This window comes from Tasmannia lanceolata, unplaced genomic scaffold (genome assembly GCF_043159265.1).
Source record: "Tasmannia lanceolata isolate RefF3 unplaced genomic scaffold, GAP_Taslan_0.1 ptg000007l, whole genome shotgun sequence".
Taxonomy (NCBI): Eukaryota; Viridiplantae; Streptophyta; class Magnoliopsida; order Canellales; family Winteraceae; genus Tasmannia; species Tasmannia lanceolata.
This window is the reverse complement of record NW_027518684.1, coordinates 14,652,340-14,724,428: the sequence shown is the minus strand read 5'-3', so window position 1 is coordinate 14,724,428 and position 72,089 is coordinate 14,652,340. Positions and strand designations below refer to the sequence as shown.

Here is a 72,089-nt window from a genome sequence, read left to right as displayed (position 1 = left end):
GTTCCATCACATGGACGATTTAGATCAACCTATAACCCTCTATAGATCGGAGGGTTTGGATCAACCTATGAAAATGATTTTTGGGGCACAACCTATGTAGGAAGTGGCCCATCTAAAAGAAATTTCTTTTCTTTTTATCTGGGATTTACACGTCAGCATCAAGGTTTTAAATTTCGGTTTCGAAACCCATTTCGGACCCTAGCAAAACCAAAATTGAATATTCACTTCGAAATTAAAATTTTATATATATTAAATAAAATAATAATTTTTTGAAATTTCTGAAAATTATTATTTTAATAATAAAAAAAGGAATTTTGTTATAAGTTTCGGTAAAAACCATTTCGGGTAACATCAATTTCGGTCGAAATTTAAAACCTTGGTCAGCATTACTCTTTTACCATTAACCCCTTTGTTGATAACTAACATCTATCTCTATGACAAATTATTTCAGGGTAAAATCGTAATCTACATACGAAACGTACCGACACAGGGTACGGGCCATACCGTACATTTTAATAGAGTGAGGAATGCGATCATCAAAATACAGTGAGTAGTGCCATTATAAAATATGGTAGTGAGGACATTAGCACTATATATAATTTCAAACCATCGTTGTTACTTGGATATTCCCACGCAGGTCGGGTTCAACCCGAATTTCGGTTGGGTCGAGTTAAGCTTTTTCGCAAATCGGGTTGGGTTGGGAAAAATCAACCCCAATTGGAGATCGGGTTGGGTCGGGTTGGGCTGTCGGGCAACCCGACCCGACCCGAAACCTGAATTTGGGTTCCATCTGAAGAAGTTCTGATTTGTGCTTTTTTCTTTTTCAACATTGAAATAGTCTCCACAGTCCACAATTGACGGTTTAGATAATCCTATGTTGCGGGCCATACCGTACTTGGATAAAGTGAGGGGTGTGCTCATCAAAATATAGTAGTGCGGATAATATTTTCCTTTGTTAATTGTTAGTCCCTGTTTGGTTTGGATTTTGAGAACCGATTATGAGTTAACAACTGATTATTGGTGACTCACTATTGGTTCTCAAAATCCAAAACAACCCGGCTTGAGTTGAGGTGGTCAACAATTGCTACCATATCAAATCGGGTCAGCCCGACCCAACCCAACCCGAATTGGGTCGGGTTGACACCCAAGTTGCACCCCTAACGATGACGAAAAACACTACTTTTCCTTATTCACTATGTGCAGGTCAAATTACAGAAATGTTGATATTACAAATACAGGACACCTGTAAAAAATATTGACGAATTCTGAGCACCTTAAGAGGAACAACAATCATCGAAACCTCTATAGATTGGAGGGCTAGGATCAGGCTATGGAAATGATTGTACGGGCACAACCTATTCATGTTGTGTTCCATCACATGGGCGGTTTAGATCAACCTATTGTGTGGTATGTACAATTTTAAATGGATAATTTAGATGGATAGCACGTGCATCGCACATGCATTTTTACTAGTACATAGAAAAAGTAAAAGTTATGACAATTACGGAAAAAAAAGTTCCAAAATAAAACCTTTTGCACTTCTCTACGGGCGCCACAGGTCCACCCGGCCCGGCCCAGTTTTGACGAGCCGGGTGGACCCGCGGGTCAATTTCAAACGGGTCACTAATTGGTGACCCGGACCCGTAATTTACGGGCGGGCCGGGTGGACTCGTGGGTCTGGGTAACTTTTTGCCAGCTCTAATCCTGGTATTCAAGAAAACGACATGCGACATTGAAAATAGTGTTTGTGCTAAATATACTTGGTTTTATGACTAAACTTTGATAAAGACGTGGTAGCAGATGCCAGGAGGCTAAACAGCGCCGAAAGTGCCCTTGTGCGCCCTAGGGTCCTCTAGACACCTTCAGATCATTTTTCGTTCTGGTGATGTAAAAATAGGAGCTTAAAAATGTAAGTCATTTATATGATAATATTGGGTCTTTACTTTGGACTGATCCGAAGACAGACCTTACTTTGATCTCCCAGAGTCCAAAACTCACGCCCATATTTTTATGAGAAAATGACCAAAAAAAAAGGCCTTTATTATGATAATAACGTGTCCAGAGGGGAGATTTGAAAATGACTAATATAGAGTGACTTTGACGAGAATACCCTTCCTTACATACGTTTTTCTCTCTCCCTCTCCCTCTCTCTCTCTCCCTCTCTCTCCCCTATCAAATCAACTGAGAACTATGATGATTACTTTCAGCTGTTGGAAATATAAATTTCAGAAAACCAAAGCACTTTACCCACCCACCTCTCTCTCCCTCTCCGGCGGTCTTCTCTACCTCTCTCGCCGGTCTTCTCTACCTCTCTCGCCGGTCCTCTCTCTCCCCGCCACCGGCACAAAAGAGGCTGGTACCCCTCTGACTGTGAGTTTATTTTTTTGAGATGGGTTTTTTTTTTTGGAAATGGCCTCACCGTGACTTTCTCCTTCTCTTTTGTCAAAGATCAATAGGTAAAACCCAATAGAGTTTTGGAAAAAATGGTTTAAATCAATATTTGTGAAAAATCGTTTTTTAAAACCCTTAATATATTTTCTCATTTTTCAAAGATCAATGGTTTAAGAGATAGTTTAAAGCAATAGTTTGTCAGAAGTATATTTTGAAACCCATAATCTGCATGGTTTAAACCACAATTTTGTAGAAAATCAATTGGAAAATTCGTAATTTCTGCAAAATCAATGGTTTAAACCTACAGTTTGTAAGAAGTTGAGATATCATTGGTTTAAACACCTAATATTTTACAACTCAGTTGAGAAAACAGCTAATTTTTCAAATAATTTGTCACAGATTATTTGAACAATCAATTGTTTAAACCAATAATGTGTGAGATATCATTGGTTTAAACCACTAATATTTTATAACACAGTTGAGAAAATCTCTGAATTTTCAAATATCAATGGTTTAAATCAATAATTTCTCACAGATTATTGCTTTACAACCCTAAAGTTTGAACAATCAATTGTTTAAATCAATAATGTGTGAGATATCATTGGTTTAAACCACTAATATTTTATAACACAGTTAAGAAAACCTCTAAATTTTCAAATATCAATGGTTTAAATCAATAATTTCTCACAGATTGTTGGTTTACAACCCTGAAATTTGAACAATCAATTGTTTAAACCAATAATGTGTGAGATATCATTCGTTTAAACCATTAATATTTTATAACTCAGTTGAGAAAACCTCTAAATTTTCAAATATCAATGGTTTAAATCAATAATTTCTCACAGATTATTGGTTTACAACCCTAAAGTTTGAACAATCAATTGTTTAAACCAATAATGTGTGGGATATCATTGGTTTACACGCCTAATAATTTAGAACTCAGTTGAGAAAACCCCTCATTTTTCAAATATGAATGGTTTAAATCAATAATTCCTCACACATTATTTGTTTACACCCCATTCCATTGCTTCCTTTGTAGGGGCATAAACCACCATTCGACTGGTTCACTCCAAAGTATCATTCTATTGCATTGCACCAATACTAACCTCCCTTCCATGAAAAGGTATGTAGTTCCCTTTCCATTCTCCTCTATTTCCATTTTTAGCACATTTAAATTGCATTAAACAACTTCTAATAAGTGTTTAATTTTGTCTTTACAGGAGAGAGGAACGAAGGGCTTCTTTTGTCTTACACATCGACGGCACTCTAAAGGATGTGCTATCATTTGAATACGTGGGCGGCAAGATGTTGCCTCTTATTGTTGGTCGGAGAGCAAAATATAGAGATTTTGAGAATCTAATTCATAGGAAAATTGGGACCAATAGAAGTGACGTTTCTCTATTTATAAAGTGTCGATATGTTTTCGACTCATCTCATATCATCTTATATGATATTCGAGATGACAACGACCTTGATCTAGTAATGATGCTCTTTGATAGTACGGTCATTAACACTGTGAGCCTATATGTAACTAAAGAGTTCAGATTCGGAGGGAACAATTCTCCGGAGCCTACGATTCCTTCCTCATTTGCAGAGGCTTCGAGGCCGAATATTAGTACTGTCCCCGTGGTTTCTGCATCACCGATTGTAACGGCCGTTGGTCGAAAAGAGAAAAGAACGCTTGGCGGTATTCATACCATACATCGGTAAATTATAGTATTGAACGTTGGGTGCGATTAATATTCATTCCTTTCATTGGATCATCAATTACTTTAACTTTAATTGGCTACCGATCTGCAGGTATGAAGTGGACTTGAATCAGGATTTTGAAGATCCCACTTTGAATGAGACCGGCGCGATTGAGACCCACTTTGAGAAAAGCCAACCAGGCATAAACGATTGGGACTTCTGTAGGGATTTTGGAGGTGATATTCATGATATTGATTTGGTTCGACCGAACGATGGTAGTAATGACGACGATGAAGAGGACTTCGGTTATGATGAAGAGGAATTCCGTTATGATGAAGAGGACTTCGGTCACGATGATGAATTGGGTCATGAGGAGGAGGATGAACCTAGTAATTATGTAGGCGATGCTTTGGGAAATACCAATATAAGGCAGCCGATGGAAGCGGATGAAATGGTTGTAGGGGGTGATGAAGTAAATGTGATCGTGGGACCTGAGAATTTCACGGTCGGGGCAATCTTCCCAAATCTTAAAGTCTTTCAGAAGAAAGTCACAGAGTACGCAATCCGGCATCGGTTTGTGTTTGTCCCACAAGAGACAAATCCCACAAAGTACGGCGTTAGATGCAAGGATCGTACATGCCCATGGCGTATCACAGGGACCACTTATACATATTATGTTAAGGTAAAAACATTTATCCCTCAGCACACATGCTCAAGCACAATGAAAGGGAACGATCATCCCATGGCCACAGCAAAGTGGCTGCTGAGTGCTCTCTAGCCTTATTCGAAAGCCCAGAAGATGTTAGGGCTCCTATGATAAGACGGTACATCAAGGCCCACTGGAGTATAACAATGTCGTATCGAAAAGCCCACATGGCAAAGATGATCATACAGGAAATTATGTGTGGGAATGCCGAAGCGTCATATCGCATCCTGCCTGCATATGCTGATGAGTTGGTAAGAAGGAATCCTGGCACAGTAGTGCAGTTGTGCCGAACTCGAGACCTGCGGCCAAGAGGGGATGATACATTTGGGCGTTTCTTTTGGTCATTTGGCCCTAGCATTAGTGCGTTCAATCGAACAGTTAGGCCCCTCGCCCTAATTGATGGGACCCATCTGCGGGGGAAGTACAGGGGGACTCTACTAGCCGCAACTGCGATAGATGGCAACAATGGGTTATTCCCGCTGGCACTTGCAGTAGTCGAGGCCGAGACGTATGAAAGCTGGGTATGGTTTTTGCATTTGTTCCGTCAGAATTTCATTTCGGCAGGACGAGATGTCATCACGATTGGGTCTGACCGGATGAAGGGGTTGCCTAGAGCCGTAGCGGAAGCTCTCCCAGGGTCGTACCATTTCTATTGCATCCACCACCTCAGTGCCAACTTCCATGAAAAATTTAAGAGTGAAGATCTGCGGAAACTTTTTATGAATGCTGCATATTCCCTAAGGGAGGGTGTTTTTAAGGATGCGATGGAGAGTATTAAAACCATGAGTAAAAGTGCAGAGAAATGGATATCGGAGATTCCTAAACAAAATTGGGCCAGCTCTTATTTTGAAGGTTGTAGATATAACGTGCTGACAACTAACGTGGCTGAGAGCTTCAATGCACTTTTAAAGGGCGCAAGGGAGCTGCCTATTGCAGCACTTGTGGAACAGACAAGATGGAAACTATCTGACTTCTTTCAGTACCGTCAGAAGGCAGGTACGAAGTGGACGACTCGTTTGACCCCAAACGCGGAAGACTGGTTGGCCGAACAATGTATTCTAGCAGGTGCTTATATGGCGCACCAGTGTGGTTGGACCGTATATGAGGTGAAGTCCAAGTACCACGTTGATGAGGTGGACTTAGAAAAGAAAACATGTACGTGTCGTTTGTTTCAAACGATGGGAATGCCGTGCTCCCATGCAATAGCAGCCATGGGACTGGACCAACGAGACCCATACAGTTACTGCGGGGAATGGTATCATGCCGATACGTATCGGAGGACTTACGATGGAGCAATTTATCCCACGTTAGACCGATCGCAATGGCCGGAGTGTACCCATCCTTTGCCGTTGGTATTGCTGCCAAAATCAAGACGACAGCCAGGCCGACCGAAAAAAGTGAGAACGGAGAGAGGGATGCAAAGAGGAGTGCACCATAAGTGCGGTATTTGCCGTCAACTTGGACATAATAAGAGATCGTGCAAGAATCCGCCCATCGTAACTCCTCAGCCAAACGTGGTCACAATCGGGCCTTCCGCAGCAATGGAAAATTGGTATGTAATTTTTGAACTTCTGTTTACTCTTATATTATGATCCTCAATACAATCCATGCCCCATCTTGAAACTATTCTACTAAATTTGATTGCAGGCCCGTCCTATCCCGCCCGCCTCCGTTCTTTTAAGTAGGATTCTTTTGTTCTATTTTTCGGATCATTTGAATTGAAGGGACTTGGATTTCGTTGATAGAAACTGTTTCGAGGGTCGTCATCTAATGTTTTATCGAAAACTTCTGGTCTAAGGACCAATGAAGCACTGCGCAATTCAGAAGTTTGGATTCATCTGAAGATTATGAAGTTATATGGGAATGGCCTAGACTTATGTGTAGTCTATTTTTGAGAAATTTTACTGTTTGATACCCTATAATGTACAGCCTTCAATTTGTACGTACAAAATGGTTGATTAATGAAGTTTGCAACACAGGTTTCATTTTAGATGCTACTTTCATGCCATTTGCAAATGGGGGCAATTATGAATGCAAGTTTTGTTCTGCCTAAAATGGGTATCCTTGATCAAGCACAAGCACACTCACTGTCAAAAAGTATAAAGCTATATAAAGCTCCAAAAATATCCAACCATCATATAGCAGCTGTAGAAATATAAAGCTCCAAAAATATCCAACCATCATATAGCAGCTGTAGAAATATAAAGCTAATACAGCCCAAAACATCCAGAAAGAGACTCACAATATAGCAAAGGAGTCGGACCAAAAAAATTGAGCCATCAGCAAATAACTGCATCCATCTACTGGTCTGGAGGAGGTGGTGGCGGATAAGAAGACGAATTGCCCGGGTGCTTACTCGACGGACCACCGGTGAGGTACTGATAAAGGGTAGAGAACTGGGCGTCAACGTGAGTCGAGAGCGATTGGAAACGCGTAGACATCTCTGTGTCAACATGGGTAGTGAGCCGCTCAAACTGCGTGGTCATAGATCGCTCAAGGGCCTCCTGCATGGCTGCGAAACCCTGAGACAAATCCGAAGAGGCATAGGGCGCCACAGGGGCCTCAGTGTCCGGAGCGTCCTCGTCTTCTTCTTCGTCAGGGTCTACGGCAACTTCTTCATCAGGGTCAACGGCAACTTCTTGATTCGCAAGTGCCATGCGCCGGAAGGTCCGATCATCAAAAGGAGCGTGGGAGTGTCGGTTGCCTCACTCTCCAGAGTGATACCGAAGTGGCGAAATACACAGGTAAGGAGCATGCCATACGGCAATGAGGCGCGATGTCGAGAAAGAGTCTGGAACATGAAGCGAAAGATGATGTATGGTAGACAAAGCCGGCGACCCTCAAGGATGCAATATATGATGTATGCCTCAAGGGGTCGGATGGCATCGGTCATGCCACCGCGTGGGGTGAAGTTGTTGAACATGAAGTTATGAAGCATTTTGGCCACGGGTATGAGGTGAGAAGTTTGCACAAGCATGTTGGGCCGATAGTGCTTCGTAATTCGGCCAAACACAGTGTCGTGATCAAGATCTGGGAGGGAATGGATTCCATTGCTTGGCCAAAAGTAATGGTCAAAGCCGTCGGAACTAATTGCGAGAATCTCAGCAAGTTGATGAATATTGAGTTTGATGGGGGTGTTCTTGACACGAGATTCAATTCCGAAGTAAGAGGGAGTGATAGTGAGATTGGTATAGAAAAGACGAACTAACCGAGGGTAGACAAGCTCGTTGAGATGAAGAAATTGGGTCCACCCAACGGCATCAAATCGCGCTTGAAGGTCGAAATGGTGGAGAACGTCGGGCTCAATGAATCGGCCGGTGAGGATGCCCCGATTAGCCAGTTTTGGCCATGTCTTCTTGGCTTGGGCGGAGGAGAAGTATGAATCGGAAATAAACTCAGTTTCCCGAAGCGAAGCTTTAGCCTTGGCTCTCTTTCTTGATGGTCCTTCATCGTCTCGGCCGCCGGAGGAACGGCCAAACTTAGGATTTTTCGTTCTAGGCATGGTTGGAAAATTAGGGTTTGAAGAGAAGGAAAGAAAAGAGAGAAAAAGAGGGATTTGAAGCCCTAAATGGAAGAATATGACGAAAGAAGGGGGGAGAAGGAAGAAAAACGGGTTGCATGTAGGATGGAGAGGAGAGATTGGGGAAAAGAAGAGGAAGGGACACCTAAAAGATGGAAAAATGAGAGAAAGAGGAAAGGGTTTCAAGAAAAATGGTGTGGGTAGGGTTTAGGAGAGGAATGTAGGGTTTCGTAAGGAAGAAGAGGATCGAGGATGGAGGGAGTATGGATGGTGGATTTAGGGGAAAAAATAAAAAACAAAATGAGATGGAGGAGAAAAAGGGAGAAACAAAAATGAGAAAAACGAGTCGGTCCACTCTTTATGCGCGCCTGTTCCGAAAAAAACATTCGGAATTCCGAGACATTTTTTTGTCATTTCGGTTACTGCGGAATTCCGCAGTACGCAACTCGAATGTCGACGTTTGGGATATGGGTACTGCGGAATTCCGAGAAATAAAGCGAAATTCCGAAGCATTTTTCGGAATTCCGCAGTAAGGTTCCGACGAATTTTTTTTCCTTGCTTAATGTTTTCACAAATTTCTCACTGATTATTGCCCACAATTTGTCATCTGATTTTTGGCCACGGAATTCTGGGATCAAAACTGATTATTGGTCACAAATTTATTACCGACTGAAGTAATCAACTTTCGGCTTACATTGGATCTCAAAATCTAAAACAAATTTATAGAGTAAAAACCATCATCCATGTATTTGATAAGATCCACATATAGAACAACAGAGATGAGATGTTTTCGTGTTGGAATGTGTACCACTTACATATCCGTGTAAAGCCTATCTTATTTACAACAGCATTTTCTGCTGGTTGGTAGAAAAAGACAAACCAAATACAATGTTGATATCAACAACGATTTCGAATTCTTCCGAGCCTTTACCCACATATAAACATTACAAGGATATTTTTTCTTACAAACCTACATTTCAAATGGAATTCAACCTCGCCAAGCCTGCCTGTTCATGAACTCCTACAAGTTCAGAACCGTGCCACACCGGCCTTCTAAGAAATCCTCAAACAATTGTCTTCTCATCAGCGCTATATCTGCCTGACTGAACTCAGGCGGAACGTCACGTGCGAGGCAGTCCATCTCCTTAAGCACAAACAGCCCGCAATCATTGCTGCAAAACAACAACACATCATCGACCACGCTCGTCCACAATAAATTTAAACTTCCAAACTGATTTTAAGTGAACTTTATTACCTGTTGAGTTGTAAGGGCCTCTTCTCGACTTCCACCACTCTAAACTTGCTTACATCGAAGTCCCACATACTTATGTATAGCCGTTCAAGGTATCGTATCTATAAAACAATCCATACAAGCTAAGGATTTTATATACATTGAAATATAACGAAGGAAAGTGGGACCCGAACTCACCAATGGTAGAACATCTCTATAGTAGATCTGCTCTCGCAAGGAGTTGAAGATGTAGAACTTCTCATCCACCATATCGAGGACCAGGAGAATCCAATGGTTAGGGACATGCAGCGGGAATAAGACTCTTTTTAGGGTATCCGACGGGTAGTCGTTTAATCGTTTCACATACTTCATAAGACTATCTCCGCCAGTGTAGTCTTTGCTAGTTAGACAATCCTAAAAACATAATACAAGAGAAGTTAATGGAGTGACGAAAACAAATTCAAACCTTGTGAACAACCACCTCTAAAAAATAACTTGTGATTGGGAATGAAAAACTATCTATTCTTACATAGAGGAAGGTAGTAATGGCCACACAGGCTCTTTCTGCAGGCTTTCTTTTATTTTCGTCCCGAACGTTTAGATATTCGGCGTATACATTCATAATCTACGTAAAATAACATATAGAGATTTGAGACAAATATCGATGGTGAAAGAATTCAGCTTTAGCATAAATAACCAAATTATTTACCGGAGAACTTAACCACTCATTAGGGTTGTTAAGGATAACCAAGTCCTCGGCACACAGGAAGTCGTCGTTGACCTGTATAACTCGTTCGCTGCAAAACACCTGATAGTTTAGGATTTACAAAGGCTAGATAGTTTAGGATTTACAAATGATAGTTTTGGAAAAGGGCTTCAATCCAATTTACCTTGGGGGAAGCGCAAGAAGCTTTGGGAGCAACCGATGGCATTGCGGGTCTGCCACCAGCAATGCTTTATCATTGACCTTCTTAGTCCCGAAAGTCGTATACGGCGAGGTAGTATGTTTAGAGGGTTTAGTTTTCCTCAAACGCAGCCTCACTCCTCTCTCAATACTCCAAATCACTTTTGCCACAGGTTTCAGTGGACTGTCGGGGATGGAAATGACATTCCGTTTTATTTCCTCCTCAAACGAATCGTGGCTGGGGATGACTACCACCCCTCCGTCATCCCGTCCCATCATCTCCCCCTTTCCTTCATCCTGCGATTCGGCCACCCCTCCGTCATCCCCTTCCATCATCTCCCCCTTTCCTTCATCCTGTGATTCGGCCTCCATTCCACCCGAGGCAATGATCCTCTTAAGCTCGGCTATTTCATTTTCATGTCGTACTGACCTCCTTTCAAGGTCTCTAACCCTCTCCACTAACAAATCAAAATCAGCCTTGCTTATAGACACATGGTCTTCCTTCACTTCCCTATCAACATCTCTTTTTCTCCCTGTCCTCCCCTTAAAAGGTATGCTCCTCTGAAAAGTGGAAATGGAAAATTATTAACATATCACTCAGAGAATGTACTATATAGTAATTGAATATAGACTTAAAATTCAGTACCTTACGTAACATATCACTCAGAGACGCTATCGTTTCTTCCTCTAAAATCCGAATGTCTTTGAGGCATTCCTCAACTGTTGGGGCGGTCGCAGAAGCTTCTTTCTTATAAATGTATCAACAATACAGAAAATTTAGATAACTTGAATATAACAACCCTATGCAAGAAAGAGAGTCATTTTCGTTACCTCTCCCATCACAGTATCAGCCTCATCTGCCATGAAAGATAGCAGGCCCTCTTCTCGAGGAAGAGGTAGTAGGCACCTCACAACCTGAAATCAAATAGTTAATCTCGGTTACAAGAAGTGAGTACTAGGGGAGTACAGACGCTCTAGGTCTTACCTGGGTCTTCTTTAGCCTCCCATCACGGATCTGTCTGATAAAGGCTGCATGGTCAGTCCGCCTTGTATCGATCCCTATGATCCACTTTAATAGGCGTGGATGTGCATCTGGTGCTGAAGGTGCCCACAAGGTAGTATGCTCAAAGAGCCACACCTGGAATGAAGACAGACAGTCAGCCTTTAGAGAAGAAAAAACCAAACTTACAAAAGAGTAATCATGTATATAATATATGTACTCTTCACCTGTAGCACAATAGCGCATCCGGTGATATATCCTGTCTTCCCGTTTTTCGAATATGAATCCAATGAGTCTACCAGGAAGTCGTACACAGGGTATGCCCAAGCAATTCTTCCCACGGTCTCTGCTCCTAAGTAAGGGAAGAGGCAGGATTTTGTCCTGTGATCCACAGGGTCAGCTCGGGCAAAAAGCACACAGCAGTACAGAAGCAGCAACAAATGTCTCACTGTTGCGTGGACGGATGCAATCTCATCCGATCTCGACTCCGCCCTTATAACATCTGCAATCTCACTAAATCTCGCCCAAGCACTGGAAAACCTCCAACCTTCGACCTCCTCTGTCGAATCCCAGTCTATTCGTATTCTATCTCCTACCAAGCTTAGGCCCAATGCCAATGCTAAATCCCTTACCTCAAAGGGGAGTAATATGCCACCTATTTGAAATGCCCTTGACTTGGGTATCCAACATCGCACGAGGACGGTCAAAATTGCCTTGTGCAATTTCAGACTTTCCAAATTAAGCAAGGCCCCAAATGGGCCGCGCTCTAGCATATCGGTATGTGCTTTCCTCAAGTCAAGGGACCTGAAGAATTCGTCAAACTTAGAGGGGCAGCATCTCGACGTAGCATAAGACGCCTGCAAAACAAACCATTATTAGATATATACAACATTTTTAAAAATACAAGGCCTAAAAGAATAACGGAGGCATTACCATGGTTTGATGAGATGATCACTAGGGGGAAAAGATGGAATCAAATCCACTAAATCAGATTTCGACCTGTTGAAACAGAATGTGGTGAAAAAAAGTTAACAACTGCTTTAAACCAACTGATTTCTCAAATATTAAGGGGTTTAAACCAACCTTTAGGGCTTTAAACCATAGATTTAGTAAAACATTAGGGGTTTAAACCAACCTTTAGGGCTTTAAACCATAGATTTAGTAATACATTAGGGGTTTAAACCAACCTTTAGGACTTTAAACCATAGATTTAGTAACACATTAGGGGTTTAAACCAACATTTAGGGCTTTAAACCATAGATTTAGTAACACATTAGGGGTTTAAACCAACCTTTAGGGCTTTAAACCATACATTTAGTAAAAACTTAGGGGTTTAAACCAACATTTAGGACTTTAAACCATAGATTTAGTAACACATTAGGGGTTTAAACCAACCTTTAGGGCTTTAAACCATAGATTTAGTACAAAATTAGGGGTTTAAACCAACCTTTAGGGCTTTAAACCATAGATTTAGTAAAAAATTAGGGGTTTAAACCAACCTTTAAGGCTTTAAACAATAAATTTAGTAAAACATTAGGGGTTTAAACAACATTTAGGGGTTTAAACCAAAGATTTAGTACAACATTAGGGGTTTAAACCAACCTTTAGGGCTTTAAACCATAGATTTAGTAAAACATTACGGGTTTAAACCAACCTTTAGGGCCTTAAACCATAGATTTAGTAAAACATTAGGGGTTTAAACCAACCTTTAGGGCTTTAAACCATAGATTTAGTAATACATTAGGGGTTTAAACCAACCTTTAGGGCTTTAAACCATAGATTTACTAAAAAATTAGGGGTTTAAACCAACCTTTAGGCCTTCAAACAAAAGATTTAGTAAATAATTAGGGGTTTAAACCAACCTTTACGGCTTTAAACCATACATTTAGTAAAAACTTAGTGGTTTAAACCAACCTTTAGGACTTTAAACCATAGATTTAGTAACACATTAGGGGTTTAAACCAACATTTAGGGCTTTAAACCATAGATTTAGTAACACATTAGGGGTTTAAACCAACCTTTACGGCTTTAAACCATACATTTAGTAAAAACTTAGGGGTTTAAACCAACCTTTAGGACTTTAAACCATAGATTTAGTAACACATTAGGGGTTTAAACCAACATTTAGGGCTTTAAACCATAGATTTAGTAACACATTAGGGGTTTAAACCAACCTTTAGGGCTTTAAACCATAGATTTAGTACAAAATTAGGGGTTTAAACGAACATTTAGGCCTTTAAACCAAAGATTTAGTAAATAATTAGGGGTTTAAACCAACATTTATGGCTTTAAACCATACATTTAGTAAAAACTTAGGGGTTTAAACCAACCTTTAAGGCTTTAAACCATAAATTTAGTAAAACATTAGGGGTTTAAACGAACATTTAGGGGTTTAAACCAACCTTTAGGCCTTTAAACCAAAGATTTAGTAAATAATTAGGGGTTTAAACCAACCTTTACGGCTTTAAACCATACATTTAGTAAAAACTTAGGGGTTTAAACCAACCTTTAGGACTTTAAACCATAGATTTAGTAACACATTAGGGGTTTAAACCATAGATTTAGTAACACATTAGGGGTTTAAACCAACCTTTAGGGCTTTAAACCATAGATTTAGTACAAAATTAGGGGTTTAAACCAACCTTTACGGCTTTAAACCATAGATTTAGTAAAAAAATTAGGGGTTTAAACCAACCTTTAGGGCTTTAAACCATACATTTAGTAAAAAATTAGGGGTTTAAACCAACCTTTAAGGCTTTAAACCATAAATTTAGTAAAACATTAGGGGTTTAAACGAACATTTAGGCCTTTAAACCAAAGATTTAGTAAATACTTAGGGGTTTAAACCAACCTTTACGGCTTTAAACCATACATTTAGTAAAAACTTAGGGGTTTAAACCAACCTTTAAGGCTTTAAACCATAAATTTAGTAAAACATTAGGGGTTTAAACGAACATTTAGGGGTTTAAACCAACCTTTAGGCCTTTAAACCAAAGATTTAGTAAATAATTAGGGGTTTAAACCAACCTTTACGGCTTTAAACCATACATTTAGTAAAAACTTAGGGGTTTAAACCAACCTTTAGGACTTTAAACCATAGATTTAGTAACACATTAGGGGTTTAAACCAACATTTAGGGCTTTAAACCATAGATTTAGTAACACATTAGGGGTTTAAACCAACCTTTAGGGCTTTAAACCATAGATTTAGTACAAAATTAGGGGTTTAAACCAACCTTTACGGCTTTAAACCATAGATCTAGTAAAAAATTAGGGGTTTAAACCAACCTTTACGGCTTTAAACCATACATTTAGTAAAAACTTAGGGGTTTAAACCAACCTTTAATGCTTTAAACCATAAATTTAGTAAAACATTAGGGGTTTAAACGAACATTTAGGGGTTTAAACCAACCTTTAGGCCTTTAAACCAAAGATTTAGTAAATAATTAGGGGTTTAAACCAACCTTTACGGCTTTAAACCATACATTTAGTAAAAACATAGGGGTTTAAACCAACCTTTAGGACTTTAAACCATAGATTTAGTAACACATTAGGGGTTTAAACCAACATTTAGGGCTTTAAACCATAGATTTAGTAACACATTAGGGGTTTAAACCAACCTTTAGGGCTTTAAACCATAGATTTAGTACAAAATTAGGGGTTTAAACCAACCTTTACGGCTTTAAACCATAGATTTAGTAAAAAATTAGGGGTTTAAACCAACCTTTAGGGCTTTAAACCATACATTTAGTAAAAAATTAGGGGTTTAAACCAACCTTTAAGGCTTTAAACCATAAATTTAGTAAAACATTAGGGGTTTAAACGAACATTTAGGGGTTTAAACCAAAGATTTAGTACAAAATTAGGGGTTTAAACCAACCTTTAGGGCTTTAAACCATAGATTTAGTAAAACATTAGGGGTTTAAACCAACCTTTAGGGCTTTAAACCATAGATTTAGTAACACATTAGGGGTTTAAACCATACATTTAGTAAAAACTTAGGGGTTTAAACCAACCTTTAGGACTTTAAACCATAGGTTTACTAAAAAATTAGGGGTTAAAAATTAGGGGTTTTCAGAAAACTGATTTTCAAACTGATTTTTGTTTTCAAAACCCCTAATTTTTGGTTTCCTTAAAATCCTAAAAATTTGGTTTTCCAAAAATTTGGTTTCCCTAAAATCCTAATTTTTGGTTTCCCTAATTTTTCAAAACCCTAAAATCCCAAAAAAAAACTGAGAGGGAGAGAGTACCAACCTATGAGAGAGGGAAAGCGACAGGGTGCCGTTGAGAGAGAGGGCCGTCGAGAGGTCGAGAGAGAGGGTGCCGTGCCGTCGACGAAGAGGGCCGTCGAGAGAGAGGGTACCGTCGAGAGAGAGGGCCGTCGAGAGGTCGAGAGAGAGGGTGCCGTGCCGTCGACGAAGAGGGCCGGAGAGAGAGAGGGTACCGTCGAGAGAGAGGGCCGTCGAGAGGTCGAGAGAAAGGGTGCCGTGCCGTCGACGAAGAGGGCCGGAGAGAGAGAGGGTACCGTCGAGAGAGAGGGCCGTCGAGAGGTCGAGAGAGAGGGCCGTCGAGAGGTCGAGAGAGAGGGTGCCGTGCCGTCGACGGAGAGTGCCGGAGAGAGAGAGAGTAAAGAGAGAGAAAGGCCGGAGAGAGAGGCCGGTGATTGCGACAGAGAGAGAGAGAGAGAGAGAGAGAGAGAGAGAGAGAGAGAGAGAGAGAGAGAGAGAGGTGAAAATATCTTTGTGAAAATATCTTTTTACTCATTCCCAAAGTAAAAAAATAAATTCAACTGAGGGGTACTTTGGTCTTAAAACACCCAAACAAGTCACTATCACTCAATATTAGTCATTTTCAAATCTCCCCTCTGGACACGTCATTATCATAATAAAGACCTTTTTTTTGGTCATTTTCTCTATTTTTATCTTTGAATGTAAATTGTTTTTTTATATGTAATTGTTGGCCTCCCATATTAAACGGGAAAAAAACCCATTATTGCATGTAAGGATTAGATAATTTGTATGAATTTTGGAATGCTAAGACCATGACACCGAGCTCTTTGCCTCTGTTGGTTAACATGTTAGGTAAGCTGGGTTTGAACCATCCACCTATTGGTTGAGGAACAAAGCATTTTACCAATGAACTTGATGCTCAACCCCAAAAACTTCAATCTTTTGACATAAATCATATTTCTTAATGAATAGCTGAAATATGGTTGGCAAAATTGGGACTTGTTGTTCGAACCCCACCTCCGACTTAGCTGATACACGTGGTGTGTGTCCCCACCTCCGACTTAGCTGATACACGTGGTGTGTGTCGTTATGTGTCTCCGTAGGGACTAGTCCTACTCCCGAAGGGGGTGTGGGAACATCCTACGTCATCAAAATAAAAAATAAAAAATTGGGACTTGTTGGGAAAAAATATCACAATATTATTATGATGTTGGACCCACTGTGCAACATGTAGATCTGCCATATATTTTTCTAACAGGTCTCATAAAATAAAATTAAAAGTCTCATTATAAGAAATGTTTTAAAAATCGGATGCAGCCATTTCAACATTCTCTAAAGTTATATGCCAAATAGTTGAATTTAACACCCACCATTTACCAAATTATCTTATCAATTCATAGAAAATCTAAATTAAGACTTAATTTTTTTAATTTTTAACTTATTAAGTTAAGACTTAATAAGGATTATAGTTATAAAATTTTCCGAATAATTAAATTGAAAAATCCCATACTCTTAATGTCATGTGAATTTCAAGAATAACTCGTCAATTTCGCATATATTATTTGTAATTCCTAGGGCTGCAACTCGAGCCGGGCTTTACCCGACCCGCATCAACCCGACCCGAGTCGAGCCGGGTTTCAAGGGGCCCGACCCGAGTTACATAAGTTATAGTATGTACATTTTTTTCTATTGTTAGTTAAAAGTTAAAAGTGAAAACCCACGCACCCACTGTTACTGTATGTGAGTGTAATTTCTGCTTCTATGAGTTGAGTTGATTCAAGTGTTTGATTCAGCATTGTTTGATTGTAATTACAATATTGTTTGATTATAGCATTGTTTGATTCAAGTGTGATGTGATTGTAATTACATCATTGTTTGATTCAAGTGTAATGTGAATGTAATTTCTGCTTCTATGAGTTGAGTTGCCTTGCCAAACAAGAATTTTCCTTAAAAAATTGCGTCAACGTGAAAAAACCCGACCCGACCCGAGATTTATCATGGGTAGGGCCGGGTTTGGGAATCATGGGTTTTCCGAAAAAAAACCCGACCCGACCCGAGATATTTCTCGGGTAGGGTTGGGTTCTCCAAAACCCGACCCGCCCGACCCGAGTTGCAGCCCTAGTAATTCCGTTAGAAATTTGAAATTATATAAAAAATGACAGTAATCGAAAGTGAATCCTAAGCTAGTAAGCAAATCCATTTAACTATGGTTTCGGCGCACCCTGTCTATGTTAGGCCCATCGAATGAATTGTTCTGATGCCCAATTGTCGTCCACCATCTAAATTCTCTGTTTTTTCTAATATTTACATCGGTCAAATTATTCCTAAAAATGAACTTTTAACTATGGTTTGGGTGCACACGAATTACCCCCAATTACATAAGATCAACGGTCTCGAATGTGCATACAAGTCGTCCCGGCTCTAAAATTGATCGTCAGCCGTTGATCCCGAGAGTCCTTTCTGCCATTTTAGTTTTTATGTGATCAGACTTGATCCGTTGATAACACCATGATCGGATGATCTAGGCCCTCAATCAACAATCTCGATTTATGTTTCCGTTCTAGATGGTTCCAAGACCATCTCAATGATGTTCTATAAGATCAACGGCCTCGATTTCACATGCATCCCCATGTGGGGCCCAACAAAATTACTTTCACCCTTGTTGATCGTAGAAGTGTCTAGAAACGGCCAAATGGCCACATGGAGATCATAAGATAGCGACAGGCGCTGACGTGGCATTAGCTTTATCCAGTCAACAGACTCAAACCGCGTGAGAACCGCGTAGAACGAAATCATATCTTCACCACACAAACCCGACAAAAGCTGACAAACAAAATTCCTATATTTTTTATACGCTCCCTTTTCTTCCTCAATCCAACCCCCTATGGTGTAAAATGAGCTGTCGTAATTTCACTAGAGGGGGTGGCCAGGTAAAGGATGCGAATATGATATTTTTGAATATAAAAAGCATTAAATGCCCTCGGAGCCTTTGGCTGGTATAAAACCCTAAAAATTGTCCGGCTTGTAGAGAGAGACGCGAAAGCGCGTTTTTTACTTTTTCTCTTCCCTGTAGAGAGAGAGAGAGAGAGAGATCCTTCTCTTTCAGAGCTCCATTTCACGCGCAAAAATGGCAGAACAGCTCACAGATGATCAGATCTCTGAGTTCAAGGAGGCTTTCAGCTTGTTCGACAAGGATGGAGACGGTCAGATTCGTTCTCCCCCTCTTTTCTGGCTAAAAATCTGATGATCTCTTCTTGATATGTTCTTCTTTGCTTTTTCTGTTTGATTCGATCTAATTTCTGCTAAGATCTGACTATAGATTAGTTCTTTCTTTTGAAATCTGTTCACAGGATTAAGTTTTCGTGTGTTTTTTTGGTCGAGATCGTGGAATATTAGTGTTTTATGTGTTATTCTTTTGGTTTCTGGTGTTTTTTAATGATTTTTTTGTTGTTGTGATTTTTAGCTCTTTCTTGTGGTATTTCGATCATTTTGTGGAAGTCTGTTCACAGGATTAATATTTTCCTGTTTTTTTTTTTTTTTTTTGGTCGAGGTCGTGGAATATTAGGGATTGATGTGTTATTATTCTGGTTCCTGATGTTTTTGATGAAAATTTTGGTGATTATTAGTTCTTTCTTGTGGTATTTTGATCATTTTGTGGAAGTCTGTTCTCAGGATTAAGTTTTCTTCTGTTTTTTTGGTCGAGGTTGTGGAATATTAGTGATTGATGTGTTATTCTTCTGGTTCCTGGTGTTTTTTATGAAAATTTTTTGGTTTTTCTAGATCAGGTTTTTGCTTGGTTTAGTTTTAAGAGATCTTTTATTTCCTTTTTTTTTTGTGATTTGCCTGAAGCATGTGAAATCTAGACATATTTTGTATGGCTTTTGGATGATTTTTTTTTTTGTGTTTTGATTTATAATTCATCGAGATAGTCTAATGGATTATGGAACTTGAAATGAATTTATTACATGTATGCAATAGTGATTTCTGACATGTGTATTTTTTTGGTACTGCCTCTAATTTCTCAAGAATTGATTGATATGGATATTGTAGCGCCCTTGTTTTTGTAAATGAATTTCTAATATTTTGATAAATCTAGATCCTTTTGGTTTAGCTGTTGCTTCCTTTTTTTCTTTTTCTTTTTTGTTTAAAGTTTCTGTTCTGACGGTGAGCGGAAACAAGATAAAAAAAAAAGGGTATTTCCTACAAAAAAAAGAGAGGGCTTAAGGATCCAGAAATTAGGGTGTCTCCTACCGCATCAACCGAGTACTTGACCGTGTCGTGCCAAGTCGACTAGGGTTTTCTTCAGTTACATTCCGTACCGCATCGTCGTTTTTAAACTCTAGTTTAACTATCAAGTTAAACAAAAAATACAATGGTGTTAATTGGATGGTAGGATTAAATCCAGGAGTGGACATGTATTCACCCTGGATAGAGCTGAAGTCTCGGAAGTCAAACAGGTTAACTGGCATATCCAGATCCACTAGGAGATCAAAATTTACCGATTTAGAAAAAAACAAGAGCTGTAGAAGGGGCAAGAATAGACCTGGCAAACGGGTGGGTCGGGCCGGGTCAACCTGCGGGTGATGCGGGTGCGGGTCACACGGGTCGGGTGAGGAAATGACCCGTATTTTTGCAGGTCAGAATCTAGGTGACCCACGCGGCCCGCGGGTGGGCGGGGTCAACCCGCGGGTCACCCGCAAATTCAAACAGTTTCTTATTTTGGGAAATGTTATCACTGGATTTTGGTGGGGGCGGTATGGCCGGCACCATGGGATGATCCAAACCGTCCATTAGATGGCCCACAGGCTAAATAGGTGTTGCCTTAAAAATCATTTCAATAGGTTGATCCTAACCCTCCGATCTATAGATTCCGGGTACGGTCATGACTCTAGGGAGACGGTTTATGGTCCGGCCCAGATTGGGGAAATCCTCACCGGAGACCAAATCTAACAGATTTGCACACAATCGAGACACCATCTTTGAACAAACTATGGATTTTGATTTTCACGCCTTTTCTTAATTTTAGGGTGTGGGTTTTGGTGGGTTTATTGTGTTTTTTATTTTATCGATGTGTGTTGCAGACGATCAACATGAATTTAAGAGAAGGAAGAGGAATAGGAAGAGAGAGAGAAATCATTTTATTCTTCTCTTCTGTTTGGTATATGAATAAGGAGAAATGATTACAGACCTGTAGATAAGGGGAGACAAAGGGCGGAGGAAATCATCGTACGTTGAACGGATCCTTTCTAACGTTCCCTTTCTACTCTTTTCTTCAACTCTTAAACAACTTGAATCTCTCTCTATCTGTCTACGAGAGGGCTTCTTCTGAAATATGAGCAACAGAAACTGAAAATAACCCTTTATACCGTGTTTCTTATCCATGTTTAACCTGTTATATCCGGTCACGTAATATGCGCACGAGATTTCTGTTTCTAAGTTTAAAAGATTTTAAATCAGATCTAATATCTCCCTAAATTGGAAAAAAGAGTCGGCTTTTTATCACGACGTAATCCTCGCGGGTGCCCGCGGGTTAGTTTTGACGGGTCACTAAAACTCAGACCCGTGCCCGCAAATTTGCGGGTGGGTCGGGTCGACCCGCGGGCACGGGTCGAGTTTGCCAGGTCTAGGCAAGAGTGAAGCTACCAAAGAGTGAGCCACCGCGGCAGAGATGACTTGTGGAAAGGGCTACCTAGAAAATTCTAGAGTGGAAGCCACCACAGAGTAAGCCATGGATACTCTCTCTATTTTTAATTTTTTTTATATCTACCCATAAGTGTAGCATCTTTCCTCTTATATATACTCTACTTTGCCATAAACTGGTTTCTGGTGTTGTAATCTATTGTCAGGTTGGTAATTATGTTTATATAGAGAGATCCTGACATGTTCATCGAAAGAAACAACTCTATTTGAAAATTGTCTTTCTAAAATGCTAATTAAGAAGCATCTATGTGACTAGATTTAGAACCCCCATTGACTGAGTCTCACAAATGGACTGGTAAAACCTTAGTTCGAAGCACATCGAGTGGGATGAGTATGTAGCCCATATGTTGAACCGCATGTAATAGAAATCCAACCTAATTGATTGGAGATCTCAAGTAGGTTCAACATGAACAACAAGTTAATTGAGTAGTTTGTTTTGCATCGTGGATTAAATGAACGTAAAATGTCCCTATGGTTTGCGTGGGTTGCACCCACTGTAACGAAAGGTGTATGAGTTATTAAACTTTTAACGTTATCTATAGCTGAGTATTTAGCGGGCTGCGTAGTTAGAGGGTACTCTTGATAGATACACGTATGTGAGTGTGTAGAAGTGTGGAGTCCTATTAGAATTGGACTAATTCTCTATAGCGCTCATGAAACAAACGAATCAGGCACAGGGCCGAAAAGTACTAAAAGTAAAAGCACGCTTATGCTTGAATATGTTATTTGCGTGATATGTTGGCTCAGTTTATTACTCAAAGTTCTTGGTATAAGACTTTAGTTCACCAAATGCTTGATAAACTCAATATATCTACACTAAGTATAGGTTCAAGTGTGCTATTCAAAAAAAAAAAAGAGTATAGGTTTTAGTCCAAAAGATACATATGCTAATGCATGACTTATTCCCTTGACTTGATGAGTTCAATTCTTTCCTAATTTCCACGGTCATTCATAATTTTTAATTTTGTGGGGGATTGTTTATATTTCTTTGAGAAAAGTCATTAGAAAATTCAAAATTCATTATACACGAAAAGTCACAGAAATTTTGCTATAGTTCTTTACCATTCTTAACACAGTTTTACGGCAGTTTGTCTTTTCCGCAGTAAATAGGTTTTGTCATTTCTGCAGTAAAACCATTTCGACACAATTTCTTAAAGTTGAATTGACACTGTTTCTTGTCTTTTAATGCGGTGTATTATGTTGCTACCTTTTTGAAAAAAAAAAACGTTTAATACTTGACGTTTTGCAAAATTGTCTCTTCATTTTCTATAAATATATGTTAACGAATATGAAATGGAGGGAGTTTGTATTCAGGTGTTTTTCTGGTTTCTCTCATTTCTCAATACCAAGTTACCAACTAAAGTGAGTGGGAGTCGGCCTTCTATGTGTATTAAAGGGAAAAGTACACGAGTTGCTAACTTGTATCTCACTAAATTGATGCTTGAGTTAACTAAGAAAGAGGGAAAACTTAGAGTAGGGTTCATGGATTTGAAAGATGTGCCATGTTGCATTTGTCCGTAGTCACATTTCAAAAATATTGCGATATTTTGTGATTTTTTTTATAAAATGATAAAATTCCAGAATTTCCCCATAATTTTGAAAAATCATTCAGATATCTTCATATTTTATTTTTTACGCCTAAAATATCACAAAAATATCTCTATTAATTCATGATATTATTTATTTCCTATTTTTTCCTGATATAAAACCTGAAAATAACAACAAAAAAAAAAAAATTAAAATATCCGATGATGTACCGTCTCCTAGAAATTCCCAAGACAAGTATTTGTGACTATTCTTTTTTTATTCCGTGGAAAACTCCCATGCAAAACGCGTAAACCAAAATAGTGAAAAAAACTAGATAGAATTGATTGATTGGATCTGAGATTCATTTGAGTTGCTAGATATTATTACACAAAGTTTGCATGGTGAACACCTACACGGTAGTATAAAAAATAATAAAACTTAACATTATGGTCGTACAAGTGTAGAATATGCATTCCCAATATTTATATAAAAGTAAAGATAAGTAATTAGGAAATGATATTTCCACGCCTATTCTTTGTCTTATCCTAAAAAATGGCAGCTTTCCACCCCTCTTCTTTGTCTTATCCTAAAAATTGGCAGCATTTCCATTTGATTTTATTTTTTCTTCATATTTAGAAATGACAAACAAAAGGTGGTCGAATTATAATTTTCTTAAATAATATTGAACAGCTATAGTGTTAGGTGCTTTCCGGGTGTCTGTCTTGAGGAACTCTATTATTGTGTGGAAATAGTTCTTTTATTTTATAGCATCTGCCTTTACATATCTGGCTTTAGAAGGCAAGACCCCATTCAGTGTCACCTGTTTTGAGTTGGATTTACTTTGCGGCATGTTTTACCTCTACAGTGTAGAATTTAACAACTGGTTCAATCCTTCTTTGGAATACCCACTTCTCCGTCATCCAATAATGAAGAGTGTGGGATGGTAATTTCTGTTGAGCATTGTGATTCAATTTTCATAGAGAATCTAGAAGTCCTCTTCGGCGTCCTCAAATCATTTTCCCCTTAAATATTGTCCGACTGATACCCTACAAACAAAAATAATACATGTATCATCAGTAGAAGATTATCCAATGTTTTGCATTTCCAATTCTGACACCCATGGTTGGGACCAATAGCGGACTCCATTTGTTCTCACACTTTTCCAATGCCCATAAATCTAATATTTTGATGTGATTATGCTATCACTTATAGTGGGTTTTCTGTTGAAGGACCACTTAAAACAATACTAAGTTCGCTCAAGACATCTAGCATGGCAAAATTGTTAGAAGGTCAAAACCATTTGGCATCTACTTCATGAAATGAGTTTACTATCATTGCATATTTATTGAAATACTGAACATGGTAAATAGAAAGAAATTTTTCTCTTCGTTTCTTTACTTAGTACACCCTTTCTATTAGGGCAGCTTAGCCATCTTTTCTATTCACTCTATTATATATCTTCAGCGTCGTGCCTGTTTCCTGTTTCCAAATCAAGCGTTTTAGCTTGAGAGTCACCTCGGCTGCCCTATAATCCTATTGCCTTCATCTTTGACCTAGGCTTATTCACCTGTGGGGTTAAAGGCTGGAATAGAGAATGAACCCATCTTCTCTCTCTGGGTAATGATAAATGCGCCCCTTTCATCACATGGGACACCCAACTGCAGTGTATGTGGCAATCAAATCCGTTGAATTCTTCTGACGTGAAGTACATCAGCCCCTCTGCAGTCATTGATACACTGCTGCTGGGTGTCCCAAGTGATGAAAAGGGGGCGCATTTATCATTCCCCTTCTGCTTTGCCCCTATTGTTGGAAGTTGATTCGGTTAGCTATAACTTACAAGTGTTTGTGCTCCGATGGCTTTTTTGAACTCCCCCTTTTATAATATCCGTGGTTTATTGATAAAAGAAAACAAGTGCATACTTCTGTTGCCATCTTAGAAACAGGAATCCAAGCATCATGTTGATCTCTCTTTATGCAGCAAAGACACAGAGCTCCTATTGTTATTTCTATTATGAAGAGACCTGACATAGGGAAATGATTTCGAGACAACCATCTATCGGCACAATCATTTTTTTTTATAATTGCACAAACCAGCTGTCTTTTCTTTTTTAATTGGCTTGTGATAGCTTTCTGGGAACTGTAATGATCTTCAACATAAAATGTCATGTTTAATAATCTTCCAAATCACCACAGGCTGCATCACAACCAAGGAGCTGGGCACAGTGATGCGATCCCTCGGACAGAATCCGACAGAGGCGGAGCTCCAGGACATGATCAATGAGGTGGACGCAGATGGGAATGGGACCATCGACTTCCCAGAGTTTCTCAACCTCATGGCCAGAAAAATGAAAGACACCGACTCTGAGGAGGAGCTCAAGGAGGCCTTCCGGGTGTTTGACAAAGACCAGAATGGCTTCATTTCTGCTGCCGAGCTGCGTCACGTCATGACCAACCTCGGCGAGAAACTCACCGATGAGGAGGTGGATGAGATGATCCGCGAGGCTGATGTTGATGGAGATGGGCAGATCAATTATGAGGAGTTCGTCAAAGTCATGATGGCCAAGTGAAGACGCCTCCAAAATGGAAAAAGAAGGAAAAAAAGAAAAAGAAAAAAAGGAGAAGCCAAATAGAACAGGGGAGATAACTGCAATTTCATTTTCAGTCCCCCTGGGTATTATTATTTGGTAGAACTGATAAGAAGGTCAGTAGTAGTGGTGTCTGTTTTATTGTGGTTCATGGCAGTTCATAATATATGTGTTGTGATGTAATTGTGTTTTCTGCTCTTCCTTTGTAATTGTGTTTTCTGCTCTTGTTAATTTGTTGGGATTTTCAGACTCTTCTTTTCCCCTCTGAATTGAAAACTTTGAACAGTGCAGACTGACTCATTTCATCTTGTTCTTGGGTCGAGCAAATTCGATTGAAATCTTTTTGTTCTTTCAGGTGGTTTGTTTGTTTGTTTGTTTTTTTAATAAATGAGTTATTTGTATTGTCTGTAGTCATAGAGCGTATTTATAAATATTTGGATTAGAAGTAAGAAAAAGGAGGACATTTTCATTAAGGGAAATGATAAATTTGCCCCTTTTCTTTACAAGGGACACCCAGCTGCACTGTACGCGTCAATCAGACCCCGTTGAATCCTTCCCGCGTGAAGTACATCAGCCCCTCCAATGTATAGATGGTTCCATATATGAGAGGAAGGGATCCTATGATTCGATTCTCGTACCTACCTGAGAGATGATCTAGTATATAGAAACAGGAAGGAAAAAGGGTAGATTCAATAACACCTTCCATATATTGATGGTCCGCTATAGCAACGGCTAAGCTTAGAAGATAAATGGTGGGAAGGGGGGAAAAGGCCAGAGAATGTAATGAAAAGCAATGGCGTTGCCATTTCTTTTCACAGACCCTTTGGTTACCACCCCCTGTAGATACTGAAATAAAACAACTTATTCCTTACTTGATTTCAATGTTTTTTCATCATTTAAAGAAAACCCCTGTTTCCATCCAATTTTCAGAAGAGAAAAATAAAGAGGGAGAGAATAATAGATAATTTAGCCATATCTTATTGTACAGTACAAGACCCATTTTTGTCATGTTATTTTTTTCCAACATCCCTACCCAAATTTCCAAATAAATGGTTTGTTAGATGACATTCCCAACCCCAGTTCTCTTTATAATCTCTTCAAGCTCTTCTTTCTAGCATCCATCTTCTTCTTGTCCACCACCTGTACTGCTTTACCAGCTAAAGCTGGTAATCCTTCCTTCCTTTGTACTGTTGATGCCCCAACCGCCGCTATCTCAGTGCTCATGAGCTGGTCTTGGTTGATGATTCCTCCTCCCCCTCCTCCTTTGCCGGAAAATGGAACCGGTAACGGCATAGTGGTGGTGTTGCCGGAAATTGTGTTTGTCTGGTCCACATTCAGAGCAGTAATGGACTCACATATGGCCCCTGTTTTCGACTTCAGTTTTGGTTTAAGGGCGTGGATTCCTGTATACAGCCTGCATCCAAAGGTTGAAAATCCAAGAAGACTCATCACTTGATATAGTTGTTTACATATAGTTTATGTAGAGAAAATGAAAAATGATAAAAAGATCTGATTGGCGATCACAGGACTAGCCCGGTGCAGTTAAGAATGGCTTGATTGGATGATACTAGCCCTGTTTAGGGTTCTGCCCCTTTGTTTGGTTGCACAAAAGCCAGGGAGGCTTAGGGATTTTGCTTTCTTTTAGTGCCACATCCATGAAATTCCTTGTTTGGTTGCAGCAATGACAAACCCAGAGACAGGGATGTCTCCTACCTAATAATTGCACGTCTACTGACGTGTCACTCTTGCCTCCTCCCTCTAAAATTCCAGCCAAAATCCACAAAAGGCGGAATTTCGCTTGAATTTCCTTGGGGATGGTACTTCTCTCTCTTTCTATAGAGAGAGAGAGAGAGAGAGAGAGATCCATTTTAAGGCGTAGGTGTAGCTAAGTTAGCTACACGTATGTGTAGCTACACTTCTCTCTCTCTCTCTCTCTCTCTCTCTCTCTATATATATATATATATATATATATATATATATATATATATATATTGGTAATGACACCCTCTACCACTATTCTCTGAGATTGTCAACCAAACACTACATACATCTATTCTCCCAAGTAAGTTCCATGTAAATCCAATGCTTGTCTCCTCTCTTCTGACTACTCATGCCATTACTCTCCGAGGTAAATACCCACAGCCAAACATTAGATCTGGTATTGAATGTTCTTTTAGAATTGTGACAAGAGAAACAGTCTCAAAAGCACTTACATGTCCCCCCCCCCCCCCCCCCCTTGTGGGAGATTGGCAAAATTGATCATGGGTATTGATCCCAATAGGTGACTGTTGACTTGACACTGCATTAGGGCCCGTCCTCTTCATTCTATGCACACCCCAGCCCCCCTGGCTGGAATCTTGGGAAGCCCATTCCCATCGTGCTCGCGCTGTAATGGGAAATTTCCCATTCTCTGGTCAAAGGGTCGTTCTCTGGAAAGTTATGTATGACAAAATCTCGCTATTGGGAGGTGAAATATAGGTTTCCACCACCATTCAAAAAAAAAAAAAAACAATCGGTTTCCACCCCAAGGCACAAAAGGTTCTCTAAACGCATTACTCAAGGCTGGACCTCTATTTTGCCGACATGAAGTAATTCAGTGAATGCCGCGGAGGCATTGCAGCACATTTGAAAGCATGCATTGTATATGCCATGCATGTCATGTGACCATGAAAATATGTTTCATATGCATGCATCGATATTTTGTCTGAGAGATATCACAGGTAAATGGTTCCAGCAAATGGGGGAGGTAAGATAAATCACCTGGCATGCCTTGCATACTCCTCGTAATCTTCCAGCAACATCTTGCCAGCTTGTTCATTCAGAGCGGATTCCGGGAAGGGCTCTATAAGCAAGCACCTGACCACCTGTCAACAACAAAATACTGTCTTAAGTTACTTTTCTCTACATGTATGCCATACTTAAGATGTTGCAACCAAATATGGCATGTGATAGAAATAAAGTGATCATAGAAGATTAAATAGACATGGGGATCTTGTGACAAGTTCCACCAAAAGATTTGTGGATCGGTTCAAGAATAGTTGCAACCAAATATGGCATGTGATAGAAATAAAGTGATCATAGAAGATTAAGTAGACATGGAGGATCTTGTGACAAGTTCCACCAAAAGATTTGTGGATCAGTTCAAGAATAGTTTAGGAACTTGCCAACATGTTACAGTAAAATCTACTGAGATGGCACCATGGTTTTAAATTTCGGCCGAAACGAAATTTACATGAAGTCGTTTCTTTACAAGATTTCGGCCACCGAAATTCGAAAATTTGGCCGAAATGTCGCCGAAATTTTGGTTCAAATTTCGTTTTTAGCCTCTTTTACAAAATTTCCACCGAAATTTTTAAAAAAGTCCACAGAAAGGTTGTAATCCCACCAAAATTTATGAAATATTCACCGAAATAGCCAAAATTTTCACTGAAATCACCGAAATTTTAGACATTTCGGTCGAAATTAAAAAAAAAAAACGAAATCATAATTATATTTTTACATGATTTCGGCCAAAATTTCGGCCCGAAACTGTTTCGGTTTCGGTGGTGACCAAAACCATCACCGAAACCGAAATTTAAAACCTTGGATGGCGCATAACCCCAATATGCGAATGACAAAGTATTATGGCAAGCTGCCGATATGTTACATTTGAGTCTATGGGCACAACATAACCCCATAGGATATATTCTGCTAATCTTCTATTTTATTTCATTCATTCGAAAAGGTTCATGAAAAGAAGAATAACCGCAAAAATCTAGAAAGAGATGAGGCATTGATTTAATCAAACGAGAATGTCATTGCTGGCAACCTTTAGTCCATTTTTGGGGCAGAAATTGTACAGCAGAGTGAGGAGTTAATACTGTATTCTTTTCATTTTATTGATTTGGAAAAATATTATGAGACGGTCAGCACCATAAACGATGACTTATTTGAAGCATACTTTTTGAATTGATTTCCCTAAAACATCATGATAAAGTTACCAAATGATAGCACAATTTTTACACAATCTCAATACAAAAGTCAGCAACTGTGATAAAAACTTCCAGCCTATGTGCGCACTTTGGATGAGTTACCAAATGACAAGGGAAATCAGACGTTTAAAACAAACAATCTAAACATGCACTACAGGAAACATAATAAAAATTAATCATGTTGTTTACAACAATCACCTTGGGAGATTGAACTTACAAGGAGAACATGTCGCAACCCAAGATTCGGATTCCAATCCTTTTTTAGTGTATTGACGCAGATCTCACCATTGGTTGCAATATTTGGATGGAAGATTTTTGTCAGAAAATAACCTAACAAAAGATGGAAGAGTAGATAATAATCAAACAGACACTCCACATGTCTTGGAAAAATACACACAATAACTGTACATAAATATTTGAAAATAAATATATAGAAAGCACACCTCTGGGAGGCGATCGAGGGAAGTCATGAGATAATAACAACTTCATGCGGAAAATGCCATTTTCGTACGGTGTTCCAGCTGCAATGATGCAAGTGAAAACCCTCCAAGCAATCAATAAAGAATCCCATAGCAGAATGCTTATTTATAATAAAATAACTCCAAAAGAATCACATACCTGGACCTTCAATATCAGCAAATATGGTGGAAAAATCATCATCATTTATGGTCACTTTGATGCCTTCAGGAGGTGTTTCATCAAGATTCTTCAATTCCTTAGCGAGTTGCTTTATCACATTAGGTGGAAGATTTTCATTAGTTGCCTGCCATAGCAAAGAAGAAAGGGACCTTTATGCCATTGCATTATCCAAATACACAAGTAGTAATATCACATAGGAAAATGCTAAAAAGCTGGTAGCTGCTAGGCTCTTTCCTAACAGCCACTTTTTGGACCTCAAATGTGCCACATGGATGTGATTGGATCCGTTGATCGACTAGAAACCACAAATACAGCCCACAACCATTGACCCCACCTTGAATGGATGATCCTAACCCTTTGATTCATCAAGCCTTGTGTTTGTGTTGCCCCAAGAAAATCTAAACCTTTGATTTTATAGTCCCTTATCTAACAAATGCGATATCTGTTCGGCATGAGACTCAAAACCATGTGGGTCACCCCATAATGGTAAAAAGTCTCGATTTAACATATATGTTCCCCATGTGGGACCAAAAAATTAATTGGTACGATTGATCCCGAAGGTGACTGTCTGCTTAGTCATAGTGATCATACTCTATCAAAAAATAAATATCATGAAAAAGAAGAGTATAGCTAAAAGAGGATAGCTCGTACGATGACATAAACCACCAAAAGCTAAATGCAAATGATATTCTTGGAACTTGAAAGTATAAAATATAGAATGCCAAAGAAGAAAGAGTTTGGGAGTTTGAGGAATGAAATAAAAGTTACCATTAGATGCGGAGAAAGAGCCCCTTAACACAAGTCAAAAAGATCTTCAGTAACTTTTGATTTATTAGATATCAGAACTTCAGAAAATGATGCACTGCCCTCTGATATTCTAATGCAAGCCTTCAGTTTGCTACAATTTTGAGTTTAATATTTTCCACTGCTACAATGCTGACTGAGCTTCTGCACGAAAGACCATCAAAGAAGTTAACAGCTATGCTCTATACATAAATGCATAAACTTTGGACGACCTAGGCTTTGATATAAATCTGACATGTTCACGCAAATCAATTTACTACATTAAATATATATGACAAGTGATATATCTGCCCCTTTTTTTTACTTGAGACAACCAGCTCCAGTGTATCTACAAGTGGAGAGGGGCTGAAGTACTTCACGTGGGAAGAATTCAACGGACCTGAATGCCACATACACTATCTGGCGTCCCATTTAAAGAAAAGGGGCGCATTTATCATTTCCCAATACATATTTGATGTTAGCTAATGTATGTAACAAAATAGTAACAATGTCAACATCAAGCAGCAGCAACCACCTCTTCCCCTCAGATGGAATTTTTTGCCATTCAAACTGGAGAAGTTTTAGTATTTCTAAAAGTACAGAGACCCCATTCGTCTCCCATATATGAAAATTAATCTTCACCAACAACCAAAGCCCTGACAGTTAATAGCTTCAAAGGCGGCCTAACATGAAACCTGGTTTTCCGAAGCCCAATATGTACAGATTCACAAGCTTCATAGTAAGGATTCATGGAATCAATGTTTTAGGTTGTCAACTTACACGGACTTCACAAGAAAAGACTAAGAAGATAATATTACTTTTTTTTTAAATGTATATTATATATACATTGTGAAAATATTAAGATAATATTACTGGCTTGAAAAGACTAAGATAATATTACTAGCTTGAAAAACACACTCCTTTCTCAAGATATATATTATATATAATTGGTAGGAGTTAGGCCCTTGGGAGTTGCATTAAGTATCATGGGAAGCGAAAGAATGTAGGAAATGTCATTGGAACAGGACGAGAAAGTATGGAAAGAGATATGGTTACAATAAAGGTAAGTGGTGAAGAATTAATGATGGTTAGTAAGGGTGTCAATTTTGGCTCGGGCTCGGAAGCTCGCTCGAGCTCGGCTCGAATCCTTAACGAGCCGAGCCGAGCTGGCTGGCCAAGCTCGTTAAGCTTAACGAGCCGAGCCCGAGCTAGGCCAGGCTCGGCTCGGCTCGTTAAAGCTCGTTAAGGATTTAATGTATTTAAATATTATATTATTTACACACATACAGTGAAATGGATAAAAAAAATGAAGAAAAGACGAGGAGTTGGTGTGATTATGAAGACACACATACAAGCTGTACAAAAGATGCTTCCTAGCACTAACAATGCCTTAGCCATAGGGTCTTCACTAGCACTTCTTTATTGACCAAAGACGACAGAGCATTAATGGGTGATGTAATTGCTAGCCCTTTCTCCCAAAAAAAACATGAATGCCTTATCAGGTTCTACCATATTATCCAACGAATACCTTTTACTCATTTCCCTTCTTGATTTTTAAAAAAAATACAGAGCTAGCTTAGAGAGAAAAAGAGATGGGCTTCCTCCGGCAAATCCTTCCCGCCGGCCATCCTCACCACCACCTCCACCCGGATCTGACCCCCTTCACCTCCACCACCACCTCACCATAGCCATCATTTTCATGATTTCATCATTCGTTTCTGTGTTAAATCCGGCCATACCCATTAATTCCGGTGATCCCACCGGAATCCGCCGACACAAACCTACCTCAGCCTATATCTATACCTTCTTCTACCTTTGGCTTCCCTCACAAACCCAAACCCATTTCTAGCAGCAAAACCCTACCCCATTTCTTCCAAGCTTGGCTAGAATCTTCTATTTCCACTGATTTTGTAAAACCCATCTCTTCCATCTACTCCCTCATATCTATCCATCCTCATCACATCACTACGATCTATCTAGACCTCCATTAATTTCGGCCAGCTCGCACGGGCTCGCGAGCCTGGCCGAGCCGAGCCGAGCCCGAGCCTGGTCGAGCCCGAGCTCAGGTTTTGAGCTTAACGAGCCGAGCTGGGCCAAGCTCGGCTCGGCTCGGCTCGTTTACACCCCTAATCGTTAGGATCACAAGTACGTTAAAGAGGACTGCACAGTTGGGACTTATATCCTTACAAGGTTGACTTTTTAGTCATTTAGATTTAATGTTAAACAGCATTCAAAGTGATCCTTAGGAGTTCGTATAAGATTTTGAAGAAAATCTCATGCTAAGTGTTATTTGAAACTTAATCAGGTCTTGATGTTTTAAATACACTCAATCTAAAATGATTTTTCAAGTTTTCTATACACTCCTCTGGCAAAGGGAAAGTGCAATCCTTTTTAGAATAAAAAATAATCACGTAAATACAAACTAAATACAAAATGCACACTTAATTAAGAGGAAGCATGATGGAAAGCTCAATTCCGCTAAATTTTTTAAGCTAAAAGAATTTAGCTTCTAAACCAAGCTTACAAACCTACTAGGGAGCTTCTGATAAGTACGGTAGAATCTATTGCACATGTTAAAGTATACAATATTAAATAACTACTTCTCCAACAGCTTAATCTTTTGGAGTAATTGGTTGTTTCACATGGTATCAGAGCAAAGGTCGTGGGTTCAAAACTCGTTGTAGTTCTATATGTAATGGCCAACCCAATAGAGGGGCAGCATGTGCCACATGTAGGCCAACCCAAAAAAGAGGGGCCACATGTGAGGAGGAGTGTTATAGTATAGAATATTAAATAACGCCTTCTACAATGGCTTAAGCTTTTGGAGTAATTTGTTGTTTCACAGCACAAATTCTCAATGAAGGCTTCAAAATGTACCATATAATCATCACTGATCAGATTCGGTGTTGTGTCTCTCTCACAAAACCCACATATAATATGAAATACTTTTGCTTCGTACTCGGACCACAACCAACAACATAACATTAACCTGATGCAACCTAACTTGGTTTACATTGGCAAACAACAAAGAACAAACAAAGACACAAAGCCTCTGATTATAATCACATGTCAGGTTACAGCAACCACTTCAAAATGGAGAAGTTTTAGTATTCCTAAAAGTGCAGGGACTCCATTCATCACCCATATTTGAAAATTAATTTTCAACAACAACCAGAGCCCTGACACTAAACATAATAGCTTATAAGTTGGCCCAACATGAAATTTCGATTTCCAAATCACAACATGTACCAGATTCACAAGCTTAATAGGAAGGATTCATGGAATCAATATGTCTTAGGTTTTCATCTTACACGAACTTCACATGAAAATAATAAGATAATATTACTAGCTCGAATGAAGAACACAATCCCAAGAAGGGTAGCACACACATGAAGAAAATAAAAAAAAATGTCGGTTTCAGATGAAATTTTAGTAAAACGTTTTATAAATTTATGGGAAAACATGTGCAAATGATGGAAATTTAAGATAAAGCTTCATGAAGTTCTAGAATAAGCACAAATGCACACTAAAAAATATCACATAAGCAAAAAAAAATCACTCATAAAGGTTTAACAAATTACCAAAAGAAAAACTAACATTTTGTTTCTCATCAGTTGGAGATCAAAGCATGCATATAACGTGAAAGTGATCCACCAAACAAACACAAAATTCATCGAACCACAGAAAACAACGCATTTAACGAGAAAAGTAACAGAACTATAAAGCAACATTAACGCAATAGAGCATTCAAATACAAAGAAAAACAAACCCTACAGTAGACCCTAACAAAACTCTCATCAAATAATGAAACCCATATTGTTCATCAACGACAAGAATCAAAAAGCAAAAAATATGGCAGAAATTGTATTTAATCAGGCAAGAACGTTTAGATTACAATGATAATAAAGCAAAAGAAGCCAATCTATTAAAAACAAAGAAAGCAACACTAAGGCCCTGCTTTGGATTGCAGGAATTTTCTATAAAAGTTAGGAAAGGAAAAATGTTTCTAAAATTTCCTACTTTCTTAGGCACAAAAAAAAGATAGCATGAACCAAATCCATTCAATTTTTACTTCCCTCTAAATTAACTATAATTACGTCATCTATCTCTAAATTGTAAAAAGAAAAAAAAAATCTCAAGAAGAAAATTTTCATCAGAAATGTTTTTCTTGCCATCCAAACAAGGTCTAAATAAATCAAAAGAAACAAAAGATATGAGAATTACAAAGACTCAAACTGACATAACACACAACAGATCTCATCTTTCGAAAGCAAAACACAGAATTTCTCATCAGTGAAGAACCATCAAACCGAAGAAATCCACAAAACAAAATCAAAGAGGTGAATACACATCCAAAATAACAACAGAAAGATGAGAACTCGGAGATTCAAACCCTAATCCATCATACCAAATCACAAACACAAAAAAGTACAGAAAACACAAATCAATCTACTAAAAATACAAAAATAGTACTAATAAACAGCAATAACAAAGCATTTATAGAAAAGCCGAAATTTTCAAAGATTCACAGAGAAAGAAATCAGAGAACTCTCATCACACACATTAAAAAGGGAGAAAGAGAACATTAACCAAGAATAGAAACCCTAAACCTCTCACCAACATAAAGAAATCTGAGAAAATACAAAGGAGATTGTTCAGAATATTCAAGACATGGATCGGATTTCTTCTGCAGGAAAATATGAAGTTGTAAAAGCAAATCTGGAATAACGAATGGAGAAATCTCTGACCTTGAAATTCCAGAAAGAGAAATCGATGAGGATTTCGAAATTCCCCGTTGATCCAAAAGGGGAATTCTTATATACTAGATTTTGCTTGAAGTTGTTGAGACTTTTACGAAATTACCCTTGGGACTTTAACTCGAGTGATGAGATCTTACAACACATTTACTTACACAAATGCCTTTACAAAGGGAAATGTTATCAGCACTAATGTATTTTGATGAGGGAGCTCCTCACTCTATTAAAAGTACGGTATGGCCCGCACCATAGGATGATCTAAACCGTCCATTAGATGGGCCATAGCTTAAATAGGTTGTGCCCCAAAAATCATTTCCATAGGTTGATCCTAACCCTCCGATCTATAGGTGGTTAGGATCAACCCTCTAACATTAGAATTGGAGGGTTAGGATCAACTTACGGAAATGATTTTTGGGCCACAACCTTTTTAGGCTGTGGCCCATCTAATGGACGGTTTGGATAATCCTATGGTGAGGGCCATACCTTACTTTTAATAAAGAGTGGAGTGCCCTCATCAAAATAAAGTAGTGCTGATAACATTTCCCTTTACAAAATGTACAACAATTAAATGATTCTAACCGTCCGATTAATGTACATTTCATCATTTGAATCTGGACCGTTGCCCATCTCTTGTTTTACCTGTGAACCGTCTATTTGGAGGCCCTACTCGATAGGGCCCACTAGATGAACTGTCACGTGATCATGCAGTTGAATGTTCTGGATTATTGAACTATGTTTCTGGGTCTTGAATTTTTAGGTGACTAAAATGCCCCTGTACATAAGTGACCAAATTGTTTCCAAGACTAAACTACTCCTGATAATTGACATAATTTAATAATAATAGGTATTTTAGAAATAGAGAGGGAGAATTCAGTAATTTCAGGTCTTCATCTCGGATTGTGGGGCCAGATTTGTCGTTTACCTCAAGTCCTCAACCACCACCACCTAGGATTTTAGGGAAGTGACCGTTGAAGATAGGTCTTTATTTTTAAATGCAACTTTGATCATAGCCGTTAATGGCACCAGCTGGCATACAAAAATGGACGTGCGAGATTTGACCGAGAGTGAGGATATTCAAATTTAAAAACGAAATAAAGTCTTTTCTTTGCTCCATTATAAATGTATATTTTTTTCATTTCGAAAGTGATATATTCACCTACTTTTCTTCCCAAGCCAACCCCCCCTCACAAAAAAAAATGTAGCAAAGAGTAGTCATATGGGGAAGAAAAGGGGGAGAATATAATAGTAAAAAGAAAGGGGCTGCACCCTCCTTTTGTCCCAGCTTCTGTAGTCTATACCAATGTGATCGGATCCATTAGTCATGATGAAACCATGAGTTCACCCAAATGCTGTTAAAAAGATTAAACCATTGATTTTGTAGTCCTTTATTTTAGTTAGGGAGATGATATTTTCACCCCCTCTGCACTACGCATTCGCCCTCCTTGTAATGTGAACAGTGGGCAACTTTAACGCTTTTTGATGTTAGATCACGTTAACAGGGGGGTGAGAATATCAACGCCCTTATTTTATTTATGGGATGTTTGTTCTGGATGAGAACAAGACCATTCTATAAGTAAGCCTCTTTAACCGATGGTGGTTTTCTTTTTTAAGATATTATAGTTCTCCATGCATAAAAACACAGTTTTAGTTAAAGTTTTTCAGGCCATACCTTGATTTATGTCACGCAAAAATATGATTTTATCTAAAGTTTTTTGTCATGCCTTACACTAGTCTATATCTTACGATCTAAACCACCGTTAGATATTCACTTCTTGAGATGATTGAATTCTATATTTGGATTGCTCTGTTCATGTATGGTCCAAGAAAGGATATTTTGATGTGGTAAGATATATGAGAAATGTCATTGGGAGATGGGTCTTCTTATCACATCATGTAAGTTGACATTGTTATAATCAAAATGTTCGACAGATCGGTGTTCACTTTGTGTGGCGTGGTAGATGTCGCAAAGTTGGAGAGGAATCCAATATCGTGGCCTCCGTTTGGTTGCCAGTTAAATTTTTGTCCCAGGTAGTTTTAGTAAAATTTTGGTCCCATCCCATGTTTGGTTGCCTTTTAGCACTAGGTTTTTTTTAATCCCACTCTTGTAATGATTGCTTGTGTGGTGAATTTTTTAATCCCACTTTTGTAATGATTGCCTTTTCATCCTATCCCAAAATAATCCCAAGAACCAAAATTAAGCTTGAGAAAAAAAAATTTCTTCCCAACAGTTCAAGCAACAAAACAAAGTTTTTTTTCCCTCCCACCATAGTCCAGTCAACCAAACATGGGTTTTTTTAATTTTACCGGAATACTTCTAGGACTTCTTTTTTTCCCACCAATCTCCTGGGATTTTTTTTTTCTCCCACATAAATCCCAGGAACAAAAAAAAACCCAGCAACCAAACATCAACTAAAGTTAGTCATAAAAAGAATACACAACTACATGATTTTGATGAAAGGAGAGAAGTATAACTATTTGTATAGTCAACTGAATATATTATTAGATAGTGTTCCTAGTACCAGGATGGATGATTAGACACAGTATGTCATCCATGCCAGTAGGTTCTCTTTCACAATTGGTGCATATACGAATTTCTATGATGCAGATAAAGTTACGATTCTAGTTGATGGGAAGGATTAAGTCAAGGTCCCTTTTTAGAACTAATTATTAGGCTACTTGACTTGTGGTGAGCTACACTTGTCTTTCACAATTGAGGTAGAATTGAGTTGATTCGATTGTGTATTGTAGAAGGCGAAAACTAAGTATTAATTAGGCGTCTCTCTCTCTCTCTCTCTCTCTCTCATCTTTGCCTGAGTTTTCACAGTTGCACTTCTTCTTCTTTTATGGGTAAGCTAGGGTTAGACGGACCCCTACCGGAATTTCACAATTGCACTTCATTGCCTTTGAGGCACTTTAAATAAACCACCATTTGATTCTATTTGCTATGTTTTGTTCTTCTTTATATTCACCACTTTGCAATTACCAGTTTCAATTGATGAGCCTATGAGGCAGATAATGCCAATTTGAAATATGTTTTCTAGTAAAAGGAGTGTTGTTTAAGAAACCATGAGACTTTTTTTTAGTGATATCAATTATTATAAGATCCAATATAATTTCCTTCTATTTTTTAATGATTCTTTTTATTATTATATTGAATGATAAGATCACATGATTTCCTATTAGTGTTATTTTTAATGATGAGATCACACATGATTGAAATACTTTTTGCAAGTGATGACTCTTGTCAAATGGTAGGCCACACCATGGATTAGTCATAGACGCCTATGGAACAATCCAAATCATACTCAATGGATGAGTACTATTTCCATGTCACTTGTCATGTCTCTCCCATTATTTTTATTTTTAATGCCCTAGCTCATTTCTTTTTGAGAAAAGTAAGGAATGAGGCTGATGTTTTACGAAATTACGGATTGTGGACACCTTTTAAAACAAGAACCAAAAAGGGGATAATCTTCAAAATCGGGTGGGAAAAAGACCCTGATACCCTTCTGACATCAACAGAAACGTCATTCAGCTTCCTTCTTCATTTCTGCCCATTAAATTGGCACATTACATGAGGCTTCTTTTAGTTCGCCTGAATGTGTATTTGAACCGACAGAACCTTGGGTTCGTTTCTATCTTGGCCGTCAAAAATAACTGGAGATGGATGGATGCTTGACACTTGTTGGAAAACTTTTTGGAATGCTGACAACCCAAAGTCAATCATTATCTTTTCTCACTTCTCTTTTGGCTTAGAACGATAACTTTATTGAATACGTCTCTTTTGGCTTAGAAACTTTCCACTTCTCTTTTGGTCCTCATTTCTCTTTTGGCTTATAACGGTAACGTTATTGAATACGTCTCTTTTGGTTTAGAACGGCGACGTTATTGAATATTTTATTTTTTCTCATGTTTCTTTTGGCTAAGAACTCCGCCGGATTCTAGAGTACGCAGCCGGAATATTAAGAGGTACGCCGGCGTAAATAATAGGGTGCACTAGGGGTGCAACTCGGGCCGGGTTGAGGCCAACCCAGCCCAACCCGAAAACATAACCCCCAACCCTAACCCAATCCAACCAGAGTTTCAACCCGGCTTGGCTAACCCAACCCGACCCAAATTGATTTTTCCCTAACCCGAACCCGACCCGACCCGATTTCCCAAGTTGGGTCAAGTTGACCATGACAATCACCTGTTTACTTTTTACTTTAGTTTGTTGTTTGCCTTTACTTTTTGGATATAAGTTAATAGGAAATATTAAATAAGTATTATAAATGTAAGGATGGAAAGAAAAAACAAAAAAGTCAACAAAAGGTCAGTAACTACAAAAAAAACATGTATACTGAGAAACTGTGTTTATCTTTGGAGGGTTCACAGGTCGGGTCGGGTTGCTTGGTCCCCAACCCAACCCAACTCAACCCGAATTTAAGTCGGGTTGCCAAATCCCAACCCGGACTCGAACCCAACCCGAAATTGGTCAACCCAACCCGCCCAAAAATTAGGTTCAACCCGTCGAGTTCGGGTTCAACCCAACCCAAGTTGCACCCCTAGGGTGTGCCGGTGGAAATAGGGTGTAAGCGAAAATAGGGTGTACACCAACGAAAATAATGGGTACGCCGGCGTAAATAATGAGGACCAAAAGAGAAGGAAAAAGATTATAAGCCAAAGGTGGGTACGCAGGCGGGTTTAAATAATGAGGACCAAAAGATAAGGGAAAATATTCAAAGCCAAAAGTGAGTATGCTGGCGGAAATAATGGGTACGCCGACGGAAATAATGAAAACCAATAGAGAAGGAAAAAAATTCTAAGACAAAAGTGGGTACGTCGGCAGAAATAATGGGTACGCCGGCGGAAATAATGAGGACCAAGAGAAAAGAGAAAAGATTCTAAGCCAAAGTGGGTACGCCGGCGGAAATAATGGGTACACCGGCGTAAATAATGAGGAACAAAAGAGAAGGGAAAAGATTCTAAGCCAAAAGTGGGTACGCCGGCGGAAATAATGGGTACGCTGGCAGCATAAATAATGAGGGCCAAAAGATAAGGGAAAAGATTCTAAGCCAAAAGAGACGTATTCAATAATGTTACCAAGAGAAGTGAGAAAAGATAACTGCAGCGTTCCAAAAAGTATTCAATAACGTCAGCGTTCCAAAAAAATTTCTAAAACGTGTCAAGCATCCATCCGTCTCTAGTTATTTCCGACGGCCAAGATAGAAATGAACCCAAGGTTCTGTCGGTTCAAATACACATTCAACCGAACCAAAAGAAGCCTCGTGAAAGCGCGCCAAATTAATAGGTAGTAATGAAAAAGGAAGACTCTGTCGATGTCAGAAGGGTATCAGGGTCTTTTTCCCACCCGATTTTGAAAATTAGCTCTTTTTTGTCCTTTGATTTAAAGTTTGCCCACAATCCGTAATTTTGCCAAACATCAGCCCTCATTACATACTTTTCTCTTTCTTTTTTATTCGATGATTAGTTGTTCAGCAAAATTTAATATTGTTTTCCATTTAGTATGGAATGTGATTCCCTGTAAACTCTTTTTAATTAAAAAATTATTAACTATGACTTTTATAATTATATTAAGGGATTTGCTAAGCTCCATCGCAAAAGGCTTTTCACGCTGGTCTGTTGCACGTCAGACCAGCCACCTCTTGAATGGAGACAAATGCTTTTGTCTCCATTCAAGAGGTGGCTGGTCTGATGTGCGACAGGCCAGCCGCAAAAACCCTTTTGCGATGGACGCTAGCAATTCCCCTATATTAATGGCCATCAACATAATGTAATTAACCTTCAAATTCTAGAGAATTACAAGTGACCTCTTCTTACAGAAAATTACCATTAGTCCATAAAAATCACTATCTAGTCATGACCCACAAAAATTCTATATTCACAGGTCTCATTAATTGGACTCCTTGCAAATCTATTTTGACAGAATAATACATTTATATTTATACATAAATTATAAAATTATTTGATAGAAACTTTTATATTTATGTTTAGGGAAATGTTATCAGCCTACTGTATTTTGATGATGGCACTCTTCAGTTTATTAAAAGTACGGTATGGTCTGCACCATAGGATGATCCAAACCGTCCATTAGATGGCACTCCTCACTTTATTAAAAGTATGGTATGGTCCGCACCACAGGATGATCCAAACCGTCCATTAGATGGGACACAACATAAATAGTTTGTGCCTCAAAAATCGTTTCCATAGGATGATCCTAGCCCTCCGATCTATAAGGTTTCCATAATATTCAGTTCTTCTACAGATCGGAGGGTTAGGATCAACCTATGGAAATGATTTTTGGGAAACAGCCTATTTAGGATGTGTCCCATCTCATGGACAGTTTGGATCAACCCATGGTGAGAGCCATACCGTACTTTAAATAAAGTGAGGAGTATCATCATCAATATACAGTAGTGCTGATAACATTTCCCTATATTTACATATAAATTATAAAATTACTTGATAAAAACTTTTATCAAATACCACCAGCAATATTTCGTGGGAGATGATTTTTTCGCCTCCCTCCCCCTAAGGATAATGCGCTGGGGCGAAAAAATCATCACCCTATTTCTTAAGTTTAATTATATGATAAACTGTTTGAATATAATCTCTCTCTTTGTTTTTTTGATGCCATAGGGTATCCCCACCCCACTTTTGTAGGGAGGGACTATTCCCTAGGGATGCGCGCAGGCACCCGGAAGACCATTCACATCAATTATTTCCTTTACTTTAAATATAATCTCTCAAATAGAAGTGGTTGATTTTCTCTCTAATAGGAGTGGTGGACTCCATGTTGAGCATCCATATTTCATATGTACAATGGGTGCAACCCAACATACTCAAAGTTGCGTACGTTACACATGGGATAACGTGAACTCATCAGGTCTAAGAATTATGTGATCCTGTAAATAGAATAGATAACCCAAATTAGCTGACAATTATCATTATGTTGGGTGTCATATACATGATATTGTTCATTGAATGTACATGTCATATACACCAACACATCCGCTTAAGGTTTTTACTCCAACAAGACGTGCATCGGCCTAGTCATCATCTCTAGCTTAAGAACTATGTTAGCTCTATAAGAAGACTGAGACTACATATTTTGCCAGTGATTCTATAAATACAAGCTTGATGTCTCTACAATGTTACCTCAATTGAGACTCAACTCTTTGCTTGGACACCCATCCACCTGCTTCGTAACTTCACATGAGATTATGTGTTCGGCCTTGGTGAAACGACACCACTGCTTGATGACCCCGGTGGCTGCAGTTAGTGCCCTTGTAGATTAGTTGTACAAGTAGTAAATAGGGAGGAGACAAACATTTGATTTACCTAGAATTTACCTCATAGAATAGTGACAGATGTGTTTGGTTTACCTAGAATTTACCTCATAGAATAGTGACAGATGAGTTTGGTTGCCAACCTCGTAGAGTAGTGGGAGGGGGTGTCATTACCAATATAGAAAGAGAAGAGAGGGATGAGAGAGAAAGACAAAAAACATTATACCCAAAGCCAAATTTCACCTTTTTGAGAAATTTGGCTAGAAAGGTATAAGGAATGGACATTGATGCCACATCACCAGCAATATTACTAATGAAACTTGTCTAGTAGTCTCCAGGGATTTGGATGATACATTGGCAACCAAACAAGAGATTTTGCGGACGTTGCACCCAAATACAAAGCAAAACCCCTAAACTATCCTTGCTTTTGGGCAAACAAACACACCCAAAATAAGGAAATCTGTTATAAGATTCGTAATTTTATCTTTGTTAAAAGTCATTCGATTTTGATTATTTAATAAGTTTTTATGTTTGATTTATAATATTCAATAGGTTTGCTTTATAATATTCAATAGGTTTGATTTCAATTATTAGGTAGAGATAGCTTTATGTTTGTAGGATTTTTGTTTTTAGTATAAAAGTTTTTAGGCACCTTTTGATATTTGAATAGAAAATAAAAGGTCAACAAAGGGGTTTTGGAGTTTTTCCCATTCTCCTTTTGTTACCTAAGATTTGACATTTGAAACCACTCTAGCTTGTTTGTTGCTTGTGGTTGTGCGTGTGATTTCTTCTCTTCTCTGTCGTGTAGCATTTAGCCCTTCGGTATAGAGGCTGTGTTGTAGATTTAGGGTATAATACGGCTTCCCAGACTTCTGTTGAGGAACAAAAAAAAACAAATAAACAGCATTAGTGTAACTTTTTCCGATGCGGTGAGATGAGGCACGGACTATGTCACTCTCTTTAAGGTGAATTTGCGCTTCTGCGAAAACTAATTCTGATGCGATAGATTACTGGTCACAATCACCCCCAAGACACAACAGCTCGACGCACCGTCGATCTCCAAGAACTGCACGATCTAAGAGATTCAAATCATCCGAACACTCCGATTGCCCAACAAAATATGTAAAATAGAAAGAGGAAGAAAGAAAACTCCGTTTATAGTAAGATAATGAAAAGCAAGAGGAAACAATAAACTTATGTAAGGTTTTTCATTGTTGTTGAAAACACAGAGAACTTCCTCTTTTATAAACCAAAATGTGTCCGTTCAACACACCCGTAAAGACGCCATTTAAGAAAAGAGCCGTTCAAAAGACATTACAAATGTGAAAGGTCACATCCCAACAGCCACAACGTTCAGGAACAGTGCAGTTATTCGTAAAATAAGGGCAGCGTTATTTACCCAGTTATTCGATGTTCCAGTAAGCCGACTTACCCAGGTGTGCCGGCTTACCTAATAACGTCGGTGTTCTTTTTGAAGAACAGCGAAGGTAAAAGGTAATGTTTTGGAGGGCAAAAATTAAAAATCAGGGGGGAATAGAAAAACCTTGACTCACATGTGCGCGTGTGGTATAGCCAAAAGCCCACCGGGTCCACTTGGTGGCTCTTCGCGTAGGCCCCCTTTCTCCTCTTCTCATTCATAAAGTTAAAGAAGTGAAAAGCTATATGAACCCATAAAACTTTTCTTCACTTTCCAATACGAGACTATTTGCTTTTGTGAAGGCAGTGAACAAACCCATTTTCCAAAACCAAAGTGGCTTCTTTTTGTAAACAAAACAACTTTGTAGAATAACAAGAATTGCCACTTTTGTCTTAAAATACCAACAGGCTGCACTTCATCTCTATCTTGAAAAAGTGAGAATAAGCTAAGAATTCACTTGTCGGATGAAATACTTATTTTCACCTTTTGAGGATAAATTGCTTTATAAGATTGATCTTATTCTAAATGATTGTGCAACTAACAACGGATAAAATTATATTTTGGTATAGATATATCCAGGACAAACAATATTACAAACAAACAACCTCCGGGCTTCTTTTTACACAGGTAATCGAGCTGAAACAGCTTCACAGCATTGAGATAACGAGTATAACACCCTTTCAAGAATAGGATTTAGTGAATTTATTCGAATCCTTATTATTTTCTTTGCCGGTTTTGCCGTGCATGCCATATCACTCGCAACAATCATTGTTTTTTTTTTTCCACGGAATTTTAGCTTATCCAACGGTGAGGAAAGGGGGAGAGGGAGAGACCTGCTAGAGATTGATTGTGGCGAGGGTAACAAGATTCTGAAAAGAATAAGAAAATTAAAGACTCTCCTCGTGCCCTCTAAAGACTCTCCTCCCACTCTCCCACTCCTCTCTCGCCGCCACTTGATTAAACTAATATTTTATGAAAAAACATTTCATGGTTACCAAACATGGCCTTAGAAAAAATCAATTTTCACGGAAAGCTGTTTTCAAGAAGATATTTTCAGTATATATCTATAGAAGAGAAAAGTAAATCCAATCAACAAACGCACTAGAAGTAGCGGTGTCAAAGGGCCCAGATGGTCAGACGTATCCTCAAAATCAAATCATATTAAAATGGGTGTTGGACAGTAGTTTTAATCTGATATATCCTTTATTTTTGACCGAAATTCTAAGTGTTAATATCCAAGAACTGCAACATATCCAAATCCAATTGGGTTTTTATGAGGATATTTTACAAATTTTCAAATCCTCACGTAGAATAGGAGTAACAAACAGTAGAAAATAAGGTGTTTTTGGACACAAAACCATCAAATTTTCAATAAAATCCATTCAACAAACAGCCATTTTACATTTTACAGTCTGCAGCAAATTCGCAACCAAACAGAATCCCCCTGCATGTGAACTTGCACAAATTCCCTTAAAATTAAAAATTCCTAATGTTATTCACAACTTGTCTAACTCTGCAATAATGTATAACATGGGTTCTTGGAATCAATATAAGTTCACTCCCCAATTCAAAATACAAAGGAATATAGCAAAACTTGAGCTCTTAAACAGAGAGAATGTACCCATACCTCTTGGATCTCAACCAACTCTATTCGAAATGGTTTGGTAGAGAGACCTAAGCTGTGTGTTCCATTTGTCTATGGCTGTGTATTTTTTCATCCCCTTTGACCTGCAAGACGGGCATTTTCAGAATATTTTACTTCTGTGCTCCTTTAGTGGAATGGTGACTTAAGAGAATTGATTACTCACCTATCACCACGCTCTAAGAGCCGGTTCATTTGATCAATATGCCCATGAATACGGTTATCCAAAATCAGGGAGACAAGAAGAGACTCGACATCTTTCTCGGGGACATTCAGCTCCTATATATCAACACCACAGTTCATCAGTAGCTAAAGATAAGAACCTGAGCTTTTAATGGCAATTGCCGCCTAGTTGTTCAAAATGAAGATAGAAACAACACGAGAACAATACTAGATTTTCAAAGCAGAAAGAGAGATATCAAATCCATCGTTTATCTTCTAAGAGATGGATGGGCACCTGTTTGAAAAAAGAATGAAAGAAATTGAAGGCCAAGTAGCCAACCAACTGTGAAACTTTTTCTTTTTTTTTTGGAAAACAACCTCCTGTGAAACTAATTGGTGGAAGAAAGATTGAAAAAAAAACTAGGTTTTCACTTTTTTAGGTTCGAAAAAACCAAAAAAAGATTGGGATTTGCAGCGGGTGGGAATATTTGGGGGTTTTACTGTATATGTAGAAGCAATTTTTCAATAAATTCTGTCATCTTTCAAAAAGAAAAAGAATGGGATTTCCCTGGTTTACTACTACCTGCGTTTTGTGGCCATACAGTGGAACCCGTTTATAAAATTAACGAAAAACAATGGTTTTTTCCCTTTTTGAATGGAACGAAAAACAATGGTACTAAAGTAAATATTTGCAACAGACAGAATTACATTCAGAAAGTTACAACCATCACCTGTGAAATAAATGGGATTCGAATTCTTGTATACGGTTTGATGAGCTTAAGTAATACTTGGGTTCTGATATTCTTCAAAAGATCCTCAATATAAATACGGATGAATGGATCATCCATGATCGTTCTCCGGTTACTCTGGGAAACAATTTTGCACAGCAGCCAGATGAGAAAAAGAATATGGAAAGCATAACATGAGGGATACGCATATCAGAGTATCAGACAAATGAAAATTTCAACCTTCAAAATTTTTTCAAACTCCAATATCTCATTTCGTTGATATGCCGCTATCAAATTTGTCATTGCTAAGATTTCAGGGTCGTTTTTGTATCTGCAAAATGGCCAAAAGTAGCAACCAATATATGCCAAACCAAGACCAGCATAGTAAAAAATTTCAGCCAGAAAAGATGAACTTACGGCTTTGCCTCTTGGCCATCAAAAGGATTGACTTCAGATTCCATTAACATGTTAGCCAGAACCAAATATCTGTTCAGTCATGGAACAGAGATGAGAAGAACATGAGTGAAGAAAAAGGAAAACGAGTAGGAGTATAGTAAATGAAATATCTGTAGAAGCATACTTGAGGCATTGAATACGCCTCTGATTGCCGGCTTCATCGTAGTTTTTGAAAGCTTCAAAGAAATCAGTGGCAGCTTCTTCCCATTGGCGCTCAGCCATGTGCATTTTACCACCACACTCATGAATTATTCCCATGATGCGTGGATGGGGTATTGCTGATTTTATTGAAAGGGCTTTCTGGTACAGTTGCTGCCATAATTGCATTTGTCAGAACAAATCAATATGTGGTTAGGGGAATGCAGAATAAAGATATGAGAGAGAAACTAAAATTAGATAGATTCATAGAAAACACAAACTGAAGTTCTGACATCCCGGTAATAGCATATTGATATTGACATTATCTAGAAAAAGAAAAAGTAAATAATTACTCTTGTCAATGCACTGGTGTCACACAACTAATCTTCTCTCACCAAAAATTTTAGAAAATGGGTGACAGAATACGACCTTTGCTCAACATAAAAATATAATTTCCAAAACCCTAAAGAACAGGAAGGTGGAATCATTTCGCATGGCCGTTTCAATTTGCACTTCTTTATACAGACTCATCTATTAGCTAGCTACATTAGTTCTATTTGTTATATTTCTAGTTTCCTTTATACAAGAGCATTCATTCATTAGAAGTAGATTTAGTGACAAAATAACCTTCTCTCCAGAAACACATATAGAATTCTTACAACTCTTGCTTGAGTACCACCTCCACCAACTTCTATTCTAGTGGTGCAATCCTATAGGTTTGTGGATGAATTTATGGTAATTTAGGACCAATATATGCGTTTTATCTCAAAAAAGAAAACATGCATTCCCAAATCAGAATAAACAAATTACAAATAATCAAAGACACCAGGGAATTTTGAAAGAAATGGTACACTTAAGAGTTCAACAAGAAACTAAATTCATCACATTCATGATCCACGCAATAATTCCCAAAATAGAAAACAGCCCCCAACCATTCAAAAAAAAAACAGCCACCCACCCAATGAATAAAAATCAAATCTCAGTCAAATCTGTCCTAGAAAATCAAATCTGTAAAGAAAATACCTAATGAAGGCTCAAACTACGCTAATAGGGGAAGAAAATAAGGGGTGGTGAAACCATGAGGGTAGGGTGTATGGGTCACAAGGGTATGATTGATAGGGGTTAAATCAGGGTGAAAAAATTATGGGAAAATGATTGGCTATTTAGAAAAAGGCGTAGGTTCAAGGGATGAGATTGTGAGGGAAATATGTTATATGAAGTAGAAGAGAAATGGAATCGCAAGTGCTTCAACAAAATTCAAGAGATGGATGACAATACCTTAAGTTTGGATGCTAAATAGGTTGGTTGAAATCGCCGGCTAACCGAAGAATGCCTTGCAGTGATTTGGCTCTATAGAGGAGATGGTGACACAGTGTTTGCAATCATCAATTCACCTAGAAATCTCGCTTCTAGCGATTACCACTAAATCTTATGCATGTTGTTGATGGTAAATCTTCAAACATCGAACCACACGAACCTTTCCTCCAACGAACTCTGACAAGCAATGTTGAAGACCCGGCAACAAAATTCAAGAGATGGATGACGATACCTTAAGTTTGGATGCTAAATAGGTTGGTTGAAATCGTCGGCTAACCGAAGAATGCCTTGCAGTGATTTGGCTCTATAGAGGAGATGGTGACACACTGCTTGCAATCATTAACCCACCTAGAAATCTCGCTTCTAGCGATTACCACTAAATCTTATGCATGTTGCTGATGGTAAATCTTCAAATGTCAGACCACACGAACCTTTCCTCGAACGAACTCCGACAAGCAATGTCGAAGACCTGGCAACACTGTCATGTGCATGACGGAGATCATTGCCTTGGTGATTCTGGTCAGCCATAACATGAGCTCTGGCAGGTATGCCAACACGTCACCGCGACTGATGTGGGCGGCATCAGTTCCGACATAGGTCGACGTTTGGGTTGGATTGCATTGCTGGAACTGATCAACATTTGCCTTGTAGCTTTCCGAACACAGTGGTTCCAAGCCCTTAGCACCTTCTTTCTTTCGTTTCCCTTCTCTCACCCTCTATTTCAAAAAAAAATTCCTTTTTATCCTCGATTGAGAAAATGAAGTGAAGGAGTTGCTGCCAAACCCAAAAACTGTAAACCTCCTCTCTCTCTCTCTCTCTCTCTCTCTCTCTCTCTCTCTCTCTCTCTCTCTCTCTCTCTCTCTCTCTCTCTCTCTCTCTCTCTCTCTCTCCACACACACAAACCCCTTCTACTACCAAAATCTCAAACCCTAGTGCACAAGATCGACCCTAAACCCTTTTCTCTCTCTTCCTTGACATCATTTTCTACATCTTAACGTTCACGAGTGCCCTCTGTCACTTCGATCTGAATGGTAATTCTGAATTCTCCCTAGAATCCCAACATAGATTGGCTTTGCTTAACAAGCCTAAGTAGTATCTGGTCTATGGCCATTTTCCACAACCCACTTCCTCTTCCATCTGGAAGGAATTGGATTGGACTTTCTTGTCTGTCCCCGACTAACTTCCCAAATTACCACTTATACACTCATTTACTTTCCCATTTTCATCCAATCTTAAATATGAATGTTGCTACCAAATAGGAACATGGACACACACACACACACACACACACACACACACACACACACACACACACACACACACACACATGTTCCATATAAATATTATCCAAACACTTTCTTCTATAGATTGCGCTTGAAAAGTATGACATTTTTAAAAACTGTCATTAACATATGTATACCCAAAATGTAAAAGGTTACAAATAACAAAACATTGATTACAGTAAAGGTGAATGAAATTGGGTCATACGAGAAGGTCCAAAGCCATAATAGCTAAGAGGACTTGAGATGAGGAGGGACTGGAGGGACTGGACCTGCTCGAAATGCGGTTATTTCAATTTTAGTCGGCAAAGAGATTGTCGATGCTATAAGGTCCGGAAAGCAAAAGGTAAATCTTGGCAGGGTCCACCATCTGGACGTTTCGTTCATAAATCGACAGATGAAAGTCCTAAAGGTCTTTGGCCAGACTCGGGCGACAATTCAAGGTTACCTGGAACGCAGTTCGTTCCGGTACGCGGTACGGGAACGGGTACAGGGTACGATGGTAGCCCGGTAGGCAGTACGATGAGGGTATATATATATATATATATATATATATATATATATATATATATATATATATATATTATTTCATATATTTTTACAAGAATGTCATTCCATAGTACACACTACACACATTTAATACACAAAATATAAAAACCCCGTGTATGTCATACATATTTTTTCAAAACGAAAATTCCCGTTGGAATATATGGAATATATGAATATCCATCCATAGTCCATACTACATCCATTTAATAAAAAAATAAAAAAACCTCATGTATGCCCTACATATTTTTTTCAAAATAAAGCTCTAGTTCCAATTCAACCCAAAATATATAAAATTTGTAGCTCTCTCCATCTCTCTTCTAGTCTATATGCATCTCTCTCTTTCTCTCCCGTGGGTCGCCGCGGTTCATCATTTTTGGCTATCCGGGTCGTTAGTGAACCACGTTTCGGATCATGGGACCCCGGATCGCGGATCGGAGGGCGGATGGTGAATCCAGTAACTATGGGCGACATCTTTGCCGGATCGGGCTTCATGTTTGAAAGCGTAGATATGGCATCTAAAATCCAGAAAATGGAAGAAAAAGCGTGCGGTAACTTCCTTCAAAACCTTCTCGTATGGCGGCCGGTGAAAAGTCTGGGTTAATTTTATTGGGATCCCTCTTCATGTATGGGCAACATCAACTGTGGAGGCTCTGGGTAGCTTATTTGGAAAAGCCCTGGATGTAAGAATGAAAGGCAACCATGGCCACTGTATGATGCACGCATCGGCCCTTATTCTTACTTCGGAATGGTTTGAAACCAGATCATTTGATCAGATCCGAGTACAGGACATCTGCTTCAAAATAGGCATAAAATTTCAAGTATCTTCGCCCCCACTCCCCAGACCGATTCAGAAGTCTTCTCATATTCATTAGACTCTGGGTCGGATGGCCCCGAGCGTTTGCACCCATAATACCATCAATTCAAGCAGAGTCGATTGCCCCGATCAGCGAACTGCATCCGAGCCGACTTGGCCCAGCCGGACAGACCTGGTGGGTCTAGCTCGCCTGCCCCTTCTTGGTTTTTTAAATTCAAAATTCAAAATTCAAAATTCAAAATTCAAAATTCAAAATCTTCAGTCCTTTAAGACTGGTCCCTCCAAGACTGGCCTATTGGAGGTAGGTCCAGTTCTGGGTGATACAAAAATAGTCGTTTCTCCTCCTGTAGATGTGGAGCTTAAATCGCAGGATCATTCTGACAATATCAAGGCCTGGCACCAAACAACGGCTTTTTCAAGACACGGCAAATCAAACATTAAAGCCAACAAAATCCTGGGTAATCTAATGAATTGTATCCTTGGTCAACCAGTAAAAGATTTGAGCTCTCTGGCCCCATTTCTAAAGTCTGGAAGCCCTAGGGCTGGATAATTTCTGCAACAATTGCTAGGTCGCCAAACCTGGAGGAGAGTCCTCAACTCCCCTCTTTTATTAAAATTTCTTATGAAAAAGGACCTTTCGGAAGCGGTGGCTCTAGGTGGAATATGGATTGTTCTACGCAAAATCGAGGTCTCTTGGAAATTGGGCTTTTTTGGCAAAACAAGCTGGAGGCTACTGAAATGATGGCTCTAGGCAGGGAAGTAAATAGATTATGCAAAATTCTAATCTTGGGAATAGCATCTTTGAGGAGAAATAAATACATTCGCGGTTTAAATGACAAATGGCTCGTTGTTAGCATGGATATTATTTGGGAGGCGGCGTCTATTTAATTTAATAGCATTCCTTGCTTCGCACGCCTACGTTTCGGTGGGGCCCATTAATTGGTAGTTTAGACGGTTCGTACCTATAAGGTAGTTTCATGGACATTCATGAAAAGGAAAGAACACCATTTTTGGCGACTCTAAAAATGGAAGGCAATAGCGTTTTCCCCCCTGAAGTTCGAACATTTAAGCGTAGAAGGTTGCAACCAGTGGACTGCTCCCCCTGCATTGAGCTTTTAAAAGAGGTGCAACACTTACAGTATGATGAAACCAAAGCTTCTGTTGAAGTGCCCACTCCGAGAGAGATCGTTAAAAGAACCATAAAAAAACAGTGGAACCAACTTAAAGAGGATTTTTTACAGAACATGGAGGAGCTCTTCCCTTTCACAGGCACCCACAACATTAAGGATATTTGCTTGCCAGTTTACAAACTTCGCTTTTTCAAGAACAGTCTTACGGATGAGAATAGGGAGCGTCGCCTCAATTGGGAGGTCAACCGTTTGCTTTGCATCCGGAAGTTAGAGAAACTGATTGCCATCAGCAAAGACCTGATGGAAGAAGTACCCGTACCGGAGTTCACTATTGTCTTCTTCCCTAAAGAAAAGGAGCTGCAAGCCGGGATTGATTATTTTCTCTGTGAATTAAGGAAGTGTTCTTAGGTTTGGCGATGTCTTTCTCATTAGCATAGACATGGTTGGCAAGATCTTCGTGGAAGGTTGCATGAAAGATATGCTTTAATTTCTGAAAGGCTCCCTAAGATCTTCGTTTGAAGATAGCAAAGATGTTGTGTCGTTTTAACAAGTGGTACCTATAGGAATGGTCTTCTAGGAAGATCATAGTTTTTGAATTATTAGTATGTTGTGGTACAGTGGAATGTAAAAAGGAAAAACCTGGACCTATCCAGGGTTCCGACCTTATCTCTTAGGACCTCATATGACGGTTCATGGGGGACTCCTGGTCCCTTTATCATGCAATCTTCGTATGATTATCAATACATTTTGTCAATTTTCAAAAAAAAAGAGCCATAATAGCCAAGAAAAGAAGCAGTTTCTGGAGGAGTGGCGTCTCGTAGTGGAGTTTCTACCCATATGTCTTTGGATCCAAACATTGATTCTTACCTTCAACCAAGGTTTTAAATTTCGACCGAAATTCGAAATTTCGGGTTTTGGTCGATAGTAAAACCGAAATTGGTTATACCCTGAACCGTATTTTATTTCGGCCGGAATAGATTTTGTCTGATTTCACCCGAAATTTCGACAGAAATTTCGGTTTCGGTGAGGACCGAAACGCATTCCAAAACCGAAATTTGAAACCTTGCCTTCAACTATGATACTTGTAACATTCAATTCAAATGACAATAAGGTATCGTTATCACTTCTAGCATTTATCATCTAGATCAAGCAATATCTGATCTCAAAAATGTCCCAGTCATGAAGTCAATACCATTAATTCAGTGACTTTGATTTCTTAGTGAGTAGGATTTAAGAAGCCCAACCGGTAAATAACCAATAGTGAGCATTAGCTCTTCTACCTTTAGGTTCTGTAGTAACTTAGAACCAAATGGCATTCTAATAAGAACTACAATACTAACTGAATTCCTATGGTAAATAACCAATAGTGAGCATTAGCTTTTCTACCTTTAGGTTCCGTAGTAACTTAGAACCAAAAGGCATTCTAATAACAACTACAATACTAACTGAATGCTTATCCACTTACTGTGCAAATGATGGTAAGCTGTGTGGCGTCCTAATTAACAAGTGATAACATGCAGCAATCACTAATAGGTGTCTAACCTTGAGCTTTTTGTTATTCTTGGTTTCTGTGTACATTTGAATTTCAATTGCATAGACCTCCAGAAGTTGTGTTCCTTTCTTTTGATCATCTGTACCATCTTCTCTTCGACAAGATTTGTGAAGTTCCTTCAAGATCTGAAGTTTCCATAGGAATGAATAAATATTTACACTAACCAAAAGATGGCAATATTCAAAAATTAACTAGAACTTATTATCTAGTTGTACCGATACCTTATTCATCCGCCCATATTCCGCCATGTCAAACCAAATCTTGCAAAGCTTAAGATTCGTCTTAAACCATAGTCTCTGCAAAATAAAAAAGGTAATTAATACATTCACCCTTAATTAGAGGCACTTCATTTGATACAATTGAACTTCTAACCTCATTCTTTGCCTCTTCAAGGGCCTTGAGTGTTGTCTGATAGAACTCTTGCAGGAGGCCAAAGTTCTGGCTTGCAGACCCAGAAACATAATCCATTATGTTGTTTATACATTTCTCACTGTAGTTTCGTGTGACAGCTGACTTAATGTACGTCAGCATCACTCTGTAAGCATCCATCATATCTTTATACTTCCCTAACCGATAATAAAGCTTAACTGTTTGCTTTAGAGCTTTGAATCCCCTGATAAAAAGAAAGAATAGTGATCAGTTAGGCAAGTAACAGTGAATATCAAATAGATTGGATTTTTAGGCCAGATTGCTAGTATAGTGAGTGCACTAGAAGAAAACATGGAAGAATGGTGAATCTAAAAGAAATTAGTTTAAAGAGAACTGAAGTTAAGCAGTATAAATGAAGCTATAGATACAGTAAAAATCCGGATTAAAAACTGAACATAATTCTAACCAGACTGTAGTATTCATGTACAATATCTTGTGCATATGAGTGTATAAATGAATGTAGCAAATGCGCATACAGATACATACAAGAATAATCCGAATACACATGCACCAAAAATGCATTGCCGTTGGTCCAGTATAAAGTTTGTTCCAAGTTTCCAACATTAAGCCTCTCAAACAAAACAAAAAAATAGTATTAAAAGTTCAGTTAATAAAAGCATCTTTTGTCGGCAAACTCACAAAAAAAGGGCCTTAGAGAGATGGTAGTTAACAATTTGAATCTTGATTATTGGGCTTAGAACTTAGAAGAGCACAACATTATGGAGGTTTCACAGAAACAAAAAGAGGAACCAAATGACTCATGATAAAGAAATCATTTGACCATGTTTCACTCTTTCTTTCTTTTTTGAAATGTTGACCATGTTTCATCCATTGTCAAACATAAATTACCTTGCCCATCAGAAGAAGTCGTATGAACAAAAACATGTAAGAATGAACAAGCAAAAGAAGGCAAGTAATGCAAAAGTCAACAACCAACCCACCATTTTACACCTCATGTTTTTTTACGGGGTGGGGCCCACCATTTTACACCTCAAGTTTTGATAGGGCTCATAAAAAGTAGGAGAGGGCTTCACTTATATACAGCAAAATACAATTGCAAAGGTTGGGTAACCACAAGTTGATATAAAGCCTAATAAAAATAAACTTTTCTTTAGATTTAAATTTTCATATGGCTATTAAATATCTTTGCAAATCTATCTCTAGATTCAATAGTATACATCTAATTATAGGAAAGACTTGAGCCACCACTGAGGTTATTTAAACCTATAAATGTAAGCTTTCCTCTAGCTTTAAATTTTAATATAAAGATTAAATATCTTTTTTTTTTGAAGTAACGATTAAATATCTTAGAAATATAAATTTTCTTATAGAGACTAAATAACTTTCAAGTGTAAATTTCTTTATAGATATTAAAGATTTTACAGATATCTATAACTATTAAATATCTTAAATTTGCATTTATAAGGTATTTCACATCTATAAAGAAATTTACATAAACTCCATCATAATGTAGTATGTAACTCAGAATAGGTTTTTTTTTTTTTTGAACGGTGAAACTAAGCATATGGTGGGGCCCACTATGTTACATCTAATAACATGATGGATGGGCCTCAACAATTTATAACCATGCTTAGGATGCGTGGGGCCCACCATCTCTACTAAACCCATGTTAAGGTGGGACCCGCCATTTTACACCTCATGTTATTGACGGTATGGGGCACCGCTTTACACCTAATGTTTTTTTAAGGAGTGGGGCCTACATTTTACACCTTGAGTCGTGATAGGGCCCCTAAAAAGTAGGAGAGGGCTTCACTTATATATAGTAAAATACAATTGCGAAGTTTGGTAACAACTCAGAGGTTATATAAAACCTTATAAATGTAAACTTTTCTTTAGCTTTAAATTTTCAGATGGCTATTAAATATCTTTGCAAATCTATCTCTAGATTCAATAGTATACATCTAATTATAGGAAAGACTTGAGCCACCACTGAGGTTAGTTAAACCTATAAATGTAAGCTTTCCTCTAGCTTTAAATTTCCATAGAACGATTAAATATCTTAGAAATATAGAATTTAAGACTTATTTTCAAGCCTTTCATGGCTTTGCCTCAATTTAAGACAAAGTATATCAATCTAAGGGTCGCACCACTCCGCCTTCTCAGGTTCCATGCGAACAACTTCAGCAAAACCAGCGAGTGCTTCCTCTGGATCAGTTTCCACCAAACCTGTAAAAAGAATGTGTTCTAGGTGTTAACACAGGGAATTGGACTCAAGAATTAACCATGAATATGGAATTTGCAAATGGAAAAAACATCAAAGTAAACTGGAAACTAGGCTAAATTTAAAGATAAACACATATATTTTTTTGAGAGGTTAAACACATTTATTTATACAACAAGTGACAAAATTAAACACAAAACACCTATAAGAGAATTCATCAATATGAAAGTCAGTATCTCTGCAATTCAATAGTTAGCAAGTAATGGCTGAAGAATGAAAATGAATAGAAAAAAAAAAGAATATATAAAATAAGAGTGTGTGATAATATCTCGCTAGTTATAACCGAACCGCAAAAGAATATCTGAAACAAAAATTGGAACATGTTGGGCTCTAAACAAACTTGACACCAAAGCCCAAAGGCACCCCTATCGATCTCTTTCTTCACAACTAGAAATCTATTGCTTACAGGGAGCACCCCAAATTGTCTCCCACGGCTATCACCAAATTGTCTCCCAAATTGATGCACGCTGCACGCACGCAAGGCGTTTCCGGTAACTATGGTTTAGGGACCGATTGGGTGCAATTATCAAGACCTTTTTCTAGTCCAATAGGTGTGGCGGATTTCAACATAGCCGAAATTAGAGCGCTTCTAATGTAGTCAAACGGATAGAAGTCAATAAGGGAGGTTTGTAGGGAGAGGGCATTTTCGCACCCAACTATCTATGGACTGAAGATTTTAAACCACAATTCATGTCATTAACTTGCTTCCAACATCCACTCTTGGACAGTCATTGCCAACATCTCTTCTCACGGGTATGGATCCCGAATACTTCCATACACGCTTCTAGGGCTGCCTATGTTCATGTTCCGCCATCCACCTGCCGGAAGTTTTCTCTAAAGGTTGCTACTTGAATTTTTTGTTACCTACAATGTAGGCTCTTCTTACTTACTACACGAAAGGTTATAATCTCATGCTGTGTGTCGATTGATGTGTCCCACTTTTATGATCTGTCGACCATTAGAAGTAAGATTAAGGGGGGAGTTAGTCATCTCGTCATGTGACTGTCATATAAACATCAACATTGATCAGCACCTCCTACAAGTGTAACCGATATTCAAATACAGCCATATCCCAAGAACTATGTTCCTTAAAATAAGGACAAGCAACTAGCAAGTTCTAGGAGTATAGTGCCAGAGGGGTTAGTGAACCAGCGACATTCACAGAGGCTATATATGACGACAGGATGATAAAAGTTATGCAAGAAGAAATGTGGGCCTTTTACATAATTGATATGTAGGAGATAGAAAAAAGACCTCAGACCTGGACATAGGAATTGTGTAGAGTCTGTAGACTGTAAAAGGGTCTACAAAGCAAGCAAAAGTCAGATCAGCTTAAGCCTTTTGAGTAATTGGTTGTTTCACATGGTATCAGAGCTGGGTTCAGAACTCCTTGACATTAAAAAAACCACATGTAATGGCCAACCAAAAAGAGGGACCACACGTGAGGGTGAGTGTTAAAGTATAAAAGATTAAATAATGCCAACTCCAACAGCTTAAGCCTTTGGAGTAATTGGTTTTTTCACATAGCCAAAAGGCTTTAAAGTTGCAAAAAACAGCAACGATGTATGCAGTCTCAGGAAGGCCATTTATAGCCGTAGGCAGGCTCCAAGAACGTGGTTTAATGAATTACATCAAGCACTCATACATAGTGGATACAGGAGAAGCATATGTGATAACTGATAACTAATAGTTTGTCAGGAAAAGTTTTAGTTCCGATATATGGTGATGATATCATAAGCACAAGATGTGGCAGTGGTGGCAATCAGAAATTCAAAAACAGCTTGAACGAATCCTTCACATGAAGATTTAGGGGTTCTTCACTATTTTATTGGAGTGAAAGTAGAAAGAACCAAAAAAGAAATGCACATATTTCATAGGAAGTATGCACTTCGCCTTGACCATCTCGGTCGCTCATTCAATAAAATCTTCAGAATTAAAAAAAAACGGAAGCACACATTTTATTTGACAAAGTTTGAATGATGAATTAAATGCTTGTGGAAACTCCTGCAGTTTATAACAAAAAATCTAATGCTAGCACAAAACATTTGATGTTCGATTTATCATAGGAGCTCTGCAATATCTTACACTCACCAGGTTGGATATTGCATATGTCATAAAACAAGTACGTCAGCACTTGCGTGATTTTCGAGAACAATACTTACAGGTAGCGATGCGCATTTTGAGACATTTTAGAGAGGCAGTAGATCGTGAACTGTTTTGTACAAAACGATTAAAGATAAAGAGAAAGAATATATGGTTACTCAGATGCAAATTGGACAGGTCATCCTGAAACATGAAGATTTGCTAAAGAATATTGTGTATGGTTAAATGATTGCTTGATCTTTTAGAGCAGCAAGAATCAAAAGGTAGCAGCCCGATCGAGTGTGAAAGCCAAGCATAGAGTGATGCCCAATACTATTGTAGAGCTCCCATGGCTGAGAGACATCCTATGTGACATGAATCTGACTCATTGATAAATCATAATGACCAAGATGCCATTTTTTCTTGAAGAGCGGTATCCTATAAGGCAAACCATTGACCTAGCATGATGTTTTTGTCTCCATGGCATCCATTTTAGAAGTTGGTCGACCCACTTCTCCCAAATCATTTATGATGAATTATGGGATTCCTCACGAACTTTGCTTGCACACAGAACTTTCACAAATTCCAAATGTTTTGTAACTTCGGATATAGTAGAAAATTGGTATTTTGTCTAGAAAATATAAAAATCACAAAAAACCATCATAGATTATAATGACCAAATGTCAATGTGTATGTTTATGAGAAACAAAATCTTTTAGGGACACCGCTGATGCTAAAATGATGTTTTGGTCTCCTTGGTGCCTACTTTTGGATGCCGATTAACTCTCTTCTCTAGAATCATCTTCGTCAATTCTTAGCATGTTCATTAAAACCATTGACCTAGCATGATGTTTTTGTCTCCATGGCATTTGTTTTAGATGTTGGTCGACCCACTTCTCCCAAATCATTTATGATGAATTATGGGATTCCTCACGAACTTTGCTTGCACACAGAACTTTTACAAATTCCAAATGTTTTGTAACTTCGGATATAGTATTTTGTCTAGAAAATATAAAAATCACAAAAAACCATCATAGATTATAATGACAAAATGTCAATGTGTATGTTTATGAGAAACAAAGTCTTTTAGGGACACCACTGATGCTAAAATGATGTTTTAGTCTCCTTGGTGCCTACTTTTGGATGCCGATTAACTCTCTTCTCTAGAATCATCTTCGTCAATTCTTAGCTTGTTCATTAACTTTGACAACTATTTTTTAATTTCACATATAGTAGAAAAATTTCCTGTTTTATCTTGACCTAATAACTTGAGTTTCTTGCCTTTATGATATAGAAAGTTTCTTAACAATCTCATTGAATTTGTAAAGGATGGGGCCTTTGGGGCTCCCTATAATTTCCTTGTGAATATGGGTTAGACCCCAACATAACGTTTCTTATATTTTTTTCTAAATTTTTTGCCAAATAATAGATAATTGCCTCCCTAATTTTTTCCCCAAATTCATCTCTCTAACTATGTGGTAAGGAAATCCTAGGAGAGCTGGTTTTGAGGGCCAACCTTTCAACAGTCACTTTTCTTGAACAAATTAGGGACACAAATGCAATTGAGACAAATGCTTTGGCATTGTAGAATGTTATCAATGTACTTCTCTAAGTGTTGTATTTGATATGTAAGAGGGGAGAAGATTCATTCAATGTCATCAGATAGCCCAATGGAAACGCTCACACTCCATGTTGGTTGATTTCTTGTTATCAAGAGATGGAATCATGGAATTCATCCTCTCTTTCTCTTTGTTTTTGGTAGGTGAGCTGGGATCTCTTTCTCCGTCATCTAAATTAGACATTTAATAATAACCTTAATGAACCATTCAAAATAATAATAGTAGTAGTAGTAACCTTAATGAAAAACCCATGTGGATAAATTACAAAACTTGAACCTGCAAGTTACAATGATAGCATTTGATTTGATATATAGCAAAGGAACTCAATAGGGAAAGAAGAGATAAAAAAAAGAGGGAAGGATTAGCCCTAAAACAGGGAACAGAAAAAAGTAAAGAAAAAACATATTACAGAAGAGAAAACTTCAACCCAAAGCACAAACCAACCCTATCAACTACTTCTGCAGCTAACAGATCCACTATATCGCTCCTGCAACAAGAGATGTGCTTATAAAAATAAACCCAGCTGATCTCCACGAGCCTAGGTTGGATCTCAAAGAACAAGCATTCACATAAGAAGGGTTAACTTCTACCCAAACGAAGGCAGACAATTCCAATCCATGTCCACGATATTTTGGCCACAAATCACTTTCACTATCTACTTTTTTGTTCAGAAACTTCCACCAATGCCAATGGTCACAAGATTGCCCCCGAAAACTCCCATCAAAATTTAGCCAGAGTTAAACAGGAAAAGGTGGGATCATAGTTAGCGAGAACTGCGTTTTTTTCAAAAAAATGCCGTTTAAAACTTTTACTTAAAAAACGCTGTTTTTTTTTTCTTTTGAGGAAAACGTTTTAAACACGTGCAAAATCCGTTTTAAACAAGTTTTAAATGCATTTAAAACGTATTAAACACGTTATTTTGGCCAACTCACAAACTTTAACCCTACTATATTTTGTATTAAATGCATTTTTTGTGTTTCCGTTTTTTTACTATGTTTTTTTGAACCAAAACCATATTAAACTTGAATTATTGCCGTCTCGTTTTATTGCCAAATCAAGTTTTGCTAACTATGGGCGGGATTTATCCAACACAATCTATACTGCCCATGAAAGCTCAAAGATATTTACTTCCACTCCAGAACATATCAGCCACCAAGATCTACATAACTCCTTAAAGGCATATAATGAAGCATATAATGTGCAAGTAAGAGGAAGGCAAACAAGAGAGAAATTTCAACTTGCAAATGATCACTAAGTGATGGACCGATCCTTTAGAGCCACAAATGACGCCATTAAATGCCTGCATATAAGGATGGCATGCGTTGTCCTGGCATGTAATCATTCTTGTATTTTTATTGCTCATTAGTAACTTGTGCTTTATTAATGAATTATTAATGAACAATGAACTTACAAGAGCAAGTCCGCGCAAGGTGTTTAAAAATGCAGATGCGGGTCAAGATGTGGCCAAGAAAAATCCTCGTCGACTTGGCGTGGATGCAGCTGAGTACTCGGTTGACATGGTCACAAGTCAGGAGAGTCAAAGGAGTTTTTATTGGCTCTATATGGGAAAACACGGAACGCGCGGCTGAGGGAAAAGGGAGTTGACCCGGGAGAGCCCACGATGACATGGGGGAGTTTTAAAACTCAACTCAACTCAACAAAGCCTTTGTCCCAAACTAGTTGGCCTCAGCTAAATGAATCCTTTAAAAAAATTCATGAAGAAGGTAAAAGGAATCTACGCGGCTCTAATCCTATTTCTAGTTGGGTTCTTCTACGTGGATCATTTTTTTCCATTCTATCATGTTCTCTGTTATGTTCCTAACTATCAAGTCTTTCCTCACTGTTTCTACCCAAGTTGCTTCCGGTCAACCCCTAACTCGTTTTACTCCATCAACTTGGCACGAGTCACCTCTTCTCACCGGAGCATCCAAAGGCCTACGTTGGATATGTCCAAACCATCTTAAGCGGTGCTCCCTCATCTTCTCCTCAATTGGATCCACCCCCACCTTTTTACGAATGTCTTCATTTTTAATTATATCTAGCTTTGTGTGGCCGCACATCCATCTAAGCATTCGCATATCCGCTACACTCATCTTATGCACATGCTGCTTCTGGATGTATTTAATAAATTACAACTTCTAATTTTGCACAAAATGTATACCAATAATGCCATCATTTAACGGATAGAAAAAAGGAAAAATTAACTAAAGCGCAAGTTATGCCAAGGACTAAATAATTTGCTATTTCAGAAAAAATATCATCTAACAAGTAAAATTAACTAAGTAGGTATAAAAGAAACCTAGGGAAGTACCTTTTGAGTTATAGTACTGATTCTCAATATCAACATCCTGCTCCTCAGGTTCCTCCTCGGAGTACTCGAATCCATAATCCTCCATATCCGCATCTAAAATACCAACAAAAAATTTCCAAATCAAGAACAAAACATTCAACATTCAACTAATAGAGGCACAAATAAATAAAAATAAATACACAGTCAAAAAAATATTATTCAACATTAGAAGCGACATCGAAAAAATAAAACCTATTTACTAAACCATTGTTCTTTGCCATAGGTTAACCAGTATTTTTCCATAAACCAAACGCTTTAAACATTCCCAAAAGCAAAATTCGAGAATAAAAAAAAAACAAAAAAACTAGAGATATTACATTCATAAAGGAAAATAAACATCAATCATTCATTGAAGAATGTTAGAAGGTGTATTGCATAGCCTAAGGGCATAGTGGTCTTTGTATGTTCTCTTTATATATAAATACTAAAGTAAGGGGGAGAAAACTTTACTTCTTCCTTTTCTCTCTAATCTCTTCTCCTCTCAACATGGTATCAGAGCCCTAGGGGTTTTTGTACCCTAGGGACCATTGGAGAAGCTCCCCTTCTCCTCCTTCTCTCCTCCCTCCCTCCATCACGGTCCTCCCTACCAGCCCAATTTTATTTTCTTTTTCTTTTTCCGCCCTACTTTCACGCTCCAGGCTTTGAGTTTTTTAGTTTTTCGGGTTTTCTTCTCAGCAAACGCTGCAACTTGCAGACGATTCGATCGATTCTTAAGTTGCAGACGCGACAGCCTCTTCTTCTTCTCTCTCACAGACGCAGCCTCTTGACCTCTTCTTCACCTCCGGCCTCTGGCTCCTCCTCCCTCGCTCTCTCTCTCTCTTCCACCCCAATCTCTTTCTCTTTCTCCCATTTTCACCCTTCCCTTCCTTTCCCTCATTAAAACCCTAATTTTTCCCTACTAATCCCATTTCCTATCCCTCGTGAAACCTTAAATCTCTAACCCTCTTTCTCTCTATGGTCTAAATTTCTTCCGCCCCTCTTTTTCTTCTTCGCTCCGCGACTCCGACCTTTCATCTTCTCCATTTCTTCCCTAGAGGCCCTATTATGTCTTTTTTTTCTCCTTTCATTTGTCGAAGTCGTGCCACATTCTCTCACCACACATAGTGGTATCTTTATGCCCTAGAGGCCTTCTCATTTCTCTTGTCCCTTACTTTGATGTCGTGTGTTGTCTAGTTCGCCTTCGTTCCTTCTATGGATCCTCCTATTGTAGACAATCCCTCTCTCGGGCAAACATCTTCTTCTTCCACCCCTATTTCCACTTCATCGGGTCATGCCTCCTTCCTCCCGATGACCACGGTCAAGCTTAATGGTTCCAATTATATGAATTGGAAAGTGGCGGTGGAAGTTTATCTCAATGCCAAAAGGAAGGTCTACACCATTCGTTGTGACCCTACTGCTGTTTTGGATCCCACTTATGAGCAGTGGGAAACGGATGATGCTCATATCCGTAGTTTACTCTGGCAGAGTATGATCCCACAGATTTCAGGGACTATGATGCAGCTTCCGACTGCAAAGAGGATTTGGGATCATACTGCGGTTATGTTTTCAGGCGTCGGTAACCTCTCCCGTATTAGTGCCACATATTCTGAGTGGATGTATCTTCGGCGTGGTGACACCCCTCTTTCTACATACTATGGTCAGTTCGTCTCTCACTGTCAGTAGCTTGATATTTTTATGCCCTTGACGACAGACTTAGCCGTCGCCGCTCGGCAGCGGGATCAGCTTCGAGTTATTCAGTTTCTCGAGACCTTGGGCCCCGAGTTTATATTTTTTTCGCCAGCAGATTTATGGTTCTGGCACTCTGCCTTCCCTCGAGGAGGTCTATCAGCGGGCCCAACAGTGTCTAGGTGGAGCCTCTCTTACTCCTGCTGTTTTTTATGGTCATGCTACCGCGGCATATGCAGTAGGAGATCGTCCTGCCCGTGGTGGTGGGATGTTTGGCCGAGGCCATGGCCGTGACTCTAGCCGTGGCGGACGTACCATGGGTACGGATTTCTCTAGTGGCAGAGGATATGGTGGCCGACCTCGTCCATATTGTACACATTGCCAGCGCGAGGGCCACCGTGATGAGATCTGTTATGTGCTAGATCCTGAGCGTCGTCCCCCGTCGCCCTCTCAGTTCGGGCGATCAGCGCACCTTTCTACTCTGGAAGACTCTGATCCTCGAGCATCTTCCTTCGGCTCCAGCCCAGCTGTACCGTCTTTCACTCAGGCCGACTATGATGAGCTCCAGCGCCTACGCTTGGCCGCCCATCCTCCCAGTGCTGGCTTTGCACAGCCAGGTAGCACTCCTGCCTCTCTTCTCAGTAGCTCGAGCTCCTGGATCATTGATTCGGGAGCCTCGAACCATGTGACAGGTACTCTATCATCACTCGGGTCTTTTCACCATCTTTCCTCTCAGTCTATGACCCTCGCTGATGGCCGTACTACTCCCATTTCTGGTACAGGGAGTACCTCTCCCTACCCTGGTCTTACCCTCTCCTCTGTGCTTTGTGTTCCCCAGTCTCCCTTTAACTTACTTTCAGTCAGTCAGCTCACTAAATATCTTAACTGCTATGTCTCATTTTATCCATCTTATTGCTTATTACAGGATCTTGCGACTGGGAGGACGATTGGTAAAGGACGTGAGGTAGATGGGTTGTATCGTCTGGATGGAGGTCCCCCCCGTACCATTTTACACAGTTCTGTCGACGCCTACCAGTGGCACTGCCGCCTTGGTCATCCATGCATTGAGCGCTTACGGCGCACCTCTATAGTTTCTGTTCCTATTCAGTCTTTTCAGTGCGAGGCCTGTGAACTTGGAAAACACCACCGTGTGTCTTTTCCCTCTAGGCTTGTTAGTCGGGCCTCGCACCCTTTTGCTTTAGTGCACTCTGATGTATGGGGTCCCCTGAGAACTCCTTCTATTTTTGGATATAGATATTTTGTTGTTTTCATTGATGACTATTCTCGCATGACTTTGCTGTATTTGCTTCACGATCGTTCTGAGGTTTTCTCTGCTTTTCGTACTTTTCATTCTGAGGTTACAAATCAGTTTGATTGTACCCTCAAATGCTTGCGCACAGATAATGCTAGAGAATATTTCTCTACTACCCATGGGTTCCAGGATTTTCTTTCTAGTCGGGGTATTCTCCATCAGTCTTCCTGTGCTCACACCTCTTAGCAGAATGGTGTGGCTGAAAGGAAGATGCGCTCTTTACTTGATGGGGCTCGCTCTCTTCTTATTCAGATGCGAGTTCTCAAGAGCTATTGGGGTGATGATGTTCTTACTGCATGCCACCTTGCCAACCGGCTTCCATCATCGGTTCTTGGTGGCTCTTCCCCCTTTGATGTGTTATACCCTGGTCATGACCCCTTTCCTATCACCCCTAGGGTCTTTGGGTGTGTGTGTTTTGTTCACCACCTTGGTCCTGGCTTTGATAAGCTAGACCCTCGGGCTGAACGATGCATCTTTCTTGGGTACTCCCGTACCCAGAAAGGTTATCACTGTTACAGTCCTCGCCTGTGTCGGTCTTTTGTGTCTGCCGATGTCACATTCTTCGAGTCTGAGTCCTACTTTGTATCTTCTCATGAGACTCCTTCCACAGATCCTGACTCGGACCTTCCTCTTCCCCTTCCCACCCTTCCGGCTCCTCTCCTATCCCCTCCTGTATTAGTTCATGAGGCTATTCCTGTTTGTGATCCCTCCTCTTCACTACAGGCTCTTGAGGCTCCTCCTCCCGCTCCTCCGCAGACATATCCTCGTCGGCCGAGATCTACAGCTCATCCTCCTCTGCCTGCGCCATCGTCCTTGCAGCCTGAGATCACACCCCCCACATCTCAGGTACCTCTCTCTCCTACTCCTTCTTCAGATTCTTCCATTGCTTCTCGTACTCGTTCTCACAGTACTGCTCACCATATTTCCTCTGTTATTTCATATGATTCTCTCACCCCGATGTTTCGGAGTTTTGTTTCCTCTTTGTCCTCTGTTTCTTTGCCACAGTATTTACCAGCTGCACTTGATCATTCGGGATGGCATGGGGCCATGGATCTTGAGATGGAGGCCCTCCAGGCCAATAAGACATGGGAGTTAGTTCCTCTTCCTCCTGGGCTTATGCCGTCAAACACTTACCTGACGGTACTATTGAGCGCCTTAAGGCGCGGTTGGTGGCAAAAGGCTATATTCAGACCTTTGGTGTTGATTATTTAGAGACTTTTTCGCCGGTCGCTAAGATTCCGTCTGTTCGTGTTCTTCTATCTCTTGCAGTTACACATGACTAGCCTCTGCATCAGTTAGATGTCAAGAATGCCTTTTTACATGATGAGCTTACTGAGGAGGTGTATATGGAGCAACCTCTTGGGTATCTTGCTCAGGGGGCGATGTCCTCCTCAGTATGTCGGTTGCAGAAGTCTATATACGGTCTCAAGCAGTCTCCTAGAGCCTGGTTTGGACGATTCAGTGATGCTATCATGCACTATGGCATGAAGCAATGTGCAGTTGATCACTCCGTCTTTAGTTCTCATTCCACTACTGGTTGTGTGCTATTGATAGTATATGTCAATGACATCATCATTACAGGCAGTGATTCAGAGGGGATACGCAGGTTGAAAACCTTCTTGCAGAACGAGTTTTCAACTAAAGATTTGGGTCGTCTCAGATACTTTCTTGGCATTGAGGTTGCATATTCTACTAGAGGTCTCTCCCTCTCACAGAGGAAATATGTACTAGATCTTCTTGAGGAGACAGGTCACCTTGGAGTGAAACCTGCATCTGCTCCCATGGACCCAAATGGGAAACTTCTTCCAGAATAAGGAGATTTATTAGATGACCCTGGCAGATATAGGAGGCTGGTGGGTAAGCTCATATATCATACAATCACTCGTCCAAATATATCATTTGTTGTTGGCTCAGTCAGCCAACATATGAGCTCACCCCGTATTTCTCACTGGGCAGCAGTGATTCAGATTCTTCGCTACTTGAAAGAAGCATCAGGGAAATGACTCGTATTCAAGAAGCATGGTCATACCAGGGTAGAAGGCTTCTGTGATGCAGACTGGACAGGATCTCCAGGAGATAGGAGATCTACCACTGGATATTGCACCTTTGTTGGTGGCAATCTAGTATCGTAGAAAAGTAAGAAGCAGGACATAGTCTCCAAGTCGAGTGCCGAATCAGAGTATCGTGCTATGTCTCATACCAGCGGGGAGCTTATTTGGTTACGTTCTCTCCTTTCAGAGATTGGTTTCTCTTCATCTGCTCCAGCTCAGTTGTATTGTGACAATCAAGCTGCAATTCATATAGCTACCAATCCGGTCTTTCATGAGAGAACCAAGCATATAGAGGTTGATTGCCACTTCATTCACCAAATGATACAAAGAGGCGAGATTCATGTTTCTTTCACGAGATATGTTTCTTTCACGAGATCTGCTGATCAGTTAGCATATGTGTTCGCAGAGCCTTTAAGCTATACAAAATTGAGTGACATATGTAACAAGCTTGGAATGTACAATATATACATTCCAGCTTGAGGGGGAGTGTTAGAAGGTGTATTGCATAGCCTAAGGGCATAGTGGTCTTTGTATGTTCTCTTTATATATAAATACTAAAGTAAGGGTTGAGAAAACTTTACTTCTTCCTTTTCTCTCTAATCTCTTCTCCTCTCAACAAAGAACAAAAAAAAAAGGTTCAGACCTCTTAAATCAAAAATTCAACAAAGAAAAAGTAAATGTAATCGCACAAAAACAAATACATCAATCCAATCATAAAAAAGAAAGTAGAAACGAATCCAAAATGTGATTAATCAAGGTAACGATTACATAAAACAACGGAAAAACAACAAAAAAACCCTAGATTCTACCCAAAAAAATGAAAAAAAATCATATAGAAAACGAGAAATTCGTACCTGAACCCATGATCTCCTACCCTGCGCGTCCGTGCAGGGTTTGGGGAATGCGATTACCGATCAAAAGAAGATATTTCGAGCTACGAATAACTCGATTTAGGGTTTTTTTTTTTTCCAAAACGAAGTGACTGTTTTGAAGCGTTCTAGGGTTTTTTTTTTTTTTTTAGAGCGTTTATGAAGAAAGCCCTGCTATTTCTTCTCTCGCAAGGAAGGAGGGATAGAGCGAGAAATTGTAAAACTTAGGAAAAATGGAGAAATCTCGTGAGAAGTAACCAGAAAAACGAGAGAAACGAGTTGTAGTGAGCAGTGAAGAGGGAATCGTGGGTCCGACCAGTCTCGTAAGCCGTTCATAGCGTATCAAATTAAGAAATAGTGACCTACCGCCACGTGTGCGGTGATTGAGCTGTGAAACTTATCGGACCTCTCGACCTCATCAAGTAATCCTGACCCTTGATCAACTTTGACGGAAAAATTATTCTCCATTTGATCTATCGAAGAGAAAGATTTCCCGGGAAAGGAAAAGAAAATGTTTCCCGGGAATCTGATGTGGCATTAGGAAAAGAAATCCAGGGAATCTGTGGAGGAAAAGGTTTCCCTAGACTGTTTCTGGACTGTTCACTTGCGCTGGAAAAGGTTTCCAGGGAAACTGCTTGCCCTTCTTTTTGCACTAGTTTCCCAGGGAAACGAAATCCGTGTGTTTTTGGTCGGAAATGAAATCCATAAGGCTATGTTTACTTCTTTTCCCTGGTGTTGTTTTCCTTGAAAAACAGCCTTTATTTTCCCTGACAAGACAGAATTTATGTGTTCACTTCTTTTCCACGGGAAAATATTATCAGATGTGGAATTTCTTATTTAAAAGCTGAAAATGACATGGAAATTGACTTTCTCCCTGTTACTTGAGATTTGGTTTCCGATTAAACATATCGAAAAGAGGCTTTCCAAGGAAACATTTTCCTTGACAATTTCCCTCAATTTCTTTTCCTTTTGCCATGTCACCTGGAAAGGAAAGGAAAACGAAATCCTTTCCTTTCCTTTCCGGGGAAAAGAAGTGAACAGAGCCTAAAGGGGGGGAAATGGGCTTTTCCATGTCATTTTTTGACTTATTGCAGAAATTCCACATGTATAATTCTATTTTCACTGGAAAGCAAGTGAACACCAGAATTCTGTCTTGTCAAGGAAAAAAAAGGTTGTTTTCCAAGGATTTGCTTTCCAGGGAAAGCAAGTGAACATAGCCTACAAGCTCTGTTCACTTGTTTTCTAGCTGCAGGAAAAGAAAAGAAAGGAAAAGAATATGATGCGGAAAACTGGAAAAGAAAGGAAAAGAAACTGTGGGCCTGTTCAGTTGCGCAAAAGGTAACGGAAACGGAAACGGAAAAGAAAATGGGCTTATTTTCCGTGGAAAGCACTAAAATGGACGTTTTGTTGGCGGGATAAGGAAAGCGAGCGGAAAGCACGAGACTTACGTGGAGTCCCACTTATCCGCCGTGGCAACCAACTTTCTCCGACTCAAAATCCGTCCGTTGGACTCGGATTCGAGATAGGGAAAGCGCGTGGAAAGGATTCACGTCTTTTTTTTTGTCTTCAACAAAACAGAAGACATTCTTCGCCCCAAGCATCTGCACTCCTCTCACTCTCTCGTGGCTGCCATTCTCGACGACTCCGCTCCTACCGCTCATCCTCCTTCCCCTACAGGTATGTCTCCTCTTCCCTTTGTACTCTTCCCCTCTTTTTTTTTCTTTTTTTTTCGGATTTCTATTGTAGAGGATGTGTGCTTTGACAAATATCCAGATTTTTTCTGTTTATTTTCTTCCTTTTTCTTCAGACATTTGGGTTTTTTGGTGTCTCAAAACCCTAGATTCTACCCCAACAGAAACCCTAGACCCAATCCAAACCGAAACCCTAAACTCAAACCCAAACCCCCACCAAAACCCTAACACAAACCCAACCAATCTCTCCATCAAAACCCTCTCCAAGAACCAGACATTCTCTCCCTCACAAGGTCAAGCTCTCTTCTTCTCCTCCTCCATCTTCTTCTCTTTCAATTATCTCTGTTCCTTCTTTTTCTAGCCCTAGACGCAACCAACAGAGGCGTAATCAATAGAGCATTGTAACCTTTGATTTTACTTGGATGTCTTGGATGGATATCAATTTTGAGAGGGAAATATCATTTTTTGTTGAGAGGGAAATATCACTTTTTTGTGCTTGAAGAGGATGTCTTGGATGGATTGTAGCTTTTGCTCTTTTTTTGGCAATTTTGTCATTTTGTTTTGTGATTTTATTCTCTCCTTTTTATATCTGAATATGGGATATTTTGGATCTATTGAGAGGGGAAAATAGATCTTTAACTATGATTTTTGAAACCTGGAGTTCTGATAAAACCCCACATTTCAATACTTTGATTTTTTCGGTTTTCTTACTCCAATATTAAATCTGTGATGGTGAATGTTATTAATTGAGGTATTGAATTTTCTGCAGGTGGTCAGCCTCTCATTTGATTTTCATTATCAAGAATTTTTCCATCATTTCCAAGGTAATCAACACTCACAGTTTTTTTTTTCTATTTAAATAGATGTGCTTGTGTTGTTTGGGTGTGGTAGTCAATGTTCTTTCCTTATTTGTATGTGTTTGGATGGATGGGTGGTTTATGGAGGGATGGATTGTTTATGGAGGGATGGTTTGTGCGGGGGGGGGGGGGGTTGTGGATGGATTGGGTGGTTTATGGAGGGATGGTTTATGGAGTGGTTGTTTATGGAGGGATGGGTTATGGATGGATGGTTTATGGAGTGGTTGTTTATGGATGGATGGGTTATGGATGGATGGTTTATGGAGTGCTTGTTTATGAAGGGATGGTTTGGTAGATAAATGTATTTTAGGTAGATGTGCTTGCATGTAATTGGATGGATGGATGGTTTGTGGTGGTATGGTTTGTGGATGGATGGTTTGTGGAGGGATGGTTTATGGAGGGGTGGTTTGTTGAGGGATGGTTTGTGGATGGATGGGTTGTTTTATGGATGGATGGATTGTTTATGTATGTCTTGTTTATGATTGTGTTATGGATGGTTATGGATGGATGGATGGTTATGGAGGGATGGGTTGTGGATTGATGGATTGTTTGTGATTGTCTTATTTGTGATTGTGTTTAAGATGCCCTGTTTTTTACTTTGTTGTCTTTTCAATTAAGTTATTGACTACTTTTTTAGAGTAAGATGCCTCGCCGTCCTACAAGAAGGAGGAAGAAAGAGTTGATGTGTAGAGCTGAGTTGAAGCCTATGAATGAGTATAGACACCGCATTTTGACCGGACCCTAAAGTCCCAAAATTGAATAAGAACTTCAAAAAATCGAATAAAATTCCCAAATTCCGAGTCCCAGAATATCCCGA

General features: G+C 39.1%; 4 protein-coding genes across 5 annotated transcripts; 2 read left to right on the top strand and 2 right to left on the bottom strand.

Moving 5' to 3' along the window:
- The first annotated feature begins 4,932 nt into the window (after positions 1–4,932).
- LOC143880613 (uncharacterized) lies at positions 4,933–6,378 on the top strand. The gene has a single exon (XM_077383600.1). The coding sequence runs from the start codon at positions 4,933–4,935 to the stop codon at positions 6,376–6,378; it is 1,446 nt and encodes a 481-aa protein (XP_077239715.1).
- A 12,340-nt stretch (positions 6,379–18,718) lies between these two features.
- On the top strand, positions 18,719–25,678 carry LOC143882038 (calmodulin-7). The gene is made up of 2 exons (XM_077385423.1): positions 18,719–18,872; positions 25,090–25,678. The coding sequence occupies exons 1-2, from the start codon at positions 18,797–18,799 to the stop codon at positions 25,461–25,463; spliced, it is 450 nt and encodes a 149-aa protein (XP_077241538.1). The 5' UTR covers positions 18,719–18,796; the 3' UTR covers positions 25,464–25,678.
- Positions 25,679–26,333: 655 nt separating this feature from the next.
- LOC143881036 (ubiquitin-conjugating enzyme E2 22-like) lies at positions 26,334–35,770 on the bottom strand. 2 transcript variants are annotated; one of them, XM_077384027.1, is made up of 7 exons: positions 35,623–35,770; positions 30,860–31,039; positions 30,071–30,215; positions 29,896–29,973; positions 29,670–29,782; positions 28,242–28,345; positions 26,334–26,895 (listed from the first exon to the last, which is right to left on the bottom strand). In XM_077384027.1, exons 2-7 carry the CDS (start codon positions 30,860–30,862, stop codon positions 26,568–26,570), a joined length of 771 nt encoding a protein of 256 aa, XP_077240142.1. In that variant the 5' UTR covers positions 30,863–31,039; positions 35,623–35,770; the 3' UTR covers positions 26,334–26,567. The 2 variants fall into 2 exon arrangements, with proteins under 2 accessions (XP_077240142.1, XP_077240143.1); XM_077384028.1 differs by having other exon boundaries at positions 35,492–35,629.
- Positions 35,771–45,700: 9,930 nt separating this feature from the next.
- FUS12 (proteasome family protein) lies at positions 45,701–69,041 on the bottom strand. Its single transcript, XM_077385422.1, has 12 exons — positions 68,710–69,041; positions 62,789–62,881; positions 56,643–56,721; positions 54,478–54,718; positions 54,327–54,401; positions 54,096–54,230; positions 47,450–47,637; positions 47,287–47,355; positions 47,110–47,200; positions 46,873–47,007; positions 46,146–46,258; positions 45,701–46,065 (listed from the first exon to the last, which is right to left on the bottom strand). Exons 1-12 carry the CDS (start codon positions 68,717–68,719, stop codon positions 45,975–45,977), a joined length of 1,320 nt encoding a protein of 439 aa, XP_077241537.1. The 5' UTR covers positions 68,720–69,041; the 3' UTR covers positions 45,701–45,974.
- Between the last annotated feature and the right edge of the window lie 3,048 nt (positions 69,042–72,089).

Coding starts and splice junctions, on each gene's coding strand:
- LOC143880613 (XM_077383600.1), top strand. CDS start 4,933: ATGTCGTATCGAAAAGCCCACATGGCAAAGATGATCATACAGGAAATT.
- LOC143881036 (XM_077384027.1), bottom strand. Junction 29,783..29,895: donor CCCTCGATCGCCTCCCAGAG/GTGTGCTTTCTA, acceptor ATCTTTTGTTAG/GTTATTTTCTGACAAAAATC. Junction 28,346..29,669: donor GGTTGCGACATGTTCTCCTT/GTAAGTTCAATC, acceptor TGTTGTTGACAG/GTGGTCAGGTGCTTGCTTAT.
- FUS12 (XM_077385422.1), bottom strand. Junction 54,402..54,477: donor TTGAAGAGGCAAAGAATGAG/GTTAGAAGTTCA, acceptor TTTATTTTGCAG/AGACTATGGTTTAAGACGAA. Junction 46,259..46,872: donor GAATCCCATTTATTTCACAG/GTGATGGTTGTA, acceptor GTTGATATATAG/GAGCTGAATGTCCCCGAGAA.
- LOC143882038 (XM_077385423.1), top strand. CDS start 18,797: ATGGCAGAACAGCTCACAGATGATCAGATCTCTGAGTTCAAGGAGGCT. Junction 18,873..25,089: donor GTTCGACAAGGATGGAGACG/GTCAGATTCGTT, acceptor AAATCACCACAG/GCTGCATCACAACCAAGGAG.